Below are 72,089 nucleotides of genomic sequence, written 5' to 3' on the forward strand. Positions count from 1 at the left end.
TTCATATTTTTCAATTCTTTGTATTTGAATCACAAAGCACTTCAAATATATGAATGTTTTGTAGGTGAATCTTACTTATATATTAATAATATGTATAAATAAGGAGATAACAAAAAAGTTGTTAGTAAATGACATTAATTTCAGGAACATAAAAAATCATTTAGTTAAGTAATTATAAGATATGTTTTAAACTCTTGAGTAATCACTATTAATTGGTTGAAATTTGAAAGGTTGTGGATGTTTAAAATGAATATGTTATACATATTTAGCATATTCACTTGGATTGTTTCTTTTATAAGATTTATAAAGATGGAGAATTATTTTCATTTTTTTGGGCTTTTTTACATTCAAATTGAACAAATCATCATATTGTCAAAATTTTCTAATCATATACATTCGAGTTAAATTAGCATGAATACTATAATTACACTTTTATAATTATATTAGTTACATATCCGACAATGGAATTGAATCAGAAAAAAAAATCGTAAGATTTTTCAAACTAAGAGCATACATCTTCAATTAATTGTAACGAATAGATTTAACAGTCATTTTTTTTTTTTTTTTGCTTCAAATACACAAGGATAAATATTTTTTTGAAATCTAACGAAAGTAACACATAAAATATGTAAATATAAATTGAAACCTAGAAAATTATCCAAATACTTTTTAGGCTTTCAAATGGTTGACTATCATATCCATATTTAGTTACTCTTTCTTTCATTATGGGTAACCAAACATAAAATAATCTTTTTATATAGACAAAATATTTTAATTAATAAGGTATTTAATTAGTATAAAATGAAAGAGTGTGAGTTTAAATGAATATGGTTCAAGATATATGATTTATCTTGAACCATATTGATTTGAATAACATCTTTTATAATTATTTTAAAGATTTTTTTGTAATAGAGTTGAGGGTTTTCATACATTTTAAGGTATTTTTTTGAAATACATCTTTTTTTAGTGACCATATAAATTTTAACAACCAAACCATAATTAAACAAAAAGTAATAATATATGGAATGTCACTCCGGTGTTCTGAAATTCCAAACTTATTTCCGGAATGCTTTATTTTGGACAATATTGACAATTTACAAAAAAGAAATATTATTTTTATATACAATCACATCTATATGGGTTGGATTACTTAATTTCTTTTTGTTATAACCTTTATATTAAATTGATAATATGTCACGTAGCATTTCCATGTTTATTACCATTCATTTAAGTGATTAATGATGTATTATTGTTAATTATGTTAAGTGTCAAATTTCTCATAAAATATATTTTGGTTGGAGTGGAATATGTGTATATGCAATTTATAGTATATTTGTTTAAGGGGTTATTTGAAATTGCTTGTTTAAACAACTTACACTACTACACAATGTACTTTCACCCAAGAAAATAAGTTATTTTCAATTTATAGTATATTTGTTTAAAGGGGTATTCGAGATTGCAATTTATAGCATCTTTGTTTGGCATCATGTATTAGTTCTTTTCAATGGTCGGATAAGAGAATATGATAAGCACTTACTACTACACAATGGACTTTCACTCACGAAAATTACTCATGGACAAAATTCGTGGGTAATTACCCACACATTTGCCATGGATTTTCCACTATTAAAAAATCATAATATTATAAAGTACTTCTCACGGAGTACACATGGACTATCCACATAAATAAATTTGTGGAAAATCCATGGGAAAAATATGGTCATCACCCACGGTTTACCCACAAAGTTCAAAAAATAGGAAAACATTCCTTGTCTTGGGTGATTTTCCATGGATTACCCACAGACCATAACCGTTTATTCATGTTTCGACCCTTAAACATTGTTTTTTGTTCCATTTTCCTAATAATTTAATAACTTCGTTGCATTTCTTTATTTCATCAACTTATTCTACTCATACATTTACATAAGTATGTGTATAACACGTTAATGAAACGAACAATGCATTCATTTATTAAATATGTATGTATGTATATATGTGTATAAAAAGTTAATGAAACAAATAAATATATTGATTTATTAAACTTTATGAAGGACGGAAAAAAACAACATTTAATGGTCGAAAATGAAAAACTCTATAAATTTATGGGAAATCCGTGGGTGATTATCTGCAGATTACCCACATACCAGAATTCTTTTTTCATATTTTAACCCTTAAGCATGGTGTTTTTCGTTCCATCTTTATCATAATTTAATAAATCATTATATTGCTTTTGTCTCGTCAACTTAATATACAGATACACATACACATGTATGTATCATGTATGCATATAATAAGTTGATGAAACAAATGTCAATATCGATTTCCTAAGTATGTATGCATGTGTAAGTGTATTTATGTATGTTTACGTGAATTTGTGAAATAAGTTCAACAAACAAATCAATACATTAATTGATTAAGTTGTCTTAAAGATGGAAATAATAAAACAACATTTAAAGGTCGAAAAAAGAAAAATGATTGTGGTTTGTGGGTAATCCAAGCGTGATTTTCCACTGATTACCCACATACCAAAACCGTTTTTCATTTTTCGACCCTTAAACTTTGATTTTTTTTCGTTCTATGTTTCTAATAGTTTAATAAATCATTACATTTCTTTCTTTCATCAACTTTTCAAACTGAAACAGTCTAGTGAAATGTTAACAGGCTCGCAACGCTCGGGTGTTTTTGAACTATGTGCTCACCATATGTACTCTAAAACCTATTGACATGTATAGCGGGATCCCTAAAATAATATTGTCAACAAAGAAGATGATCCCTAGGATAAATCCTTAGGAATGAATATAGAAGAAAACCTACCGACACGTATCACGGATGAATCCCTAAATTAGTATTGTCAGCAAAATGATGATTAGGGTAGATTCTTAAAGATAAAGAAGATAATGGGGATGGGAAATTGGGTTAATTTTTTGATAATTAAACATATTAACTATATTATTGTTGGTTGAAAACATTATGTACTCATCGGGTTTCCCAACCTGACCCACTTAGTTTATTATACCACATGTAGCGATACATTATGCTAAGAGGTTCGAGGAGTATTAGTGTAACGCCCGCGTTTCCAGGCTAGGTATTATCCTTGATGTAATAGTCTAGGTTAACCCTTGTAACTCTTTTTGAAGTATTAATGATGAAATATTTGAGTATTATGTGAATTATGTGTTTATTTTCTTAATTATTATAATTTAATGAATTAAGAATAAAATAAGCATCAAAATTAAAGTATGAGATAAGCCCGATATCTTTGCATAAAGAATTAGTGGTCGAAACAAGGATTCCGAAGATATAAAGAATGCCGAAATCCGAGTTATAACGAAGAAGTTATGACCTATCGAAGTTTCGCGACAGAACCGGCAACGTTGAATGACGTAAAAAGTGAAATTTATGTTAGAGCGATATTTAGCCTTAGTGATCTAAACGAAAGTCGTAGAGTTCGTTAAACCGAGAGCGTGCATAAAAAGAACGCCCAAATCTGACTTCGTATGAGGAAGTTATGAATTTTCTAAGTTTCGACTTAGCAGTATGCAGCCCGAATACTCGATTTGAGACCGAGTGGTTTTTATCCGAAACAATATAAACGAGAATCGAAGATCTCGTTAATTGTAGTGAAATGATGAAAAGATAGGCGAAAACGGACGTCGGATGAAGAAGTTATGAATTTATAACGGAGTTTTCTTGTCCCGGCCTACTAAAAATAAATAATAAAAATAAAGTCAAAATTAGCCGACGGAGTCTAAACGAAAGTTGTAGAGCGTAGTCTCACCTACGCGTGGATATAAAGAACGTCGAAAACGGAGTTCGTACGATGAAGATATGAATTTTTGAAGTTTATTAAATAATTAATTAATTAATATATATATATATATATATATATATATATATATATATATATATATATATATATATCGGATAATATCTGATGGGGGGAGGAGTCACCGTTCTGATCTGAACTACGCCCAGCATAGTTGAGTACGCCCAGCGTACCCCGATGCATGCACCGCCTCGGACTCGAGTGCTCCGATGACGCATGCAATGACGATCCGAGGCAGTACGCCCAGCGTACTGCGAGACCTTAGCCTCCTATAAAAGGGTTGCGAGGGCTGCCGATATTTTTGCTCTTTTTCTCTTCTCTCTCTCCCGTTTTGCATTGTTTTTCGTGCCCGAAATATCCCGAAGCCCCTGTATCATTCCCGAGCCCCGAAGCAAGTCCCGGGGTCTCGAAGATCCCGAGAAGTGCGATTCCCGAGCCGAAGCTCTGCCCACGAGGAGTCCGGTTTTTGTGAAGATCTTCCAGATCTGCCGAAGAATACTACCTCTATAAGCCGTAGTGCTGTCCGATCATCTTCTGATCAAGTGAGTGTGTAGTTACTTTCTTCTAACGCATAATTATGAAGTATTTTATATAAAATACGTGTTATGTGTATATTTTGTTGTTATATGTGTGAATGTATATTCAGTTTCTTCTATCTCATAGATCTGATTTATTCTCTATGAAATACGTGTTATGTGTGGGTGCCTCATCTGTTATGTGGAATATGTATTGATTGAACATGCTATACTGGTTTTAAACTATGTATAAAAATATATATTTTTATCTACTAATATGTTGGGTAGAACATGGGTAGATAGTTGACATGTGATAAACAGATGAGAGGCCTCGATGTTGTTTTTGATTCAGTCATCTAGCGGAGTTTAGATGACGACCACAGACTTTTCTAGACAATCCTATGGAACGCTAGCAGGTTCGCCACCTGTAGGTGTTAATGAACTTGGGTGTTCATTCGTTGTACTCCATCCCCTTCATGGTTGCCTTATTTGACATATATTGCCGGGAAACCCCCGAATGCATGTGTTGTCACCCCGATGAAATATTCTAAGACTAGGTCCCTTGTGTTAGTTGTGTTAGGAACGTAAAGTGAGAATAACGAGAATGGGTAATTGGGTTATTGTTGGTTGGTGGAATTAAATATAATTATTTATTGTGGGTTGAAAACCCTATATGCTCACCAGGCTCCCAAACCTAACCCACTCAGTTTATTTGTATTACAGGAAGTGGCGCAAGGGTGTAAGATGGATGAATCATCAAGTTGTTTTGTTTACAAGTCTGTATATGTATATATTTGTTGAATGACTTGTAATTGTTATCGTTTATGCTTTATGGTCTGTATCGGAACATGACATCCCGAGTTTCTATTATATAATGAAAATACATTTCTTTATGAAATGTTTTGATAAATATTGTTTTATCATGTTTAGTTTTTGGGAACAAATTCCGCAACTCTTTCAAATCAAAAGGATTTACTCTGAAATTATTTTAAAAGCATAAATGAAAATCGGTCTTTTCTGGCCGAGATTTTGGGGATGTCCCAATTAGGTCACTAGTTTAATTGGTAACACCCAAAATCAGAAAGACCAAGAAAGGAAAGAGAACCTTAAGTCTAGGGGGTCAACTCGTCGAGTCCAAGGAGGAACTCGACGAGTCCAAGCGGGATCCGGGTCGAGGAGTAAGTGACCGACTCGGCGAGTCAGAGTATGGACTCAGCGAGTCCGGTCTGAAGAGGGAAACCCTAAATCCGAGACTTGGAGCCTATTTAAACGTTTCATTCTCTTCCCTAGGGTTCCTTTACTGCCTCTCTAACCCAGAACGCCAAACCCTAGCCACCATATCCGTTTTTGGGCTAATTCTTGCCTTGAATAGTGCTTTAAAGCTTGGAGAAGGAAGAAGGATCTTGGAGGTGCGAGAAGGGGCTATAGATTTGGGATTGGGAAGACATTGCAGAGCATTTGGAGGTAATAAACTAGTACTTGGACTCATTTGCATCTAGATCTATCTTGGCTATGAGTTTTGGGGCTTTTATGCCATGTCCTTGAATCATTTCGAGTTGGAGCCCAAATCTGAAGTTGCTACTTCAGATCTAAGTGTATTATGGCCTAAAGAGTCATTAAGTATCAGTCTTTGGGGGTGTAAGTGAAGCATGGTTGTCTTAAACCCGAGTATAGAGTGTTTTGGGCCTAGATCTCCTTAGCTACACGTAAAGTTTGCAACTTTACGTGAGGAATAGGCCTTGGAAGAGTGGATCTACAGTTTGGAGTCCCTGCATGACTCAAAAAGCTTCTGAATGTATGAAGGACTGGATAGACTCGGCGAGTCCTTCGAGTGGACCCGACGAGTAGTATGAAGATTAGGAGGAACTCGACGAGTTGGATGAACAACTCGGCGAGTCTGTTCTTGGACTCGGCGAGTCAGGTCGCGAAACCCCGAACCCTTCGAGTTAAGACCCGAATCGGTGAGTCGGGTGGAGACTCAGTGAGTTGGACAGGACAGGACTCGGAAATCGGTGGACTCGACGAGTCATGGGCTGACTCGGCGATTCGAGTCGTGAATGGAAGGACTCCGAGCATATGAACTCGGCGAGTAAGGTTGACCTGGAAGGTTGACTTTGATCAGGACTTTGACTTTGACCAAAGTTGACTTAGTTGACTTTCGGAGGACAATTAAACTAAGTGTTATATTGATGTTGGTAGCTCGGGGAGCTAGTGGAGCAGGAGTTCTGAGAGTTGTCGGGCAGCAGCTAGAGGGGTTATCAGCAAGTGAAGGTGAGTCTCCCCTTGTGTGAATGGGTCTACGGCCATAATGCCTGCCCATGTAGTTATGAGTAGGAAGACCCGGGGGGTTAGCACTAGGCACAGTATGCTAGTATGATATTCAGGACAAGGTCCAGTGTAGTGGGCGGGTGCCCAAGGAATGGTTTGTATGATAGTTATACTTGTTGTCTGTGTGACACATGTATGTGCCTGGTAGGAAGGTGAGTGTGGGCAAGGTCTCGTATCTCACCAACAGCGGAGTATGGACGGTGTTCCATGTCTCATTAGCAGCAGAGTAGGGGCGAGGCCCAGGTTAGGGAAAAGAGTGAGTGTGGGTCGGGCCCGTATCTCACTATCAGTAGGAGCGTGGATGGAGTTCCATGACTCATCAGTTGCAGGACATGGGCGAGGCCCAAGATAGGTGAGGCCTTGAGAACAGGATTCGGTAGTATATGTTTAGTTTATGTGTTGTGATATGTTATGTGTTAGTAGATGTTGGCGGGCGAGGCCCAGTGACAAGCGAGGCCTAAACGAAACAGATTTGTATCCGAGCGGGGCTCGAAGCCAGGCGAAGCCTGGAGCGGCGGGGCCGTTGTAGCGGGCAAGGCCTGATGTAGGGGGCGAGGTCCAGAATAGCGGGTGTGGCCCAGTATGTGCAGTATGTGGATATGCATGGTATGTGGTAGGTTGGGGAAGTCACTAAGCTTCGTGCTTACGGTTTTCAGTTTTGGTTTTAGGTACTTCCGGTAGCAGAAGGAAGAGCTCGGGGTGATCGCATGGCACACACCACAGATTAGGCAGCCTGGGATGTTTTACTCTGATAATGAACACATGTTTTGGAAATTAATACTCTGATTATGTTATGGATTGATGGTTATGTTTTAAGTACTGTTTTATAAAAGAAATTTTTAGTCTTGAATTTCGAGACGTTACATAATTAATCTAAGGTCTTTAATATTTCGTTATGCTTATGTTTCCGTATTGATGATGACATCCCGAAATCTTTAATAAAACACACTACTTTGAAAATAATTCGATAATATCATTACCACGTTTTGGGGCAAATTTCGCATAAATAATTGTTTCAAAAGAATACTCTAAATTAAATAAGCAAATTAAATCGGTCTTTTCTGACAATGAAAATGGAGATGTCACACAACGTTTAATGGTCGAAAATGGAAAAACTATTATCATATGTGGGTAATCCGTGGTTGATTTTCCATGGATTACCCACAAACGAAAACCGATTATTCATTTTCCAATCTTTAAACATTATTTTTTTCGTTCCATGTTCCTAATGCTTTAATAAATCATTGCAAATCTTTTTTTCATCAACTTATTATACTTCTACGTATACATATGTATATGATTAATAATTTAATAAAACAAACAATACATTATTTATTAACTATGTATGCATATATGTGTATAGTAACTTTATGAAACAGAGATATAGACTGATTTATTAACGTTTATTAAGGATGGGACAAAAAAACAATGTCTAATGGTCAAGAATGGAAAAATTCTTCAAGAAGGTGGGAAATCCTTGGGTGATTATCCACCGATTACCAATAGAACGGAATGTTTTTTCATATTTCGATCCTTAAGCGTTGTTTTTTTCGTTCCATCTTTACCACAACTTAATAAATCATTGCATTGCTTTGTTTCATCAAATTAATATACACATACAATACATATTATTGTATGTATATAATAAGTTGATGAAATAAATGAGTGTATCGATTTAATAAGTATGTAGGCATGTGTAAGTGTATTTATGTATGTTTAAGTGTATTTGTGAAATAACTTTAGCAAACAAATCAATACATTAATTGATTAATTTGTGTTTAATATGGAAGGAATAAAACAATATTTAATGGTCAAAAAAAGGAAAAAAAAAAAAAAAAAAAAACGATTACTGTATGTGGTAATTTTTCATGGATTACCCACATACCAGAGCCGACTTTCATTTTTCGACCCTTAAACGTTGATTTTTTCGTTCCATGTTTCTAAGAATTCAATAAATCATTTCATTTCTTTGTTTCATCAAAATTTTAAACTAAAACACGTACATATATGTGTGTGTAATAAGTTGATGAAATAAACACTACATTGATTTATTAAGTATGTGTTCATGTATGTGCATACTAAGTTAATGAAAGAAAGAAGTATAATTATTTATTAAACTTTATTAAGGATGGAACAAAAAAATACATCGTTTAATGATCAAAAATGGAAAAACTTTTTCAATCCGTGGGTGATTATCCACGGATTACCCACACACGATAATTGTTTTTTTTTTCATTTTTCGACTCTTAAACGTTGTTTTTTTCGTTCCATATTTGACATAACTTAATAAATAATTGAATTGCTTTGTTTTATCAACGTATTATACACACACATACATATGTGTGTATATGTATAATAAGTTGATGAAACGAATTAGTATATCAGTTTATTAAGTATGTATGCATATGTATGATAAGTTGATGAAACAAAGGAGTATAGCAATTTATTAAGTATGTATGCATGCATAAGTGTCTTTATGTGTCTTGAAGTGTATTTCTAAAATAAGTTTGCAAACAAGTCAATATATTAATTGATTAAGTTGTGTTAAATACGGCATGAATAAAACAACGTTTAATGGTAAAAAAAATCGATTGTGGTCAATAGGTAATTTGTGGGTGGTTTTCCACGGATTACCCACAAACCAAAATATATTTTTTATTTTTCAACACTTAAACATTTTTTTTTCATTCTATGTTTCTAACAATTTAATAAAACATTGCATTTCTTTGTTTCATCAGCTTTTAAAACTAATACACCTACATATTTGTGCGTATAATAAGTTGATGAATCAAATAATACATTGATTTATTAAGTATGTATGCATGTATTTATATGATAACTTGATGAGACAAAGAAATATATTGATATATTAAATTTTATGAATGAGAACCCAAAAACATGGTTTAATGGTTAAAACTAGAAAAACTTTCAAGTCTGTAGGAAATCTGTGGATGATTTTATCCACGGAGTACCCATATTTCATAATTTTTTCATTTTTTGACCGTTAAGCGTTGGTTTTTTTTCTTTTCAAATTTAATATAACGAAAACGCTATTTTTTTTCAACTTTTACCATTGTCTGATTAATTTTAAAAACAACTTAATTGATAAATAAATAGAGTCGATTATATATATATATATATATATATATATATATATATATATATATATATATATATATATATATATATATATATATATATATTAAAGGACGTGGAAAGTTTCAACAGGAAACTTCTCCCCTTTATAATTTTACCACATTATTTTCTTTCTTTACAAATTTGCCACTAAAATTTCAACAAACTTATCATCTTATTTTGTCATTTTATTTTTACTTTTTTATATTTTTGCAACTAAACTTTCACTTTTACTTCTTTACAACCTTTTTTCTTTATTCTTTATTATTTAACAATATTCTTTTATTCTTTATTTATTTTTTCTAAAACGATTTAGTTGTGACTTTTCTCACATGTTTTTTATATTTCTTAAAATGTTCCTTTTCTTTAATCTATTTATAGTTTTTTCTCTCATTTTTCAACATTATTCTATTTTGATACTTTTTTTTTCTTCTATTATCAACTCAAGCTTTTTAACATCCAGACTTTTGTCATATGTTTTCTAAAAAATTGCAAAATTCAATCTATTTTATTTATTCTTTGTAATTTTCGTCTATCATATTCTTCTACCATTGATTTTTTTCTAAAAAGAATGACCCGTGCAACGTACGGGCCTTTTCCTAGTTATTATTAAATAAAATTCAAAATTGAAGGCTCCTAGCATACATACTTATAAAACTAGCATTTTTTTCTTGAATCTCATGCATTTGAAACCCCCATTTTTTAACTTCCTCAAACCACATTCATTTGAAACCCTCCCTTTTTAACTAATGCAACTCAAAAATTTTCTTAATTATGATTTAACACTTAAAAGTTTTATAACTTATATTATGTTTAATTAGCATTTAGTGAAAAGTTTACTATAAAAATGTCAATCTTTTATGTCTTTTGTGTTATGTAAAATCTTACATGTAAGAAGGATGTCATAACATCAATGTTTTGCTTGGAATATCTTTCAACCAAAACAAATGAAGCTTTTCTATTCTTTTTTATATTCAATTTCTCATTTAATCGTTATATGTGATTTGTAGGTATTACTCAATCTTGAATGTGACTCTCCAAACATCAATGTTTTGCTTAGAATATCTTTCTGATTCTTCTTTTTCAAGAAAAATATTTTGATTGCAGGTTAGTGAAGAATTGTCATCAAGTTTCTATGGTTGAATGGTGTTAAATGAAGAAAGAAGATTCAGAAAACGGATATAGTTTTTTTTTGTTTGATCAAAGATGATGAATATTAGTTTTTTCTTTTGATTTAAATGTATGTTTATGTAACATCTTTATTTATATATTCAACCATCCAATGCTCTTATTTATTTGATTGTAGTTGTTCTATTCTGATTATGTTTATTTTCTATTATTTTTTTGTTGGGTTATCCTACACAACATATTTAAAAGACAATATTTAAAAGATAACATAATTTTTAACATTTGATATGTAATTATAATAGACTTATCATGATATATTCTTCATATGAAAGTAATTTATCCATATTACTACGACAAGAATTAAATATGACATTTACGAAAATATATATATTATATGTGATTTGTTTAACATGTATATGCACCTATGTATGTTATAAATTTATAATTAAATATCTTTATGTTTAATAATTGAAGGGATTAAAATGATGCATCAAAACCAATTATTTAGCGAATATAATAATAATAATAATAATAATAATAATAATAATAATAATAATAAATACACATTTCCAAGTACCGCATTAATTTGAAACTCACACTACAACTTAAGAGTTTTCTCATTTATGTATATTTATTAGTTACAACTCAATAGTTTTTAACTTATGATTATTAATTAGTAATCACTAATAATACTTTTTATTTTTTCCTTTTTTTTATAAGGTTGTAAAGTTTTGCTCATTAAAATTTGAAGAGATTTGTGATTTAAATATGAAGAGTTAATATAAATGTGATAATAGATGTTTTAGTGTTTTTATGTTATTAAAAGTTATAGTGTTTATTTTTATATTTTTTATTATTCGTTTTATATATATATATATATATATATATATATATATATATATATATATATATATATATATATTAATACAAATGTTATAATATATGTTTTTCTATTTTTATGTTTTTAAAAGTTGCAGTTCATATTTTTGTTCATATGTTTCGTTACCCGTAATATTATCATTCATTTTGTATATATAATTTACACAATTTTAAACGGTTAATAAAATTATCAAATAGTTGTACATATCACAATGACATAAAAGTTAAACTATAATGTTTAATAAAACTAATATGGTAACTATATGTTTGCTTACTACTAAAATTTTGTTTCAAAGTAGATATATTAAATAATAATTTGGTAAAAGTTATTATTTTAACTATATAATTCTATTCTCGCGCAACGCGCGGGGATTCGACTAGTTTAATTATATTAGTGTGCTATTTAATATATGTTCATGTAAAGACGTTTGGGTCCTTTTTAAATGTTGAGATTAATTTTAACGATAACAAAAAAACACATATAAAAAATATATAAATGGTTACTTAAACTCTTTTTGTCTCCAGTCTTTCATGTCTGAGGCAAAAAAAAAACAAAAACAAAAACAACACCACCAATAACTTGCTACCCCATCGTTGTCTTCACCATGGAAACCACCTTCATCGCTTCCATTAAAGTCGGACCGCCTCCTATCTCGATTTTGTTGATTATTTCTTTCTTATTTATAAAATTTGAGGTAAAACCCTAACTTTTTATTTTTTGAAATTCTAAATACTAGGGTCTTAAATTCCCAAAATTTTAGGTCGGGTTTTTTTATGTGTTAGAATAATATATGTTCTTTGACTTAGGGTTTAAGTAGTTATGTTTGATTGTTGAAATTGTTAAAATTTTGAATTTGTTAAACTTAGGGTTTAAGTAGTTATGTTTGGTTGTTGAAATTCTAAAAGTTATGTTTTGGTTTGATAGATTGTTAAATGCCATGTTTTGTTTTGCTAGATTATTAAAGCGGTATGCTTTGCTTGCTTTAAATTGTAAAAATTGTATGTTTTTGTTTGTTAATTTGTTATGTTTATGTTTGAAACAAAGATGTTAATGTCACTCAGGAGCATATGTTTGATCGTTTAAAGATGCATGAGGCCTTAATCCTAAGTGGGCTGCTGCCAATTGTTCTCCTTCGCCTGCAAAAGAAAACACAATGTAGTTTATATGCACTATTATATAAAACATATTGATCATTTCATGAAATTGCTTTATTTATCCTAAAAGCATTATAAGCATTAGCTGCCTTAGTTGCTTGTTTTCTAGCATTATAAGCATTATAAGCATTAGCCGACTTCAGAATTACTAAAGTTTATAGATACGATTAGTTTACCAACTTCATGCGATCTTGTCCCATGCTAAAACTTCCTTGGAAAGACATTTACAGCCCTTTTAGCTGCCTTGGTTGCTTGTTTTCTGACGTTCTAAGAATGTTCAGGAAGCCCTCGTGTATCTTGGATGGCGTTATCAACTTCTTTTATTCAGAGTATTCTTTTAAAGGGTCGGAAATGTCTTTCTAGGAAAGTTTTAGCATGGGACAACATCGCATGAAGTTGGTAAACTAATTGTATTGAAAAACTTTAGTAATTTGAAGTCACCACCCCTAATGCATATAATTCTTTTAGGATAAAAAAAAAGCAATTTCATGAAATGATCAATATGTTTTATATAATAGTATAGATAAATTACATTGTGTTTTCTTTTACAGGCGAAGGAGAACAACTGGCAACAACCCACTTGGGATAAAGTGTTTTGCATGACACGCCTCAAAGCAAGTTAAAAATCAAGGTTGGTGTATAAAGAGGAGTCGAGTGGGTAAAATGTAAGATCTTGTTTTGGGACATTTCTTAATTCAGGGTTTATGGATCGTAATTCAACCATGTAAGCCTTGGTTTTCAAGAGAATGGAGTTTAGACTCTTTTGGATGTTGATGGTGTTGGATAAGTAATTTAAACCTTGGATCGTACGTTAGAAGCTAAGGGGTAAAGTGAGAAAGGTAATGTTTCAGGCTTCTTGCATGAATTAAGGATTTTAGTTCCAAATCTTTTTAGTTATAAGTAACTATTATGGGGCTCGTCAATACCTTTCCATGGATATAAAGATCACTAAAAACGGATTTGAAATGAAGAAGTTGTGGTTGTTTAAAGTTAATATGAAAAAGGAAGTCCGGACGTACGATGGGCGTACACTAGGTAGTATGTTGGGCGTACTAAGTTGAAGGAACACGATTTTAGGGTGTTACGTTGGGCGTAACTTTTGGTACACTAGGCGTACCACCGCAATGTTAAAACCCTAATCTAATAGTTTTGATCCCTATTTAAGGCCTCTAACCCCTTTTGGGTCCATCCAATCATGAGCATCCACCCTCTTGAGCCTCTAACCCGCAACCCTAGCCTCCTTTCACTTATTTTAGGCATTGGCATCATTTATGAGCTTATTTCTCCATTAGAAGGTGGGATCTTGAAGAACAAGGTAGTAACAAAGTGTATCGAAGAAGGATTCAAGCATAGATCCAGCAAGATTACATCATTTCTGGACCTTTGTGAGTACAAAGCTTCAAACTTGCTCATTAGTTTCATAGATCTTGTTAGTATTCATATTTGTCACTTTTTGGTCATTTTAGTGCATAAAGTTTAGATCTTGAAAGTTTGTGACCTTGACTTTACCCATCTAAACATCATATTGATTCAGATCTGAATGTTAGAGACTTGGAATTAATGGATTAAGTTGAGAAAGATGCATTTTTCGTCCCTTTGAGACTAAATCTTGGTTATTTAGACCATCCTGATGGATAAAGTTAAAGTTGGACACTTTATCCATTATGAAGCTATTAGGAACCATAAAAATATGATATTGGTCCTTCTGTCCCCTCCATGCAAGAGTTATGATTTCTTAATGGATTATTAAGTTAGGATTTTTGCTTTTGGGCCTTTTCTAGCCATGGAAAGTCATAAAGATGGAAACTTTATGACTTAGAATGATGTTTTGGGTCTAGATTTGAATCTGGATGAAAGGTTTTTAAGGAATAAGCACTTAATGAGAATATTTGGACCCATGCGGAGCACGTTGGGTGTACCAAGTGGTATGTTGTGTGTACTGGGTTAGAACCTCATGGTTTGGGTGAGTCAAGACTACGCCCAGCGTAGTGACTGAGTACGCTGGGCGTACTCAGTCAGTTTGACTTTTTTACTTAACTTTGACCAGGATTTTGACCAAGTTTGACTTAGGGGTATTTTGGGTATTTTGAGTAGTATTTTGAGACTAGGTTATTGTTTGTTGTATAGGTGACCGGTAGAGTTAGTAGTTGGAGTTGTGATGTGTTCAACTATCTTTTTAGATTGTAAGGTGAGTCCTCCTCACTATACTTTTGTGGGTCGAACACATTAAGGCCAACCCACTGGATTTTGTATCCTCGTATATTGGATTGTTGCTATACTGAGTATGCATTAGATTGGTAGATCTATATGATTACATTGTTCACTGAGTATGCGTTAGATTGGTAGATTTGTATGATTACCTTTATTGTTGGTTATTGATTGTTATTGTATATGTTGACATGTTATGGTTTGTTGGGTTGAGGCGGTCCTTCTTTGTGTTGAAGGCCAAGACACCTGGCGCGCTCTAGATAGAGTGAAGGCATGTGAGGCGGTCCAGTCAAGCCAAAGGCTAGGAGAGCGGTCCAGATAGGTTGCAGGACCTGCGAGGCGGTCCAGTCAGGATGAAGGCTCATATATGCATGTTGTTATATGTATTGGTTGTGCGTGGTACTTTAGGGGAACTCACTAAGCTTTGGCTTACAGTTTGATTGTTATGGTTTCAGATATTTTAGATGATTGGGGATAGGTGAAGGCTTGACCGTACACATCCTTTAGATTTATGATATTTGATTTTGGGATACACTGATTCGTAACTATAACTTTTGGAAACTATGTTTTGTAACAATTATGGTTTTTGGCTTGATTCTAAAAACGAAAAGTTTACCTTGATTTTTGGGATGTTACAACTTTGTATCAGAACCTGGTTTAAGAGAATTGTATGAGCATTCATGTGAATCCAGACTCAAACTAAGGATTTGTAAAAGTTTCCAAAAAAAATTCAAAAATTGTTTTCAAAGGTAACCAAAGAAGGATGAGATGTCTACAATCATCCGAAGCAGGAAAGTTTACTCCAAGATACCCACATTGTTATTACTTATGATGATTATGATAAACTGCATGCTATATATAAGGCAGGGATCTTTAGGAATTGCATGATAGAATTGCCTGAATTATGATGCCTAATTTCCTATAGAGATTTTCTGCTCGAATGTTGCTTGCTTGATGTTTAGTAGGACCCTTTCGGGTGTGAGTTAACTACTAAACGTATATGTTAAGTTACATGCTGCAAAGGTTAAATAATCTTAGAGTGAAGTGTTTGACCTTATTGTGCAACTCTTGTTTGAGTCCAGCCGTTGTAGGGTTGAGTCTTTTAATCTAAGATTAATTAAGTTATGTTACATGTGATTGTATTCATGAAGTAGTTAGTTAATTGGCACTAATGGGGGTCTTCCGGCAGCTGATGGCAGGGTGAGTTGGCATCCTATGATAGCCTAGGAAGTGTTGTAGTATGCATGGTACGTTGTTTAGTGGGTTTTGGTAGTCTCATTATGAGGAGGTAACTTAGAGGATTCGGGATTATTCTTGAAAAAAGTATAGATAGGTGTGAAAGGTAGTATTGGGCCCATACTACTGGAAGCACATGATCCATACTCGAATCGAGGGAAGTCATGAGGATTCTAAGGAGCTGTATGTGGGTAGATGGCAAGGTTAGTACCATGATTCGTGACAATGTTTATGAATCTATCGATCTTTTGGTGATGGTTATTCATGTTGAGTAAAGCCCTTTGCAACCAACCGCGCCTTATATGTGAGTGCTTTCCCATCCATGTCGGTCTTCTTTTTGAAGATCCATTTGCACCCGACAGTCTTACGACCTGGTACATTGTCAACCAAGTTCCAAACTTGATTGTCATACATGGACTGAATCTCTTTGTCAATCCCCTTTTTCCATTTTGCAAACTCCGGGCCCACCATGGCTTCCTTGTAGTTGTTAGGTTCATCCAAATTTACCAATTTGTAAGAGGGATGTCGTAATCCAACTTGAAAAATATTTGAAGGTAGGTAAATGATGATTTACCATTTTCCACCATGAAAAACGAAATTAATTATTAAGTTTTAATTAGATTTAAAATTCCTAGATCCATTAAGATTCATTGAATGATTCAATGGCATGTTTAAATCTCTATTATGCCCTTCAGGTCTGGGATACCGAGGATCACAAACAAGGTGTGATAAACATCAAGCCACCCTTTGCCACCCTTACTAGTCCATGTTAGTGTGCCGGTTAACCACACACGCTCCACTAACGACTTGGCAAGGTGCAAAGTGCAATGTCATGGATTAGCATCAATTTCACATTTTCCTAAAGTAACTAAGATTGGGAATTTATAAAAGGGTTTAGTTACATTATAATTATCATTATACTTATAATGAGAATTAATGTCATGTCCTACCCGTTCGGCTAACGACCCTCCACCAGCAAAGGAAGCGGTGGGTGAGAGTGGACACCCATTAAACTGTCATTTTATAGGCAGTAACCTTATACTCCCCTTATAGACCGACTTCGTGAATGAGGTCTACTAACGGTAAGACTGACTTGTCTTATACATACATACATACATATATATATATATATATATATATATATATATATATATAACCTATAATATTATAATAGTATAAGGTTTGAATTTTAATTTTTTAAAATTCTAAGGTTTGGAATTAAAGTAAGCAAAAGTGTAACTTTACAAATTCCAAAACTTGAGGGCAAGTTTTAAAACATGTCAAAACTTTTCATTTCCATAACATATGAGTTTAATGATCTCATAAAAGAAAAACCTTTCATTTTCCATAACTTGAGGACAAGCTATGGAGTCCACTAAAAGCATTTAACCAATTATTTTAAATAACACAATAATCAAATAATTCATACATAATTCAATTAAACTCATATGAACAAGATAATTCATATCAAACAAATTTCATGAAATTAGCCTAATACAAAACATGAAACTTTGAAAATTATCTTTAAAATTGGATAAGCACAATCATTACCACATCAAAAACAGGTTTATTTGTTCAAAAACAGTTTAGGGTAATGATTCTAGTCCAATTTTGGCTTTAAAACTCGAAATTCTGCATTCTAGAGCACCAACTCGTCGAGTGCATGAACTGACTTGGCGAGTTGGTCAGTTTATAGGGTGGACTCGGCGAGTCTGTCAGTGGACTCGGTGAGTTCACTATCAAGAAAGCAGAAAATCGATTTTTTTTCAAGTTTTGAAAACAAGTAGCATCAAGTAAAATGGAAAACAATCATAGGCTTTGATACCACTGATGGGTTTTGAGTATTCTAACACTCCTATGGTGTACATGCAACCCTAGATGCTTTGGATCTATGTTTTCTCTATTATACATCCAAACTTTCAATTTTCCAAAGCATCATCCTAACTAGCATACTAAGGAATATATACACTACAAAAATCTAGTTAGATGACTTACCTTTGTTGTAGTTTTGAAACCTTAAGATTTTAAGAGCCTAGCACCCCAAATGTGATGCCTCAAATGCTTCACACAACACCACCAACAATGGAGGACTTGAGAAGAGATTGTCTTGCACACACAAAAATCGGTTAGCCCTCTTGTATCTCACTTAAGCACCGATTTTGGTAGCCATGAGGTTTCTTATATAGTGTGACACAACTAGGGTTACACCATGCAAACCCTAATGTGCATGACTTTCCACATTCCTTAGGCTCCATGGTTTTTAACCTCCATGGAGTATCCATGGGTCACCACATGGGTTTATCCCAACATAAAGAACTATGGATCATAAGACCACTTTATAAGAATGAATGATTTACACAATTAATCCTCATATATTTAATTAGTCTCTTTTGATCACAAAATTAATTCCAAATTAATTCTTGATCAATACTAATTAAATAATATGATGTCATATTAATATATTAGAACTTATAATATATTAAAAATCATAAATAACCTCTTCTCAATTGTCCATCATTCAGATTGTTCCGATGCCATGCAACCCAAATGGACCATGCTACTCTCGGGTCAAGTACATACCAAATATAGTTATGGACTTATACACGTTATCCAACACATTTTCCGTTGACTGAATTCTCGTACAACAATATCGATCACACAAGCATCAAGGTCGCTCCCTTTGAGGCCCTATACGGACGAAAATACAGATCACCTCTTTGTTGGGCTGAGGTGGGAGACACCCAATTGGCAAAGGGACAAGTACTCAACAACACCTTAACCGGTCCGAAAATCATCAAAAAACAACTGAGAAAATCGTTCAGATTAGGGAACGAATAAAGGCGTCCAAGGATAGACAAAAGAGTTATCCGGATAAGAGACGAAAGCCTCTGGAATTCCAGGTAGGTGATCGCGTATTGCTCCAGGTCTCTCCCTGGAAAGGGATGATACACTTTGGGAAGCGTGGGAAATTGAATCCTAGATACATCGGACCATTCAAAATCCTTGCCAGGATTGGTATAGTAGCTTACAAGCTACAGTTACCACCAGAACTCAACAATGTACACCCTATCTTTCATGTGTCAAACCTAAAGAAACGCCTTTCTAACGAAACACTCGTGTTCTGCTTGATGAGATTGAGGTGAACGAAGACCTACATTTCGTTGAGGAACCCGTCAAAGTAATGGACGGGGAAGTGAAGCGAACAAAGCAAAGTCGTATTCCCATTGTGAAGGTTCGATGGAGTGCCAAACGCGGACCTGAATCCACATGGGAACATGAAGACCAGATGATGCAGAAGTACCCCCATCTCTTCCCTACTTTTTGAGAGCTACCTTAGAACGAATTTCGAGACGAAATTCCCTCTAACAGGGGATAATGTCACAACTAGCAATTTAGGTTTGAGATTGTGAAGCTTGTACAAAACAATTCCTCTATGTAACCCTATTACATCAAATTAGTGAAATCCAAACTACAATGTTATATGAATTCATGTGTGCATACATTTAGGAATCAAGTTGAAATAGGCTCTCGTAAGCACAAGATTGATCCTATAGCTAAACAAAATCAATTTTGGGCCTTTGCCCTAGAGTTCTCGGCCCAAACACCTAGGCCGAAAACTCCCTTCCTTGAGCCTTACTAGACCGAAAACCCTTTTATTGGACCCAATTAAGCCCAAAAGCCCAAACACACTCCAAACCGAAAACCCATTAAGAATATAGGGTGTTTTCGTCCACCCTAAAACCGAAAGTCCCTCTATTAAATTGATAAAATCGGTTCTGGGCACAAGTAAAACAAAAAAAAGAGAAAAAGAAATCACAAAAATGGTTCCACCTAAGTGCTTTACACTCTATTAACCCACAAACAACCACACCTCACATGCTTTGATCCTTCAAACTTCCATGCATGGCTTTCTAATATCCATCATGCATCAATAAAGGAATCCACCCTCCCCATTTAAGGGTGTTCGGCCGCAAACACCCACACACACACACACTAAACACATTTTCACTCATCTTACTCTCCAAAACACTCTCACCTCCCTCTCCAATTTTCGTATACCATCTTCAAGAGCAATTTCTTCAAGAAACTCATAAGAACTTGGTAAGTATTCTCAAAAACCTCTAGTGTTTTTATACTTCCTTAAGCTAAAACTCCACCTTTACACACACAATTTCGTGTGTAGTTCTTTGGAACACTTGACTTTCGAGAAGCTCCTCAAGTTGTGCAAGGCTAGGCTCGAAACCTTCTTCATTTCCTTCCTTCAACTCACGAAATCTTCAAGGTGAGCTTCATACCCCCATGTTTTTCGTGTTTTTCATGTTTTAGGGGGGGGAATACAAGTCAAGTTTCGTTTACCCATTGGATAATTGCATGCACCATCATGTTTATGAAAGGTTTTATGCTTATGATGTTGAAAACCTCATGCTAAAACACCTTAAAATCATGATTTGCAAGCTTCTTTTTCAAAGTTTTTTTTTAACCGAAATGAACCGAGCGTTTGGTCTATTTCGGGTTCAGTTCCAAAGTTTTTTTTTATTTATTTTTTCTTTCTTTAACTCAAAAACTCCAAAAATCTTTTTGTTTGTTTTTCTCTTTAAATCAAAAACTCCAAAAACATTTTTTTTGTTTGCTTGTGTTCGTTAATTTTTATTGGTGGATAATTGTGGAGAAATTCTTGTTCTCTCGTTTTTAATAGTTAAGTGTCCCTAGAAGCATGTTGTTGTATGTGTCCAAATCCTCACCTGATTCTGAATAATAGCCTTACTGACTTGGTATATATAACCCTTGTCTTCCCAATTAGGCTTTTATATTTATTCTAATCATGAGCTACCTTACTCTCTTCTCACATGAGATAAGAGTTTTCTGCTTGGTCCTTATTTTAATAGCAGAGGTACTTTGGTTTCTTTACACCATCTCCAATACTTTTCTCCATCCTATTCGCCTCATACACGTAGCCCTTGAGACTCTCAGTAATTACCACTGAGGTTTATGGTTACACAATTTCTGTGTTCATGATCTTAGCTACGTGCCACTACGTGCTAAGTGAAACCCACAATTCAATACCTACTATGCATTGACGGTGAACAATTAAATTTGCTCTAGGTTTCACTAAAGAATTGACGAATTCATCCATGGGGCTGTACCTTGAAATCTCTAAATTTTCTCTTTGTGTGATTCCTATGAACTTGTTAAATCCCATAACATTTCTTCCCTTGGAATCCAGTTTCTATTTTCTTTTGAGATTTCACCTAAAAGTATTTTCAAACTGCCACTTAAATTCTCTTCACGCCTACTTGTTCCACAGACTACATTGGTCTCACAAGTACTTCAGTTGATTTCTGTCTTATGTCAAGATCAGGAATTCTGCATTGAAGCGAAAGCCACCTAAATTAGCCTTATTAAATGATATCTTTCAACACTTCTTAATAAGTGTCTGATCGTAATTCAACGGGAAACCAAACAAACACTTCTCACATTCTGCCAATCTGTCCTCAACAAAGCTTGATTATCGACCTCACTCCTCAAGTTTACAATGCATTCATGTTTCCAATCATGGAATGTCTCAAGTATTCGCCGCTGGTTCCAGCTCTCACCAAGGTCGAAACAGTTCCAATGGAGTGTCTCTCGCAAATATTCTCCACAGCCCACTATGACAAGTCTGTCGATCGAATCTTCTTCGACATTCTTGATCACAAGGCCTCCATTTCCAAGCAGCGATTATGTTCGCTTTTAGGGTTTGAACCCGATGAATCTAGGGTGAACCCTGAATCCATCCCAGTGGGACAGTTGTTTTCCATGTTTTATAACATGGGATACACTAAAATTCTGACGACGGTGACCAAATTCAAGAAGTCTTGCCTACCTCCTCAGTGGAACGGCTTCTTCACCGTCTTGTTCAAGGGGCTATCAGAACGAAGTGCAGGTTCAGACGGGGCGAGTCTTCTGTTTATGACCATTCTTTATGGGTTGTATCACGGCATCAACCTTGATTATGGGTCAGTTTTATGGCAGCAGCTGATTCAGAGTCTAGCGTCTACATCTCGCCATTTAGAGATCTCCTATGCTAGATTCTGGACGCTGGTCACAAAGTGGGTGATGGACAAGTATCACGTTCCAATTGTTGTTGATTCTCCACTTTCTTCGATAGGTACTTTCCACACTACGAAGATTATCGTCTCTGATTCCTCTAAATTTCAGTTTATTGGCTCAATCCCTGAGTCAATGTATGGGGATGTTCCAAGCGACAGCCGGATCATCAGAACTTACAAGGAGTTTCGTCGCTCTGGTCCTAGAGAGCTCACTCCTGCCATGATTCAATCAATTCATGATGCTGATCGGCCTGCTCCCAGGGGAAAGAAGAATGACAAGGGAAAAGACAAGAAGGTTGTCAAAGGAGCGAAAGGTCCTTCTCCGAAGAAACGCAAACCCTCCAAAGCAGCTCACTCTCCTCCACCAAAGAAGAGGAAGACTCAACCTAGGCGAAAGCTTATTCTTGCCTCCTCCTCCAGTGAATCTGAGGAAGAGAGTTCAGACTCCGAAGAGTCCCTACGTGGTAACACTCCTCCACGTTCGCCTACCCCTGAGGTACATGTTTCCACTAGACATGTCTCTCCTCCCCCAATCTCCATCTCTATTTCCATTCCCCCCATAACCTCCACTACTCAAATACCACCCACCTCTATCCCTGTACCACCTCCCATTTTTACTGAAGCTACCACAACAACCACCGCTGGAGTTAGAACCAACGTATCTAATACGGGGGCTCCTACTTCAGCACCCGAAACCACTCCCACTACCCAACATACATCCGCACCCGAACCCACTTCCACAACTGAGCCTCCACCCTCACCCTCTCCCTCATCTCCTGCTCACTCAGCAGATAATGAAGAACCTTTTTTTTAGCGGAGAGAACATGACATTTGACTCGGTCTATTACAGTCCGTATCAAATGCAGAGGGATGATGACGATGATGCTCCAGTCACCAAGAAGCATCTCAAGGAGCTTCATGAGAAAATTGATTCTCTCATTGCTTCCTCCTCTTCTTCCTCACAGTCTACCATCTCAGGGGCTGCTATTCAGGGGATTGTTGATACGTTTACTAAGGCTCATGAAGCCTCTATCAACTCTGCCACTGCCGCTATTGACGCCTCCACCAAGGCGTGTGCTGCTGCGACCGAAAAATTCGAAAAACTATTTGATAACGCCACTTCTCTTTTACAGTCTTTACAGGGAACTGCTGACTCCAATGCAGAGAGGCTTGACTCTCTTGTCAACAAGCTGGCTACCTCAGTTGCCTCTGAACTGCAGTCATTTGCCAGTCTTCGTCAAACTCTCAGTGATGACAACACATCGTTTAAGGTGACTATTGAGGAGCGCCTGACTAAGCTGCATGAAGACCTAGTTGCCGAGAACTCAGTAATGGACGCTCCCGCTCGTAAGTCCACTGCTCTCAAGGTTAAGAGTCTTCAGCTTTTCCATTCTCAAAAGGAAGTTGAATCTCTTTGATCTGAGCGAGAAGTTATTTCTTCATGTGTTTCGGATGTCCACGCCACCCTTTCCAACATCATTGAAGCCCATGATCCGATTCTGAACTACTCAGTGAGGCGCACTCTTGCAGAAAAGCTTGCTCCTGCCCTTGCTCTCTTAAGAAAACTTGAAGCGCTCCTGGAGTTCGTGTCCAATCTGAAACAAGGGGGAGAAGATGTGTCTCAGTCCCAACCGCCTCCCACTTCTACAGCAACTAAAGCAACCGAACCTCCTCCAGCAGGTCAAGCCTCAGGTTCGGGTGTCAAAAACAAAGGAAAGAAAATTGTTGAAGACAGTGATGATGATGATAAAGAGACGATTGCAGATCTCTTAAAGAAACAAGGCCGTGATAAAGATGTTGACATGAGCGCTCGTGTTGCCAGAGAGGCTGAGGCGACCGAAAGGAAAATGAAGGAGGCTCATGACCTTCTTGAGAGTAGGAAAACTCTTTTTCCTCCGTGGACTCTTGAGAAGCTTTTGAAAGAGGCTATTGAAACTCCTAGCATTCTTTGGCTCGAACCAGTGATTTCATTGGATCGTATCAACTCTGTCGATTCTCAGTTCGACGTGCCACTGACCCGAAAAGCCTTCATCTTTCATGCCTTTGATAACGTTGCCGATGTCCCTCATCCTCATCCAAAGGTTGATAGGGAACTCATCGAATTCTATCTGAAGTCTACTCAACCACAGTATCAAACTTGGAGCGCTCAGAAGATCGTCAACGTTCGGGTCCTCAAGCCGTTTCGTGAGGGGAACTTCACGAACGTTCGATTCAAAGTGCTGAGGGGTTCTGCTAAAACCGAACACGCGATATCACTTGCTGATCTTCCCAACCTGAATCCACATGACTGGATTATTTTGCACAACATCCTCCTCACCAACGAAGCTGAGTATGGTCCAATTATTGATCACTTCAAAAGGATGCTCGTATGCTACATTATGGAGGTTGTCAAGATGGATCAGGAGATCGCTAGCATCTTCAAGAAAAAGCCTACTATTTCTCCTGTCAGCTCTGCTAGTGATTTGAACATGATGCAGATGGGAAGAATTGACCCGAAGCAGAATTCTGTCATGTTTACAAGGAACGAAGGCCAAAAATGCATGTTCGCCTTGGCTGACAAACACCTTTACACCACTGCATGCTTGGAACATATTCTAGGTATCATTCATCGATGCAAGCAGAATTCAGCAAACGACAAGAAGTACTTCGATGACATGATCCAGTGGTACATTCGCTTCAGACAGACCATCCTTGCTCTCATCCCACGTCTGTTTGATACCACTAAGAAAGTTCCTGCAGCTGGACCCAGCAAGCCGAAGAGATAGTCTCGCTCCAATTGACACAAAGGGGGAGATTGTTAGGTCCAGAAGGTGTTGTGTCTTGGGCTCGCTATTTAGTCCATTTAGTCTTCGGTATGGCCCTGTCCATCCGTGAGTTATTTTATAGGGTTTTGTATTTATAGGTGCTTGCATGCATCCTAGTACGTAAGATTTGGAAATTATTTTGTCAAGTATTTGATCTTTATCTTTTGTAACCCTAATATCCTCTACAGCGGAAGTTCTTGATCGAGCTCTGTTGAGGATTGAATCAATTGAATCATTTGACATATTCAGATTCATTCTTGTGTTTTATATCGTTGTTTTTCGCTTTCGTGATTTACCTGTTATAAGATCTAAACGATCAAAGAGTTTCTTAAACTCATCAAGACTCTTTTGGATGTTGATGGTGTTGGATAAGTAATTTAAACCTTAGGTTGTTCGTTGGAAGCTAAAGAGTAAAGTGGGAAAGGTAATGTTTCGGGCTTCTTGCATGAATTAAGGATTTTAGTTCGAGATGTTTTTAGTCATAAGTAACTAGATAGAGTTGTGGAGCTCGTCGATACCTTTCTATGGACATAAAGATCACTGAAAACGGAGTTGAAACGAAGAAGTTGTGGTTGTTTGAAGTTAAGCTGGAAAAGGAAGCCTGGCAGTACGTTGGGCGTACACTAGGTAGTACGTTGTGAGTACTAGGCTGAAGGAACACGCTTTTAGGGTGTTACGTTGGGCGTACCACTGCAGTGTTAAAACCTTAATTTAATAGTTTTGATCCCTATTTAAGGTCTCTAACCCCTTGGGGGTCCTTCCTACCATAAGCCTCCACCCTTTTGAGCCTCTAACTCAAAACCCTAGCCTCCTCTCACTTATTTTGAGCCTTAGCATCATTTATGAGCTTATTTCGCCATTAGAAGGCGGGATCTTAAAGAACAAGGTAGTAGCAAAGTGTATGGAAAAAGGATTCAAGCATAGATCCAACAAGATTACATCATTTTTGGACCTTTGTGAGTAAAAAACTTCAAACTTGCTCATTAGTTTCATATATAGATCTTGTTAATTTTCATATTAGTCACTTTTTGGTCACTTTAGTGCATAAGGTTTAGATCTTGAAAGTTTGTAACTTTTTTATGGATAAAGTTAGAAACTTTATCCATCTAAACATCATAATGATTCAGATGTGAAGGTTAGAGACTTGGACTTAATGGATTAAGTTGAGAAAGATGCATTTTTGGTCCCTATGAAACTTAAAGACTAAATCTTGGTTATTTAGACCATCCTAATGGATAAAGTTAAAGTTGGACACTTTATCCATTATGAAGCTATTAGGAACCATAAAAATATGATATTGGTCCTTCTGTCCCCTTCATGCAAGAGTTATGATGTCTTAATGGATTATTAAGTTAGGATTTTAGCTTTTGGGCCTTTTCTAGCCATGGAAAGTCATAAAGGTGGAAACTTTATGACTTAGAATGATGTTTTGGGTCTAGATATGAATCTGGATGAAAGGTTTTTAAGGAATAAGCACTTAATGAAAAGATTTGGACCCATGTGGAGTACACTGGTGTACCAAGTGGTATGTTGTGTGTATTGGGTTAGAACCTCATGGTTTGGGTGAGTCTCGACTACACCCAGCGTAGTGACTGAGTATGCAGGGCGTACTCAGTCAGTTTGACTTTTTTACTTAACTTTGACCAGGATTTTGACCAAGATTGACTTAGGGGTATTTTGGGTATTTTGAGTAGTATTTTGAGACTAGGTTATTGTTTGTTGTATAGGTGACCGGTAGAGTTAGTAGTTGGAGTTGTGATGTGTTCAACTATCTTTTCAGATTGTGAGGTGAGTCTTCCTCACTATACTTGTGGGTCGAAGGCACCAAGGCCGGCCTACTGGATTTTGTATCCTCGTATATTGGATTGTTGTTATACTGATTATGCGTTAGATTGGTAGATCTGTATGATTACCTGTATTGTTGGTTATTGATTGTTATTGTATATGTCGACATGTTATGGTTTGTTGGGTTGAGTCGGCCCTTCTTTGTGTTGAAGGCCAAGACACCCGACACGGTTTAGATAGACTGAAGGCCTGTGAGGCGATCCAGTCAGGGCGAAGGCCGGGGAGCGGTCCAGATAGGCTGTAGGCCCTGCAAAGCGGTCCAGTCAGGATGAAGGCTCATATGTGCATGTTGTTATCTGTATTTGTTGTGTGTGGTACTTTAAGGGAACTCAGTAAGCTTTGGCTTATAGTTTGATTGTTATGGTTTCAGGTACTTCAGATGATCAAGGAAAGACGAAGGCATGATCGTGCATATCCTTCAGATTTTATGATATTTGATTTTGGGATACTCTTATTTGATTATAACTTTTGGAAACTATGTTTTGTAACAATTATGGTTTTTGGCTTGATTTTAAAAATGAAAAATTTACCTTGATTTTTAGGATGTTACATAAAATGAGTAAAGTCCATTGTTGTTTTTGTCTCTATATTCTTTACTAATGATCGTTTTTGTTTTACCATTTTTTTAGACACGGGACTTGGAAACCTGACCGATTAGTCTGAAGCCCGCCATCAACAAGAATCAGAACAACTTCCAAGAAAAGAATGTGATGCATCCAAAGCACGCCAAGCCACTATGGAAGATGTTAGATGAAATGCATCCCAAGTGGCGTACAAATAGTTAGTTTTATGTTTGTAGTTATTAGTATTTGAAACCTTTTAGATTAAGTTTATGGATTTGGTATTTGAAACTTTTTGGATTAAGTTTATGGATTTTGTTAAAACTTAGTTTTTCATATCATAATTTTTATATTAGCTACAAAAATCTGGATTTTCTATATATATATATATATATATATATATATATATATATATATATATATATATATTACCCACAGAATCATCCACAAAAGATATATGTTGAAAATATGTGGTAATATTTTGAGGATAATCCATGGATAATTCGTAGGTAAAAATCCATGTATAAACCGTGGGTAATAGAGTCGTGGGAAAAAATATGTAGATACTCCGTGAGTAATCTCATCGTAGATAAGTCGTGGGTAACAATTAACATGTTCGTGGATAGACTATGGGTAATTTTGTAGGTAAAAAATATGTGATAAATCTATAGGTATTATATTTGTGGATAATTTGCGGATAATTCCGAGGGTAATCTGTGGAAAATAATTACCCATGAATATGGTTTCGTGGAAAATTTGTGGTTAAAGACCATTACTCACAGATTGTTGGGGAAATTCGAATTAGGGTTATTCGAAATCTGGATCACAAACAGGAATCGTGTTAACACTTTCTTTATTTGATATTTCGACCCTATATGCCTTGGGTATCACGAAATTCAAACTTGGGATAATTCCTTATGCATCAATTCTGATTTAAGGCACAAAATCAGAACAATTGAAGAAGATGAAGTGAAAGAACGTTTTGCGTTTTTCTTATGTGTTTCAATAGCCGTTTTCACAGTTTTATCCAATCAATGGATAAGTCACAGCAGTTTCTATCTTTTAAGAATTACAAATCAGACCTTGTAATATCTTTTCAAGAATGACAAATCATACCTTGACACAGTAGATTAGGGTTCAGTACTAATAATATTTAGTAAATACAAGTGTGCACTCCCGCACCTTCTAACTTGTATTATAACTAAAACATTATTCTTGGAACACTTGTTAAGTCCATTACATTAAAATATATTTGGTAATAAAATCACCAACACATTACCCACGGATAGAGTTGTGTGTGGATGTGTTTTGTTGTAGTGTTATTTACATAGGAGAAAATTTCTAATAAGTGAATTCCTCCTTCCTTGTTTGAAACTCTTTATTAGATAAGATTGCTAATTACCTTTTTACCCTTTATTATAACCTAAGAAACCCTATATAAAACATTTTTACAGCTTAATCATTCACCATGCAAAAAAATTTAACTATCTTCTCAAAGAAAAAGTCTACCGTTTATCTCTCTCACATTCTAAACCGCTAGATTTTATTTTTATTGTTCTACTATCTTATCTTCCTTTCTCTTAGAGTTTATTTTCTTTAATTTATATAGGTTATGTTTGTACCAAGCATTTTTACAAAATGAAAATTATATCTTGGTAACTGAAATATTGTATGTGTTCAATCTATGGCTATTGGAACATTATAGACTACTCTGAAAATATAATATATATTATATATCATGGGCTGTTAACATGTGGCTAGCATTATTTTATAATAATTTATTTCTAAAAGAATCTTATAAACATAATCAAAGTTGCAGAAAAATATAATTTAATGTTGTTGATATGAATTTTCTATCAAAAATAGTATTATAAATGAAAATTGATAAACTATATTTAAAAAAAATCAACTTTATCAACTTTCTTTTGGACATTTTATATAGAAAAACATCATAAATTGGTCCTTATGGTTTCTCAAAATCTGAAGTTTAGTCCCCGTGGTTTAAAAACGTCATAGATGATCCCTATGTTTTCAAAAATTTTGACGATCGGTCCTTATTGCTAACACCGTTAACTTTTGTCCGCTCTCTCTCTCTCTCTCTCTCTCTCTCTCTCTCTCTCTCTCTCTCTCTCTCTCTCTCTTATATTGAAAATGGGAATTTGGATATTCCGCTTGATCAGTTGTTTGAGCTTGGTTTTCTCCAAAGGGAATCCAAGACCCTAATCGATTTACATTTTGATTCATCACCTTATCAGAGCCAGAACCACCAACATCACCCCCTCCAATCTTGTTATTTCTCTTTTCAATTGTCCTCTTCCTTACCCCTGCTCTTGCTTGTTCCTTAGTTTCTTTAGCAAGAGAGTGATGAAGATACACACTTTTCCTAACTCCTCTATCAAGCTTTTTGTTCTCTTTGTTACTGCTAGAGGAAGTCGATTTTGCGTTACCTACTATAAGCACCTTATATTCCCTAATTTTCTCCATGAATTGATCATCAATTCCATACATAACTTCACTTTCTGATGCAGAAGATCCGTTGTTTGATAGACCAATGAGATTGCAAGTACGATCTAACTATTGGGGGAGTAGATCTTGAATAACAGGTTTTGATTTCACGAGCAGCCAGTCGACAATATTGTTGGCCTTATCGAACCATAGCATATCTTGCAACCTGAAGAATCTCTCTGCAACTTTTATCAGGTAAATTAGCCCATTGTCATTCTTCGTAATATTGTGTATATAACCTGTAATTATTCTGAGTTTGAGAATTATATGGATTTAGGTCACCTTTTTACAGTCCATGTACGCTTGAAGAAGGTTGGAATAGTGAGGGTGGGAAATGATATTTAGCTTTAAGAGATTTATCTTCGTTATGAAAGCTCATCACAGATGGGTAATTACGAAATTTTTAGGTACCTCCACTTTCGATAGTAGTGCCTCCTCCTCTCCCATACAAAGAAGTATTGGTGGTATCTGGGGAAAGAACCGATCCTCCACCCGACCCGTATAAGAGAGTAGTAGTCTAGTAGATGGTGTGCCCATATTATTGCTGCTATTGTTCTCTCTCATTTGGCCCATGTAATCTTCCACCACTCTTACTCAAGAAAAACCCTACAGAACAAGAGCTCGGGAGAGAAAGAAAGGATCGATGAAGCAGAAAACTAAAAACCCTAGTCAAATTGTAAATTGAAGAAGGCGAATTATTGTTCTTTTGTTGATGTTTGATGAAAGTCAAAATCAAATAACTTAAGAGTGAATCCTAAAACCCACAGAAGACGGATGTTTTATTCTCTTTGTATCATACAAGGAGAGCTGTACAAGTGAAGGAAGACCAACCAAGTTGATAAGGAGAGAGAGAGAGAGAGAGAGAGAGAGAGAGAGAGAGAGAGAGAGAGAGAGAGAGAGGGCATTTGTATATTATTTTATTTTTTTAAATAAGTGACAACATCATATATGGTCACTGTGGTAGTGAAATGACGAAAATGCCCTTCAGTTAACGGTGTTAGTAATAAAGACCAATCGTCAAAAGTTTTGAAAACACAGAGACCATCTATAACGTTTTTAAACCACGGGAACTAAACTTCAGATTTTGGAGAAACCACAGGGACTATTTATGATGTTTTTTCTTTTATATATATAAACAAGATTTACAAAACAACCAAAAAAAACAAAACAAAACAAGTTTATCCACTTATTTTTTATAGGATAAGCTAATGAACACTTTTATATAAAAATAATAATAATAATAATTTAAAAAATAAAATAAAATAAAAACATTAGTTGTTTTGAATAAGCAAACCCAAACACTTGTATGTAAAGGCAATATTATTTTTTGACATCATCACTCGTATGTAAAGGCAATGATATTATTATAGTAGAAAACTTAACCCAATTATAGGCAGAACTAGTTCTCAGAACCATTAATGAAATCATTTAATTGGTTCAAAAACATTTAAACATTAAATTAATAAAACCCATCCAACTTTATGAGATACTAAACATCCATCCATTATAATATTACTATAGTAGAATCAAATCAAACCATATAGTAGTTAGTAGTAGTGTATGAGTTTCTTGTATGCATCCTTATTTTGAGAGTAATGTTTAATTTCCGCCTGTAAAATAAGCTACCTCCGTTATTTGCTGAAAATTGATAGAAATAATAAATATAAAATATCACAAGTACCTTGCGAACCCCTTTTATAGCAACAAGTAGTTTCTCTCCTAATAAAGCTTCTAAAACAGCATCTTTCTCAAGAGCTTCTACTGATTCCGTAAGGGAGACTGGTAATCTTTGAAGTTTGTCACGTAGCATATCCGGATTATCATCTGTTTGGATTCAGACATCAATATAAATTTAACTTAATTATAATAATAATAATAATAATAATATGGAAGAACATTAGAAGAGTGTTTACCAATAGGATCAGGGAGAGAGAGATGTGTGCGAAGACCATGGATTCCAGAAGCAAGAACAGCAGCAAGGGCAAGATAGGGATTTCCACATCCATCCAATGCTTTGATTTCAAAGTTGCTCACAATGCCATCTGGAACGCCAGGTGGACATGCGGTTCTGAGAGGAGCCTCTCGGTTTTCTTTACCCCAGCAAAGGTAGGCCCCACTCCACATATTGGGTTGTATACGGTCGTAACTACAGTTACGTACAATTATAAATATGATAGTTTGAAATTCGGATCAGAGGCTTCTGCTTCTTATTTCTTTTAATTCAAGAATTAGTAGAATTGATCTGTTTGCTACAATTCAACTTCTACATGCGTTGTACTTTTGAAAAATCAACCCACTTCTAGTAGTGTTTTATCAAAATTCAACGACAATTACAATTTACAAAGTATAGTAATAAGAAAAGTACACGAATGGTCCCTATGGTTTATGGTAATTTGCACGTTTGGTCCCTAACTTATTTTTTTAGCTCGAAAAGTCCATGTTGTTTGTTTTTGTCACACGCTTGGTCCCTGTCTTACCTAAAAAGACCATTTTGCCCTTGATTTTTTAATTTATTTAAATAAATACACCCCCGACCCCACCCACCTCACCTTACCTTACCTACCCCACCATTTTCCCTATTTAAATAATAGTCTTTTTAGGTAAAGACAGGGACCAAACGCGTAACAAAAACAAACAGCAGGGACCAAGCGCGTGACAAAAACAAACAGCATGGACTTTTCGAGTTAAAAAAATAAGTTAGGGACCAAACACGCAAATTACCCCAAACCATAGGGACCATTCGTGTAATTTACTCTAAGAAAAAGTTATCAAGGACACTGATGCCTATAATTGGGTAAGTTTTCTACTATTATACCATCCTAGTATCATTTCTACTGTTACTCGTGTTTTCATTTTTTTTTCTTACAAGGACATTGTACTCTGGAAAAAACATACCCAATTATAGCATTCTACTCTCAAACTTTTTCCTATTAGTACATTATACTTTGGAAAATTGTATGTCCTTGAATTTGGATAGCATTGCTAAAGTTGGGTAAATTTTTGAAAACAAATTACAACGAAGTAATAGGAAAAAAAAAAAAAAAAAAAAAAAAAAACTTATTTATTACCTGTTTGGGATTGGTGCTGTAAAAGCTAGAAGTGAAGGGAGATGATGTAGAACACCAGCCATAAACTCTTGTCCAATTTTAGACATTCCATGTTTTGAGGATCCTTCAGATGCAGCAAATACATTATGTCCATTTTCAGACAAACTAATATGCACATGTGAACCAGACCCAATGTCATCTAAATTGTACCTAAATTCACCACAAATAAGCATTGTATGTCATTTCATTTGTAACAAACATGGCCATATATTTTTCATCAAAAAAAAGAATAAAAAAATACGTACTTTGGCATGAAAGTAGCAAGCAACCCATGCTTCCTTGCAACAGCTCTAACAACTTCACGTGCATAAATCAAATTATCTGCAGCATTTGTACAAGTTGTGTAACGTAATGCAATTTCAAATTGACCGTTTCCAGCCTCTGGATGTAGCTACATACATTATCAAAAAAAAAATCAGAATCAGATTAGTAAATCTCAAAGATTCTCAAATAGATGCCTACATTGTGTAAGTTGAGTTGTTTACCTGTTCTACATCAATATTTAATGAGTCTAGTGAATTAACAATTTCATGTAAAATAGGCGAAGCAGCATCATATGCAGATGTTGAACAGTAATGTGACGTGTCAAATGGAACCCATTCTTCTTCACCATTCCTGTGTAGTTTGTTTATAGAATTTATAAAAATTATTATAAGATAAAATGTAGAAGAAAACTGCATATGCATAATAAATACCTAACACGACTCTTTAATAGATAGAATTCGTTTTCAAATCCAGCATTCATTACCTGAATAACAAAAGGCATTCAAATGGTAAGTAAGTACTTCATCAGGATCCCATTTCAATGTAGTAGACATAAATAAATGCAACAAAGTTTTAAGTTGAGTGAATAATTTATCTGATTATACCAAGTTAAATTCTTGTTTGAGGAGTTTTGAAACTCTTCTTAGTGTTTCTCTTGGGCAATACTCCCATGCATGGCCAGGTTTTAAGTGCATGTCAGCCAAAACCATCTCTTCCTGCATCACCCTTTAGTGAATAGTATCAGAAATTACTGTTATTAAACATAAAAAAGATGATCATGATTTTACCATGGGATTCTACGTCTAGTTGACAAATCAGGCATGAGTCTGATTTCACCGGTTCCTGTGAGATTGGTGTCTTCAGCTGGACCATCCATTGATGAACTCATGGCCATAGAGGCACATGTTAGACCTAATCCATTCTCCTTCACAAAATTATCAAATCGAATTCGTGGAACAACCTGAGAACATACAAATTACAAATTACAAATTACAAAGTCAAAGGCTTTTTTAGATTGATTAATTGATTACATGAAGCCAAATAAAAAGACCATTCTATGGTGTTCTTTTCTTTTTTGACTTAAGTGGCACAGGACTTATTCCATTAACTAATTATATACAGGTGGTCCTTTTTCAGGGAAATCAGGCTCTTATTTTTTCCAATATTTGTAAAAACAACATTATCCAGGCAGCACTTAATGGACTAATCTCATCGTATTCTTATACTACAATTATGTCTTTCAGTTTACAGTAAAGATAACAGCTGCAATGTAGATTTCTATAATCAAAAACTGCAAAATGTAATGTCAATAGGAAAAAAAAAATCGAAATTTTAGGAAGTTGTAAATAAGGGAACATAACAACAGCAATATAATGTTAGCTTTATATTCAGAGAATCTTGGCATTTAAAATTTGTATAGAAATGTAATCTGAGAGTACATCAAGCAATCACTAGCAAAAACATTCAGCTATTTGTTGTATTTTCATAGAACAACTTCAGAAAGAGCAAATTGTAGGAAGTAGCAATGTACATTACTACTTTTACCAATATAGGCAATATACTTTAGCTTGACCCATATAACTAGCAATATGTATTATCATTTTCTTTACACATAATAGCAATGTACTTATAATTATTATCCATAATAGCAATGTAGTTACAATAATAGCAAATATCAAACAAATAAAGTACAAAGCCTGTATCAGTAGCAAAATATGTAAGTGCATGCTATTATAGGTAAAACAGAAGGTACATTTTGCTTTTTGATTATAGAAATGTAATTACATTTTGGAAACAACAAATGTCTCAAGATAGTGAAAAAAGTGAGTGTAGGAAAAATAAAATCACTTACACGACATCGGTGTTGTCCGGAAGCATCTATCCATAAAACACGAACAAGCACAATTTCTTGTTGTGTAGAGCTAAGCTCCTGTTTCTCATGATTATTGGACATTTTTAAGGTTTCAGAAACATGTCTAGGAACCCTATATGTGGCATCACTATCAATCTTGTACAACTTTTTTGAATTTTCAGAAAAGATATCAGTAACAGCTTCAAGAGCTTCAGGAATCGAGAGATCACCCTCATTGCATGCATCGCGTAGAACAGAGAAAACAACTTCTCGTGCCCTCTTTGCACCTGTCATCCCAACATCTCTTTTAAATTCCTGTTGTTATATTCGCAAAATCCGGTGGAATTGGAATTCAAGATTCCATTCCATAGCGTTTTTGATTGCCAGATGGACATAATTCAATAGTCTTCAAACTACATGTTTGATGGATTTCATTATTCCTATGGGAGGGTGGGAGGAATTCAGTTCCGTTTTTTTATTTAAATTACAAGACCAAAATACCCTCATTATATATGTACTGAAATAAATAAATAATCGGTTATAGTTCAGGTTTCACAAACCTAAGTAAAACGTTTCAGGAAATGCACATCCATCAGTGCTGAACATCACCTGCATATACCATTTTGGTTCAACATAAAAAAATGAGTTTAATCAAATGACACTTATTAAAGACAGACTTAAAACAAACACAAGAAATAGAAATGGAAATCGAAATATTTTAAATGTAAGAAAAATCTCATTATCACCTTTTTTATTGGCGCTAACTCTAAAAGTTCTTTCACTGTTGATATCATGCCATGGACACTAAGCTTTGGAATTGCCAAACCAAAATCAAGGTAAACCTGAAATCGATTATACCGCTTCTTTTATAAACTCATATTTTGATATCAGAATTAGGATCTCACTTATTTATCCTTTCATTTTAAAATTTTGACCTGATGATATATGGATGCCAAATGTGATGCTTCTCTTGAAAAAGGGTAGGATGCATGTAACAGCACTATTCGCGAGTCCAAAAATCTATCATCTTCTAGAAGATTCCGGAGATGAAGGGGATTAGCCTGCCTCAAATCCAAATCTTTGTCTCCAAAGCTACCAAAAAAAAAATCAATACATTTTATTCAGTCAAGAAATACTAATATCACAATAAATATTTTCTCCAAAACTGTTTTTATATTTTCTAAAGTGAAAAATGTTTAAGCAATTTAGTGTTTTACCCTGTATGTATCTGAATAGGCCAGTCAAAACTCAAGGCCACCTCCAAACTACGCACAAATATATAATCAATAAAATTTTTGTTTGTGATGCGAACAGGATTTCCATCTGGAAACACAAATTCATTGTCAAATAACACTTTCAATTGGTAGTACAATACTGAGTGTCATGTTGTCCTAACTCTGACTCTGACCGATGTCAATGGGACAAAATTTGCAACTTTTTGTCCCACCGAAAAAGGTGGGACAGAGACTTTCCCTCTAAGTCTCTTGTTTGTGTAAAAGACGTAAATGCCCTCATCCTTATCAAAAATAGTCCAAGAAAGTGTACGCTATCTTGTTCATGTATAGCAAACAAGACCTAATTAAACTCACCAAGCAAAACTTCAGCAAGAGCATCCTCAAACTCTTTTGCGGTGACATTTGGATTAATTTCAAGACCACTTCGATATGCAGCTATACTTTTTAGACCAAAAACTTTCACCGCATCTTTGGCACCAAATGTTAACAACACAATGATAAGGAACTAACAGACTCTTATCTTTATATTATACCAAAAGAAACCTAAAACTCTAGTTTTGTAAAAAAAACACAAAAGGATATGATTTTAATCTTGATAAGAAAATTTCGGTAAATGCATTTACTGTCCAACTCTTCCCATTTCTGATTCCCTGAAGAAAAAAAAATTTACTATATATATAATATGAAAGGAAGCATTGTCGTTTAGTAAAAAAAACACAAATCAATGAAACTTTTCTTGCATTTAACCCTTAAAAGACTAAAGAAACTAAAAAAACTTACTTCATCAAGGATTTGTTCAGCTAGATGCTCAATCCTCAGTATTCTACCAACAAATGGTACAATATTTTTATGTTGTTCAATGTGTAGCATCTTTTCTAACTCAAATCCATCATCTATTAGTACACTAGAGATTCCTGCAGCTGTGAAGCACGTTTTGCTGATTGTTTCAATTCCTTTGGAATTTCTATATTCTTGGATTCCTTCAATAGATAACTCAGAGCCATATAATTCAGCAATATCCCTCAGGCTTCTCTGTCAAATTCAACATAAACCCATGATTGAAGTTATCCATAGCAACAATTTAAGGCTTATAATAAGATAGATTTTGAACAATATTTATCCAAACAAACTTATGGAAAAAAAAAATACAATAAAGCAAACTCTATTTGAAATGTTTTCCATTCATGAACTTCTCATTTTAGAGTCTAATTTCGTATCTAAATTTGCTCTTTCAAAAAATTTATATAGGCCTTTCAAGTTGTATTATTCCCCCACCTCATTATAGTTATTATGCTGCTTCCATGTCATGAAAATTGAAATTTATATAGGTGTTGGTTTTTACGTAGTTTTAGTATCTAAAGTTAAAGAAAGGAGACTTTCCATAAAGTCCTGACATTTTAATCTTAACCTTATTTGTTTTACCTTTTCAATTCACCAAATGTGCCCTCGTTTTCTCAGATATTTTTATGAAGATGACAACACTTTATTTTAAAAATTGGGCCTAAAGTTAATATATGATTGATTATCCACCAAATATTAATATTACCAGCCCAAAGAATTAAAGGAAGGTTTTGGACCCAGATGAGTGGATTTATTATTTAGTTTTTCTCAAATAACGAAGAATGCATAATTGTAATTCCTGAACTTATTACATAGAAATAAATGTCATAAATGGCATCTAAAACGAACATTCTAACGATTTTCATTTTGGAAGGTATTTAAAACTTTGAATATTTCCTTTTCTTGTCAAACTTCAAAGAAAACTTACCTATCTGCGTTATCTATCGATTTACCGAATCAAAGTGCAAACATTGCAACTTTGAAGAAACATAGAAATGAGATTTTTGAAACTGAAAATTTAAACCTAGTCTAAAGAAAGAGAATATTCCAGAATAGGGGAACATACAAAATTGAATCGATTTAGTTAACAAATCGAAATAAACGGATCATGTTCACATTTAGCAACTAAAGAAATGTGTAGAAAGAAAGAGGTGTTGACCTTGAAGTTAAGGGTAGAAGGAACAAAGGATAAAGCCTTGCTGGAAGCTTCAGAGAAACAACTGAGGAACGGTATTGTAGAATCAAGTGGTACGATATTGTGAGCGTGGGCGTCAACGAGCTCCGCCGTCTCAACCGCTAACCTCAGCTCTGCATATTTTTCATCCATCTCTCTACGAGTTGAAGGTTATCGGTTTCTCGGAGACTAGTATATATGTCAGGGTAGAAAAATGTTACGGAGTCAACATTGCCAGAAGTTATGGATCATGTTTCGCTCATGTGTCTTGGACTCTTGGGAGTTGGGAGATATCAGTCACATTCGCTCCCTAACAAGTCTCCATCTGTCTGTATAAAAACTACAAATTATCACGACGATATTTTAACAAGGGATATGTTGTAGGATATATTTTGGGGTTGAATAAGAAATGGACAAAAATAATAATAATAATAATAATAATAAGGTATAGACATTTTGTGGAGGTGAGCTTTCATGGGCTATGCGTAATTAAGGGGTCGTTTGATAGTTGTTAACTGGGTTAGAATTGACTGGGTAATAAACTGATTGATGCATTTAAGCAATAATCTCAAACCACAATATATTATTAATTAACTATATTTATACAGTAATCTAAAAAACATGAAGATTAAAAGAAAAAAAAATCAACATATCTTTTGATTGTCTTGCCTTCTTCTTACCAATTGTAAAAAAAAAAAAGACAAAAAAGCTTATGTTTGCATTCATAGGTACTAGGTTTGAGCCATTATCATAGGTGGTTGTTATTTATCAAGATTGTTGCAACAATCACATAAATAAAATATGAAATACAACGATCTTGGTTACAATTTATAAAAACAAATCATAAAACTACAAAAGAAAAAACTTAAACTTAGGGAAAGGGGTTGTCACACTTATAAGTCACCTAATTATGCGATTCAAATAGCTAGTTATGTGATGTATCCAAATTTCTAACAACAAACACACCAGTAAAATCCTATCCTGAAAACACACAAACATTATGACATAAGTTCTTCAATTGATGGTAAACATTGATCAGAAACCCACCTGTTTAATATTGTTCTACTCTAAAAAATATGTTTAGGATAACAAGATAACAAACCTCTAGTGTCTTTTTAGGATAACAAGATAACAAACCTCTAATGTAATAGGGTAAAGAAACAATCCAAATACAAAACCATAATCAAGAAATCAAATACATAAGTGATCTACAGATCTAGTAGGTATCATTAGTATAACTCCAAGTTTAAAGTAGCATAATATCAATATAATTTTGCAGATTTTGATCTAAATTAATCACAAGAAATCTCAAGGATCACTTTTCAAATCACTAGTTACTTGAATTTTATCCATTACTATATTCCATTTCTATCCCAAGCTTAAAAAAAAACTCTATATCGGCCTATCTGCAAAGAACCTCCAGAGTAATTCAAGCACAAAGCTTAAGCGAATCAGATGCTAGAGTTCAGGAACTCATAGTTGATTATTGAGCTTTTGATTTGATCACATCAACTATCTATTTTCGGGCCAAAAAGAAATCGATTTTTTGTAAAATCAGAAGGAATCAACAAGTAATGGATTGCAACTGAAAATAAATCGACCCAGTTAAGATGGAATTACCTTATCTTCGTTCCAAATCAACATACCCATAATGCCAAATCGTGTTCTACAGCCCAATCGGTACAAATTGAAAAACATCTTCAAGCATGAAAGAACGAAAAAGATGAAAAGAAAAAGGAAATTCCTTATTAGCGGTGGAAGAGGAAGACGATGAACGAACGATGGGGATGTAGGTAGGTACGACGATGCTTCGGGGGGTGGGAGTTCGACAATGAAAGAGGTAGCCGACGGTGAAGAGGATGGCGGCGGCAGAGGATAGACAAAAGCAATGGAAAGGACGAGTGATGTCCGTTGAAGGAAAAGTTGCTTGGAGTGAAAGAGGTCGAGACTTGGAGAGCCATGGGCAAGGGCAAAAGGCATCTATTTTTCAGTCAATCTTTTTTGTTTAGCAGACCGAATCAGAGCAATATGTACCGACTGTGGACCGAGTAAGCTACAAAATAGAGGGTATCAAACACATTGACTGGACCAGATCAGTTAAAATGTCTGACCGGACCGGGTCAGCAAGAAATCAAACAACCCTTAAGTTTAGTTCCGAGCAATGGATCCTTCAAAAGAATTGAAGAACAATTTCGCAGAGCTCCTTCTAAGGAATCGATCCGTCAAAAAAAAGTTGAAGAACAATTCCGCGGAACTCCCTTCGAGGAATGAATGTTGAAGAACAATTCTGCAGAGCTCCCTTCGAGGAATTGCTTCAGTTTTTTTTTTTTTTTTTTTTTGCCACACGGATTCCTTGGAGCTACAGTTAATTTTACGGAGGCCTCGGAGCTCCCCTCCGCGGAATCCATGTTTATACCTGGAAATTCGATTTTTTTGTGCCACCCATGTTCTTATGTTGGAGGTAAGCATTACTTGTTTACTAGTGTCAATTTTGTTGGAATGAATTTGGTTGGATGTGTGACTTTCCTAAAATGATTTACTGAAGTGGGGTTTGAGAAATCATGTTACTCTTTTACGTAATCCTCCTTTAGCGACTGGCATTATGTTCATAGAAAACGAATTGGACTATGCCCACTTTATAGATATAGCTTATAAAGACCTAGAAATCCATATATCCATATATATAGACCATACAGGGGATAATTAAGAGGACTGGTTCGATTCAGGTGATGATGAAACTAGTTCTGTAATCCAGGGTGAGGATAAAGAACCTTCTGAAACAGACCCTATGTTTGAAGACATTGGTTTAGAAGATGAAATCATTCCAGATGGTTTTATTCCTTTAAATAAGATTGTTAACGATGACTTCCTAAATAAGTTGTGTCCAGATAGGGAGAACGATGACACAAATGAGGATCCAGTCATGGACAATAGTAAGGAGGGAGTGAATGCAAATGTTGTAGTCCATTCTATTTTTAATCATGTCATACATCATGTAACGCTCGGTTCTTGGTATGTATTTTAATAAGAATTATTCATTTTTGCGAAGGGACTCGACGAGTTGGAGGCCCCAAACTCGTCGAGTATAAACGGATTTATGGGATGCGGGACTTAAAGTCTACTCGACGAGTTGAGAAGCCTTAACTCGACAAGTAGGGTTGCTAGAGTGAAACCCTAGTTTTTAGGGTTTGCACCCTATTTAAGGACCTTAACACTCCATTGTTGCCTCCCTCAGTCCAGCAAAACCCTAATTCGCGATCTTGAGCCTTTTGAGTGTGTGTGAGTGAAAGGAGAGTGATTCTTTAATATTTCCTTGAAGGAGTGGAAGCTAGAAGTGTAACACCTAGATCCCTAGTACGAATTTAATCAATTTCACAAGCCGCAAACTCGTCGAGTATAGATAGAGAGGGACGCGGGGTTTGAAGTCCACTCGACGAGTCGGACTGCTAGAATGAAACCCTAATTTGAAGGGTTTGGCACCCTATTTAAAGAACATAACACCCCTTTGTGGCCTCCCTCATCGTCTCGCATTGTCCAGAAAACCCTAATCAGTGAGCTTGAGCTTTGTGTGAGTTTGTGAACCATTTTTAAGTGGTTTGGTGTGATTTGTAGCTTGTGAGAAGAAGAAGAATAAGCTAGAGGACTCCAAGAGAAGGTTGTAGATCCAGAAGCAACATCACATTTCCTTCACTTTCTGGTAATCAAGTCTATATCTTGGCCATTTGTTTTCTAGATCTTCTTATGGGGTAGTTAGGGCATTTCAGAGTACATGTTGGAACCATTCATGAATGCAAGCATGAGTTGGTGTATCTACTGCAGATCTAGGTCCTTGAGGGACTCGGTCTGATGTCGGGGCAAGCCCGATGAATGTGTCATGTGTTCCGGGCTTCGGTTTGATGTCGGGGCAAGCCCGATGAATGTTTATATGCTTATGTTATGTGATTATGTTATATGATATGTTGTATGTATGTCGAGGCAAGCCCGTTGTCTGGCGAGGCCCGATGCCCGACACGATCTGATGTCGGGGTAAGCACGATGCCAGGTAAGCCCGATGTCGGGCAGGAGCCCGATGTCGAGTTCGTCTCGATGCAGCTAGGCAGAGTCCCAAAGTTATGTTATATGTTATGTGTATGGTATGTGGTAGTTTGGGGAGCTCACTAATCTTCGTGCTTACGGTTTTCAGTTTTGGTTTCAGGTAATTCCACTAGCAAAGGGAAGGGCTCGGGTTGATCGCATGACACACACCACAGTTTTAGCCTGGGATGATTATCTCTGATATTTGATTTATGATTTTGATACATTTACAGTTGTTATGATATTTTTGAGTTACACGACTTTTGTTTTAGATGATGTTGAGATTTATGGGTTTTATTAATGGTTTAAAAATGAAATTTTTGGATTGTATTTTTGAGATGTTACAAGTTGGTATCAAAGCCTTGGTTTGAGGGATTCGGGCACACTCTTGGGTGTGTCTGAAATCAAACTAAGGAATTGGTATGGAAATTTCAAAAGAAAATCATTTTTATAAAAAGGACTTTGAGAAAAAGAAAAGAATTTTAGAAAATCGAAAAGAACTTTGAATAAGAGAAAAAGGGTGTGGCGCATGCAATCAGCCGAGCTCAAGTAAGTCTCCCAAACTATCCATACAAGTTATTTTGATATGATATGATTATGTGATCATCATGCTAGACTAGGGCTAAGGATCTAAGAATTGATGACATGTATGCTTGCTTTATGTGTATGAAAATTGCATGCTAAATTAGAGCTAAGGATCTAAGAAGGATGCCTTATATGCCTGCTATATGTGTTTGTTGAGTTGTATGCTAAGTATTGATTAGTCAGTGATATGATAACCTGATTAGGTTATGCTTAGTTATGGTTACTCAATGCTCGAATGTTGTTTGCTTTGTGCTTTTAGGAGTTCTAGTTGTCCTTTGCTAACTAGTAAACGAATATGTTAAGTTACATGTTGCGAGGACTAAATAATTTCATAAGGTTAGGTCTAACGCTACTTCGCAGCTCTTGTTTGAGTCCAACCGTTGTAGGGTAGGATCTCTCATTCAAAGAATTATTTGGTTTAAGTAATATGTAACTGTATTCACAAGCTAGTTAGGGAAGTGTAATAGGGACTTATTGTGTAGCTGATGACGGAGAGTAGGTCGGAGATTACCCTAAGGCAAGCCTAGGATGAGATTAGCACGTGAAGCAGTAGTAGTATAAGGGACTTGGTGGAGTCAAGGCAATTCTTGAGGAAAGTACAGATAGATGTGGAAGGTAGTATGGGCCCGTACTACTGAAAGCAAAGGATCTGTACTTGAATCAAGGAGGGATGAGATGAATCCGGGAAACTTGTAGTATGGTAAATCCCTTAAGTATGATGAGTTTCTGATGATTTTTATGGTGTATTTTCAGAATGGTGGTACTACATACTAGACCAGTCGACAGTTCAGGCACCGGTGAGGGATCAGGCTCGGGTTCAGGAGCCAGGCAACTAGACGACCAGACTAGGGAGTTCATCTCCTCTGAGATCACGCAGTATTATGGATCAGACTCCTGTGATTTTTTGGAACGATCAAGGAGGGTATTTTAGAGATTTTGTATGAGAGATTTAGTGCTTTCTGCACCGAGGTGGTGGCCATGATGGGGTCGTGTACACTGACTTTCAGGGAAGCTTGGGAGCTTCCGACTACCATGGGGCTCGAGACCCCATTGCGAGCACTAGATGGTTTGCGGCTGTTGCCAACGCATTCCGCAACAGCAGATGTCCCGAGGGGGACAAGGTCTGACTTGTGCCCTGTCTTCTGAAGGACATGACACGTGATTGGTGGGAGGAGGTCGGATGAGCCATTAGGGATGATGTAGTTCTTAATGCGATGACCTGGAGTGATTTCATAGCCAGGTTCAGGGCCGAGTTTGCGCCTGTGATTGAGGTGCAACAACTTGCTAGGGAGTTTTAGGATCTCCAGCAGACGCTGAGATGGTGACCGAGATCACCGATATGTTCAGGGAGTGGGCTCTTCTCGTTCCGCAGTACACATCGTACGAAGAGATGAAAAAGGCCCGATATTATGAGATGTTGCGGAATGAGATCCGCTAGTTTGTTAGCCGATCCAGCTGCAAGATGCTGGAAGACATGATTGCTAGAGCTCGAGAGAGGGAGTTGGTTTGAAGTTATGTTTTTAACAGGCCGGGACAGGAAAAATCCGATAAAAATTCATAACTTCGTCGTCCGACGTCCTTTTTCCTCTTTCTTTTTATCGTTGAGCTCCTATGAATGAGATCTTCGATTCTCGTTTAGGTTGTGTCGGCTAAAATCGCTCGATCTAAATTTTGAACTCCGGGTTGCACACTACTATGCCAAATCTTAGAAAATTCATAACTTCCTCATACAAAGTCAGATTTGGGCGTTCTTTTTATGCATGATCTCGATTTAACGTATATTACAACTTTCGTTTAGATTGCTAAGGCTAAAAAACACTTTATCGCAAACTTACTTTTTACGTCACACAATGTCGTGCCGGTTTTGCCGCGAAACTTCGACAAGTCATAACTTCTTCGTTATAACTCGGATTTCGGCGTTCTTTATATCTTCGGAATCCTTGTCACGACCACTAAAACTTTCTTCATAGGGTTTATATAATATTTTATTTTTGACGCTTATTTTCATTCTTAAATTATTATATTATTATAAACAAGTATAAAGCACATAAATTCACATAATACTCAAATAATTCTTTTTTATTACTTCAAAATGAGTTATAATGGTTGACCTTGAGTATTACATCATTATACTAATGTGTAGCCTAGAAACATGGACGTTACACAAACACACCCAAAAATGGCTTCCTTTTGGCACTCCAAGCTCAAACTCACTTCCAATGACAATTAGGGTTTCTAGGGACGTTGAGAGGCAATGGAGGCTGATAGAAATGAGGTCCAAAGGTCATAAAAGGGTTTAATAGGACACAAGACCTAAAGTTTAGGGTTTCCTATCCATACCATGTACGCCCCGCATACGAGGCTTCGATGCTCGATGATGCGCGCCCTTGTACGCTAAGCGCACAAGCGCGTATGCCCAACATACGAGGGGAGGGTCCTTAGCCAAAAACTTTAAAATAAAAATATTAAAGGAAAATACCTTGATTTCGGATGTTACATGGTTAGCTAGTGGGATTTAATGCTAACAGCTATCCACTTTGTCGGGGTTATGCTATTTTCTCGTAACCTATGGATAATTGTAACTTTCTCATAGGTGCCCCGTTTTCAACGTTCTTTGTATCTATAAGTTCGTAATTTCGTCTACTACAACTTTCATGTTGATCAATTTTACTAAAACACAAATACATTTTTACTTTATATTTTTTTAAATTAAAGCTTCTTCTTTATTAATTTTAAAGTGAAAACACGGTGTTGTGGAGAGAGATCAAAATTACACATTTACATCTGATTATATCCATATTTTTTCATCTTGAAGTTCCATTTGAGCTTGAATTTGATTTTGATGTTGTCATTTAAACATTGGTGGATAAATCTGCTTGTGGTTTTGGTTGAAGAGAAGGTGTAGATCTCATTTATTGATTGGTTTGATGCAGAATAATCGTTTAACAGTGATAAACAAGTGCTGAAACTAATAATTGGTAGATAAAAAATATCAAATGTTACATGAACAATACTCATGGTCAGGGAGAATTCCCCGACCAAACTCTCTCTAATCTAATGTCCTATATGGTTCACACATACAAATGATCACACTCCTCAACTTTATATAAAAATGAATGAAATATGTTTTTCATATAAAATAATTTTCTAACATAACAAATCATTCAACATTATTGTAGAACATTTCCTATTCCAAAAAAACGAGGGTTATATAATGGGGATATTATTTTCCTGATGGTGGAGAGATATAGTCAACAAAAATACCATAAGATAAGACGGTAATCGGTAAACATACTTTACAACTAATTGCAATAAATACAAAATTATGTCCGGTATACGATATAAACGAACCAAAATTTCGTCAATAATAACCAAACTTAAGACTTATTATGATGACATTATCCTATATTTGATCTTTTTTTTTTTTTTTTTTTTTTTTTTAACTCAAGAGGGTTGGTAGATTTGTTATTGTTGTTGATCCTATCATTTCGTTTCATTAATCAAAAGAGTGAAAGACTATAGACTTTTTTCTATTAAAAGTCTAAAGATAATATAACATGATGAACATGAATTTGTATAAAATATTACATAATTCTATATGATTTTGCCTAACGGATTAAAGACAGTCAAAACAAAAATTTCATGAAATTTGAATGAGGTCAAACGGTTAGTTGTCCGAAGGGCGGTCGCCTTTTCTTCATATGAACCCTAATCCAAAAGCTCATGAGATTTGAATGAGTTAAGTAAAGTTGCCCTTAAATTTGTGAAAAAGTGTGTTTCGAAGGGGATGAACAAACGATTAGTTGTAACAGCACTGGAAGGCGGTCGCCTCTTCCTCATTAAACCCTACAGCCTATATACCCAGAACCCTAATTGATCCAATCCCAAAATTGCATCCAAGGTCTGTCATTCGATCAGATTAACTTTCAAAATGCCATACAATGAAGACGAATCCTCCGGCAGCGACTCCGATGCCGGATTTGACGAAGATATGGAAGCCCTAAGAAAGGCCTGCTCTGTCACAGGTGTCGACGATTCTGTCGACGACCCCCCCAAAGCATCCACCACCTGTAGCGATTCTGGTGACACCTATGCGTCTGAGGATGAAGACATAGAATTACTGCGTAGCATTCAACAACGTTTTTCTGTTCCAACCAACGATATTGGCAGTGAACAATATCCTATTTCTATGAAACCGTTAAGCATCATTATGCCCTCTGGTTTATCGGATGAGAATGAGGATTATGGTGAAGATTTTGAAACTCTCCGTGCTATTCAACGACGATTCTCGCAGTACCACGGTAAAAGTTTTGCGAATTTTCTTTTCTCTTCGTCTGCTTGAGTCACTATTCTTTACCGAATTTTTTTTGTTGAATGTTATGTTACATTGTCCCGATGCTTATCCTTTGTGAATAATCAAACGCATTCGTTTCTACCTGGGACTTAGGGGCCACCTCTGTTGGCCGGAAGGCCTAGTGGGGTTCTTTGCATGAACCCTGTGGACTAGTTGAGCCAAAGGTGCCAAATACTGCGCTTACTCAAGAATAAAAAAGCATTTGGGATCAGAATTTGAGGGAAAGGATAGAAACATCATCATCATCATCATTTTTGCATCAGTCTTTGTTCGTAAGTTATTGTTGCAATTAGCATAGATGCATGTTCACAGAACATGCTTGCAATGCTTCCTGCCTGCTTCATTGTTGCCACTTACTGAAGCTGTTTTAGTTGGTTGTATCTGGTTTATTTTATGCAACTAAAATTTGTTTATTGATTTTTGAACCAGATAGCAAGAACAACAACAAGGAGAGTTATGTACAGAGACCAGAGCAGGTTGGTGCAACTAACATAGAATTGGAAAAGGAATCTTCCCCTAATTTTTTTGTAAAGAGTATTAACAATGGACAAGGGTTTCCAGATTGTGTAGATGGAAGCAACACCAATCAGAATTTGGAATTATCCAGTAACATTACCCCTGAGACTCCCTATGCAAATGACAGTGAAGGGCATGAGCCTGGTTCTGAAATTATTCCAGCCCCGGATTGTGGTTTTCCAAGATCTGCACAAGCATTTGTTGAAGCCATCAAGAAGAACAGGATATGCCAGAAATTTATACGTAATAAAATAGGACAGATTGAAGCAAGGTTGGAAGAAAATAAAAAATTGAGGGAGCGTGTTAAAATCCTAAAAGACTTTCAGGTGGCTTGTAGAAAAAAAACAGGCCGAGCATTGTCTCAGAAAAAAGATCCACGCATCCAGCTGATTTCAGTTCCAAAACAGAGATCTAATGCGGTTAGTCTCCATGCAAATGATCTTTATTCTTTCTGATACATCTTTTCTTTGTCTTTTATTGAAAATTTTGATGGCACATTTCCATAATATCTGTGGTGACTAGTTGACATTTGGGAAGAATCCAAATTTGAGAATGTAACTGTTTGATGGATAACAAGATTAGGGTCTCAAGAAACTATGCAGAGTGTAATTCGTATTCACATGATATCGAATTAGGCATTGGTTGTCATTAAGATTGTTACTAGTGAAATGGGGATTTACACTTATTTTGTTTGTTTATGCATCTCTCACATTTGGCCTATAATATTATATGTTAGCTTTATAGTTCCCCAAGTCTCCATTAGGAATTTTGCTTCTATTAGGGTGGTTTTGGTCTTTTTGAACAAGTTATTGCTGGTGAGGGCATTTCATGGCTATTTAGTTGTTTTTGGTAATTAATAAGGTAGCTTTGTGCCTTTGTCTTTATGAACTTTTTCTCTAAGTCATGATTGGGCCTTTGTTTTTATGTAAGCGATGCACTAAAAATTCCTTAATCAATTAAAAATTGTATGCTATTGAGTATTGACTATTGAGTTTTCTATAAAATATGTCTGCTGTAAACTCTAAACCCTAAAAATGCTCCCCTTTTTACTGACTGGGTAAGTTGGTGTTGTTTTTTGGTAGTAGATCAGTTTAGTTAATTACGAATGGCTTGGGATAAAGTGTTTGCTTATATATATATATATATATATATATATATATATATATTCATTGATGATAATTTGTCATTTTAAATCTTTACACTTTGGGAATTACAGGCTAAGGATAAAGAAACACATGCAATTAATCAAGGCCCTGCTGAAAATTGCCATGTTGCAGATTATAGAGATGCAATGTCAAAATATCCATTCTCTTTGATTAGGGAACCTTGGTCAACAGAGGAGAATGAGAACCTTTTGAAGGGAATTAAACAGCAGTTTCAGGAAATGCTAACACAAAACCTTTTCAGGTATATTATTTATTATGAGTTTGAAAAACGTTACTGAAGTTTGCAAGTCCTGTTCTTACTTATAGCAACACACTTGACTTGTATGTACTTAATAGCATTTATACTTTAATTTCTGTTGATTACTGCATTTTACTTTTAAATCTATTGTTTATAGTATGAAAAATCTCTCCTTTTATTTATAGCATTAAATATACTATTAATAAAGAAATAGATGTATGTTGCTAATAGTAAGTATATACATATGACAGTGGTGAAGATGTAGATTGCCATGATATGGACAACATGCTTACAGAAATCACACATCGTGAAATATCAGCAGAGGAAATCCGGTCATTCCTTCCCAAGGTCAATTGGGAACGCCTGGCTTCCATGTATGTCATAGCCCGCTCTGGTCCTGAATGTCAATCAAGGTATACATAATATACTGCTATTTTAAAAATATATATTATTATAAAATGTGATTTGTGAATTGATGATGATTCAGATGGATGAATAGTGAAGATCCTTTAATAAACCGTGAGCCATGGAGTCTGACTGAAGATAAGAAGCTTTTGTATACTGTTCAGAATCGTGGGTTGAGTAACTGGATTGATATTGCTGATGCATTGGGGACAAATAGGACGCCTTTTCAATGCTTATCGCGTTTTCAAAGGAGTCTGAATGCATCTATCATAAAAAATGAATGGACTCCCCCTGAAGATGAGGAGCTTCGTAATGCTGTTGCTGAATATGGGGAGACCAATTGGCAGCTTGTTGCCTCAACACTTGAAGGAAGGACTGGTACCCAGTGCTCCAATAGGTCAGTCAGTTAACAATTATTATTATTTTTTTTCTACTTTTTAGACGATATGCAGTGATCTAAGTTGGAATTGGAATGAAAATGTTCTGATTGTTTTCAGGAATGGAATGGTGCATTCCCTTCTGCTAGTTTGATTTTTTATGGAATGGAATGATATTATTACTTTTATGTATACAATCTTCGATAACCCCTAGGAACTAAAAGTTTCATTCTATAAGATCAGTTTTTGCAAAAGTAACTATTTTTATTTTAGTTCTATTTTAAGATTTCATGATATTTAATTTATTGTAATCATTTATTATTTTTAACAGATTTAAAAAAAAAAAAAACGACTATATGTATGTGTGTGTGTGACTATTACAAAATGAGTTACTATTTTTTTAAAACGACGTAGCTTTGAGAAAATGATTATTCTGTGTTGCGTTCAGATGGAAGAAGTCATTGAACCCAATGAGGGAAAGAGTTGGGAAGTGGGCCCCAGATGAGGACAAGCATCTCAAAATAGCTGTGAAGCTATTTGGGGCTAAAAACTGGAACAAAATTGCTAGATTTGTGCCTGGTAGGACACAAGTACAATGCCGAGAAAGGTATTATAATTTATAAATTATAATTAATATCTTATTATCAGAGATATGTTTGGTTGATTTTTACATCTTGTTTGTGTGAGTGTGACAGATGGGTTAATTGCTTAGATCCTGCACTTAACATGAACGAGTGGACACCAGAGGAGGATTTAAAGTTGAAACATGCAATTTCAGAACATGGATATCTCTGGTCTAAAGTAGCTGCATGTGTTCCTCCACGAACTGATAGTCAATGTCTCAGGTACTCTACTAGCTTTTTTAACAAACACCCAGTATTTGCTTTTATTTATTATTCATTTTTTTTTTTTTTGTGTGTGTGTGTGTGTGAATAGGAGATGGAAGGTGTTGCTTCCACATGAAGTTCCCATGCTACAAAGAGCCAGAAAGATGAAAAAGGCTGCTTTAATATCTAATTTTGTGGATCGGGAACACGCACGCCCTGCTCTTACTGTCAATGACTTTGTTGCCCCTCTACTACTTGAGTCGCCTCCTGAACCTAATCAAGATCATATAACCTCAGACAATCAAAACCAAAGGTATGCTTTTTTTTTTTTTTTACTGTTTCTTTGTGTTCACATTTCAATATCCATGTGGGATCCAATACTCTTGTCCCATGAAAACCGCAAAGAACAACTTCCTTCTTCACAATTCTTTTGTAAAATGCATTTAATTTGTCTTTTTCATGGGCAAAACTTTAAGCTGTCTGCCCCTTGTCTCTTTCTCATAATCCGTTATTGTTTTGGTATGATGGAATCAGAGAAGGAATAGAATGCTTCATTCCATTGGAATGAAAAACCTGTTTGTTTTGCATGATGAACTAAAATGGAATGGACCATTCCTAAAGGAATGTGATTTTATAATAGTTTTAATGAAAGAAAATATTCTAAACAAAATCATGATTTTGATTATAGTATAATATATATATTATCATGATTTTATTTTGGGTTTGATGAGATTTTATTGAACATAGTGTTAAACTTGTACATATATTGTATTATTTAATAAAGTAGTAGTTAGAAGAAGTAAGTTATTGGTGATGATGAAGTTTTGTGTGAAATTGCAGAGGTGTTCCGAGAGTTAGATCTAGGAGGGCAAGAAAGGTAAATCCTACTGAAAAAGTAATGAAATTGATCGATGAAGATGAAGATGATGGTGACATGAAAGGCAATAATAATAGAATATCAAAGAGGAAGCAAAGTTTGTCAAAAAACAACCCAAACATAAATATCTCATCTCAAGAGAGTGAATTGTCAGATCTAAATGTTGATGGGGACAATTCTGAGATTAAAAAGTATGCCCGGAAGCGGAAACGAAGGTATGATTTTATTTAAAAAAAAAAAAAACTTGTTTTGATTATAACATCCTTAAACTTTGCGTTTGAAGTTTTTTCTCATTAGAAATTGTAGTTTGATTTTTTTTTTTTTTTTTGTAAATATGTGGATGAGAGAGAGAGAGAGGGAGGGTAGTTTTCAATGTACAGTTACAGTAGAATAATGGTGTAATAGGAAGAAATGATGAAAGTATATGTATGTTAGGCTAAAAGTAAAGTGATTGACATTTCACATTGATTATGCATAGCATATTATTGATTAATTAGGAGTTAAGAGAAGGTTTGTGATGGTGATTGGTTTTGGTTGCAGAGGCAAGAGAGAAGAGAAGGAGATGAATATGAATATCTTAAATGATTCCCAGATGTGTAGAGAAACACCACCCATATACATATATGAACATGAAGCATCTCCAGACATGTGTATGACTGAAATCGAATCCCCAGAGGGTGAGGGTGAGGGTGCCATCACCACCATCACTGATGATGATAATGATATTGAAAACAACCGAAACCAACAGATGGGATTATTATTGGATCCAATCAATGGTGCAGGATCAACGCCATTTAAAACCAAAGCAGCCACCGGGAAGCGCAAGCGGAAACCAAGGTATGTATGGTCAATATATATATATATATATATATATATATATATATATATATATATATATATATATATATATATATATATATTTTTTCCCAAACACTTGTTCTTATTCCTCATCCTTACTTAGACTTAGAGACAAAGACTGTTTTGTTTTTCTTTCTTTCACTCCCAACTTTTCACATTTTTTTTCTTTGAACACAATTGCTTTGATTCTATCTAATATGATCTTCATTGGTTTTGGTTGCAGAGGCAACAAAGAACATGAGGAGGATGGAACTTTCTTAAATCAAAGGAAGACCAAGAGAAGCCATCTGTCTCTTCCAACCGAAAACAACAAGTCAAACATCTCATCCGGAGAGATAATCAATGCTCAAGCTCACGAATCCCACACCTGGAATCAAACACAAAGGTATGAAATGAATGAGTATGGTTTTCGTTTAAAAAACTTCTTCACTTCTTAAACTTTCATTTCATTTCATGGAGGGATGATGATATTGATACCCTAAGATGCTGTTTCTTTCCCACCTAACATAACTCTACTCTACTACTAACTGCTAAATATTTATCAACTTCATTTTGGAAAAAAAGAAACATGCCATAACTTCACTGTAATATCACAACATAACTTCACATATATTTTTTCCTTGTGAATTCTGATTATTGAGTTGAGGATCCAATCCAACTGTTTGTGGCGTGCAGGAGGGGCAACAAGAAGAAAAACAAAAACAAGCAACATGACAAGAGCGATGAAGCTTTTGAACCTCTTGTTGCTGCCATTTCAGATAAAAAAACCAATCCCAATCCCAATTGTAATCGTGGGGATATATGTTCACCATCGTCTCCGACCGAAGCACCACCAGTACTACCCATCGAAAAGGCACCTTCCATTACAACACCTAGAAACTGTAAAATGCCATGTAAACAGGGAGGAGATGATGAAGAGACAATTGGTAGCTTTTTCGGTAGACTAAAGAGGAGAAGTTGTATTAAGATTGATGATGAGATTGGAGATGAAGAGACAATTGGTAGCTTTTTTGGTAAACTAAAGAAGAAGAAAAGGAAAACTTAAATGAAAATATTATTGTTGTTTTGATTTGTCAGATCTTTGAAGGTCGAGTAGGGTGAGACGGGTTTTGATTTGGATCTTGCGAGAAAAGGTTATGTTTAAAAGGAAGGTAAAAGAATTTTGTATAATGAGTGATGAGTCCAAAGTTTGACATGTGAGGACTGAGGAGGAATTGTCTATACCATATCGGGAGGGTTTGCTACTTTGTTTTCTTTACATTCAAAGTATATGTTTCAGTGAGTATATTATATAGGAAAGATGCCACAACTTTGAACATGTGTTGAGTTGTTTTATATATATATATATATATATATATATATATATATATATATATATATATATATATATATATATATATATATATATATATATATGTAAACTTAGGTTAATTTGTTTTTATTAACTATTGTATGCCAGAATGCATAGATCTGGACCACCGGATGAAATTTAGATTCAAAAGTCATGATCTTAGGGTTTATGATATTACAATAGGGTAACATGTACTATATAATAACACAAATTTAGTCACTTAGCCTATATTGAAAAAGAAAAATTTCAGCTTTTAAGGGATAATTAATTCCTTATTTGTTAAAATCTAAATATTTTTAATTAATTCAAATTTAAAAATTTGATTTTATGTTGTCAAAAGAATACCAGCCTTAAATTAGTAAATATATTTTTAATTTTCTTCTTGCAGAATACATTTCTAATATAGTTATATATGATAATTGACCTGATTTAAGATAAAGATATTATTCATATACATCCAATTTGGGTTTATGATTTTATTATTAATATACGTCTGGAATTAAATACAAATTTATAAATATTCTTATAGACTAATATCCTTATACATTTTAATATAGTTATACACATTCTAAAAGAATATCATACAAATTGAATAAAATTCTTAAATAATAACATTGTTGAATATATAATTATTAAACGAATACACTTTGATCCTCTTTAATGGTCCATATAATCAACTTGATCTTTACATATATACTTGTTGAGCTTGATTCCAAATATTTCTCTTGTATGATCAATATGATTCCTTCTCCATGCAATTCTGAAATAATAAGATACATTACTCGTTAGTATTACCAGTTAAACAAATACACTTGTTGTTAACAAACATTTTGAAAGACATTCTAACAGAATGCATTTATATAAATAAATTCTAACAGAATACATTATAAAATGCACTTAAATCATAGTCTTTTTTTCTATATGCATCCACATTATAAAACATGTATAAATATATTCTGTCAGAATTACTAGCAACACATGTTTTATATTAATATTTATATTCTCATAGAATGAACATTTGTTTGCATTCTAATATGAAAAAAAAAAATCTCCAGTTTAACCCTTTTAAATATGTTATGTCATGTCGGTTTGAAACATTTTAAAGGTTGAAAGTAGGAATTATGGAGACAAAAAGGAAAAAATGAAACGCTGAAGTTAAAAGATGGAATGACAAAATTTATAGTAAGTTTAGAAGACAAAATGAAAAGAGTTAAAGTTGGGGATCAAAGTGGTGGTGAGGATGAGTAAAATTAACTTTTAAAATTTGAATATTACTTCTAATTCTTGAGTTTGGCCCACTACAAGTCTATAACATATAATAAATAATATATAATTAAACATGTCATATTCGAGTTGAAAGTCTTGACCTTTACTCTACCCGTTTAATTATCGTGTCGTGTCGTGTTAACCCATTTATCTAAACGTGTCAAAATCTCTGACTGAAACCCGTTAATTTTGTATCGGGTTTTTGTGTCGTCTTATGTTTTGCCAGGTCTACTCATATGACCCTTGGGTAGGGTCATATAGCTAATATGTGGATTGGAGGTAAGTCAGTGTTCGATTGTTTTTGAAGAAATTAAACTCGAAATGAATCAAATTTTGAAATAGTTGGAATCTGTTACATGCATTTGTGGTTAGCGGGGACCGGTTCAAATTTGATAATAAATGATCCATATTTATGTGTAAAAGTGGAGTTTTTATATTTATTTGTTTCAATAGAATGTAGTACATGTAATTTTCATAAAGATGGAGAATGGAATTGAATTGAGCCCATCCATCCCTAACTATATAATTATCCATTTGACAACCAAATATGTCGTGATTGGATATTAAATTCAAATTCCGTAGATTTTGTGGAGATACATCGATATGTCAACATCTTACTTGTGAATACTTTCTTCTTACTGCATGCTACACTAGATTGTTGGAAAATTTTGTGCACTATTTGTGAACATAATTGGAAGTTGTATGTTTTGCTATTTTGGCAAGTATACAAATTATTAAAAAACAATTGGCTTCTTGTAATCCGGCTAAAGAGACCGACCTAACAATGAGGTATCGACGGTAGCATACTTTAGAAGGGTTGCTGTTTTAACAACAGAAATATTTTGTGAGAGCTAAGCATGAAATATGAAAATTGCTGCCATTTATAATGTAGTTGATAAGTAATGACATACTGATATGGAAGTGGAACCAGTTATAAAAATTATTACACTTTTTTATAATGGAGCATGTGCATGGAAGTTGGAACTATTTATTCTAGCATTACATCACCGAAAAACTTCTCTTCAAATGTACTAAGTTATCGTTAATTTCTCAACATCAACTCCATTATAACTAAAACCTTTTATGTATTTACATGAGTCACCATAAGCCAAAAAAAAAAAAAGAGTAAATAAACTATAACCTAATATAACAAATTTCACTAAACCTTCAAGAAGAATCAACATTGGAACAAAAAACATATCCCACTTAAAACCACTTACCCTTTAAATGGTCTTACAGCTGGCTGCTGCTAGTCTAGTAGCATAGCATAGCCACTTTACAAAAGAAAAAAAAAAAGTACATCTGCCAACAATGCAACATCAACCCAAATCAAACCATTAATGATCCTCTACCCTCAAGTTGCAACAAAATCACGGGCAGTTCGGTCAAATTGCAAAAAGATCCACCCAATACCACTCAGTCAGAGTCAGTCATACGCCTTCTCCCAGTCCTCCACCACCTCCAAGTTCTCCTCCTGTTTCCCCGCTGCTTCACCCTCTCCCTCCCCCACCACAACTTTCCCAGACTCCTCCGCCAAACTGCCGCCACCTTCCGACTCCAAAACACTCCATCTATTCGCCGACGAAGTGATCGGAACCTCTTTCACCGCCGAACTGCCACCAGCCCACTCATCGGAAACACTCCATGAACTCTGCCCCCAATCTCCGGTGGTGGACGACTCCTGCACCACCGCTTTCTTCCATGGGTTCACATGGTCCTTAACTGTCGACCCACCACTGGCACCCCAAACGTTACCTCCACCATTCGACACGACCCCAACCACCGCTGCACCGTAATAAACCGACCCATGATCCAAGCGGCGCATGGCGGTTGCCGCCCGAGCCGGGTCACTAAACACTGCCAATGCATTCTTATCATTCAACCACACCAATTCACATTCACCACCAAATCTCAAAACCAAAGCACTCACATCCGCATCACTAGGCAAATCAAACAAAGCCACAACCAACCTCGGGTCCATGTCCACCAACGGGTCAAACCCAAGCGGTTGCACCATGCTCGTTGGGTTCACCCCTTTGGCTCCAAGAATCCGAGCCGGGGGTTTAGACTTGGGTGTAGCATGAACCACAATGAAGCGTTTCGGTTCCCAACCGGCTGCACTTATCGACAGCTTCCACCTCTCTGCTATCAGCCTCACCGCGTCCCTCTTCTCTTTCAACATCGGACAAAACACATGGACTTTGAGAGCCGCCGCCGAGCCGCCACGGCTCCGGCCAAGAACCACCATCTTGCACCGCTCCTCCACCGCCAAAACCCATTTCGGATCGCGTCTAAACAAGTCGCCTACCATATCAGCAACAGCGGTATTCTCACCGAAATGAAGCGCGTCTAGATTCGGAGTGGTGACACCAAAAGCATCCGCGAGAACTTTCTTCCGTTCCATTTTCGAACATTCATCATCACAAACCAACTTCCGTTGTCCAAGTGGAATCTTTTTTCCGTTTGATTCCACCGGTTGAAGTGGGGCCGGTAATTTCTGTATTGTGGAAGCTTCTAGAACAGTGTCGGCGTTGTAGCCGCTATTGCTGCCGCCAGCATCACAAGGAACAGTGGCGGTGATCCGATTACAAGAGCATGAGATTGTGACAGGGAACTCGCATCTTACATCTGGACACTGGTTGAACGGGTGGCAAAGGGCGGTGCACGTGTGGCGGCAGTCTCTCCGGGGAGCACCGCATGTCTGACCACATGAAGCCTTCACGCCGGAAGTGGAAGTGGAACCACCGGAGGAATCACATGGAGACGGGTGGCATGTCCTTAAACAAGCATGCATCCCACATTGCCTTGTTTTCCCACAAATTTTGTTACATCTGATATCTTTTGATCCACATGGTATGTTTCTTAAAACCACATGTCCACCTATGCATTCTTTAGGTATAGGAACAGAACATGGTGGGCAATCCCCAAAATGACAGCTGTGGGAAGAGACATGACCACATGGTTGAGGAACCGAACACGGGTACTGACAAGAAGGTGGCGGTGTACCACAGGGGAGTGGTGGTGGGATTGAAGATCTTCCACAAGCACAGGTTAAATCGGTGAAGATAGTCTCCGGGCAGGGCGGGCAGTGGCCACTATGACATAAAGATTCACAATCATGCTGCCCGCATCTTAGTTTCTTCTCACACGGCTTTGAACACATGTGTAGATCCCAATCCTCAAACCGATGCAAATTGTGGGAGTTTGAAAGCGGGCAGCACTTTTCACTGCAACGGTGTCTACCACAGTTCTTTTTACGCCCACAAGGTTTATCACATGTGAAAGTGTCCACTTCCATGCTGGTTTTGAAACATTCCACAGTTCTTGAAGTTGACCCACAACGACATTTTTGAGTAACCATTACCTGACATGGTGGACATGACTCCGGATGACATGTTTCTTTACATTGATGTAATCCACAAGGGAGGGTTTTGTCACATGTTTGTGAGCATGTAGGGATTGGGTCTAAACAAGTTTTTCTTTCCTCCTGTAAGCTTGATTTCCCACAGTAGCATGATGTCACCTTTCCAGGCAACAAATCACAGTCTCCACAAACACCAGGGTGACAAGTTTCTTTACAGAGATGATTACCACATCCGAGAGGCTTCCCGCAAGTGGAAGAACATGAAAAGATACCATCTTGAACGTTTACTTCACCTTTCACAGACATGCCTCCACAAACAACCACCTCTGTGTTTTTCTTGCAGAAACAAGAGGCTTCGATTGGAACTTCACATGAATCACAAGGACCAACATGGCAGGTGTTTTCACAACGGTGGCGGAGACACTTGCGGGGTTTACCACATCTTTGGCCACACGTGAGAACAGATTTCTGATCGGAGCATCTTGTGGTGATGGTTTTCTTCCCACATGGACATGGTCTTGGTGGGGCAAAAGCTTTACAAGGTGGACATGGTCCAGGGTGGCATTGGAGAACACAACGATGAGGACAAAGATCATCTCTACTAACACCAGAGCCAACAACTTCTTTCTCAAGTGGTCTTCCACAAGGTTCACCACAAGAATGAGGGGTTAGATATGGATCGGAAGGTGGTTCCTGTCTTTTTCCACAGAAACAAACATAACGGATATCTTTTGAGGATGTGAGCTGAACTGATTGACATCCAGGGCATCGCCAATTGAATCCTTGATTTTTCTCTGCAGATAAGTCGATGGAAGTAGGTGCCCTAGCCCACTTCTTGATACAATGTAAATGGAAGATTGAAAAGCAGCTTGAACAGGACCAAACAGGGGCAGAACGCCTCACCATATCATAACATATCATGCATTCGATCGTACCTTTTAGAAGTTTGTCTTGAATTTCTTGAACAAGTTGAGGTAAAACTCCTGTCGTGCCTTTTGAACCTCTCTCCTCGCGAGGAGCATCCTTTCTTCTATCTCTAGTCTGATTTACCCGAGGCATATGCTGTTGCTGCCTTCTCTGTACCCCAACATTTCCTCTATTATGAGCGTTTTGAGGCGGTGGACCTGATCTAATATTAGGTTCCCCACCATTTGCATCTGGAATTGGAGCAACTGTTGACGAGGAATTAGCATCCACTGCAGTGGTTGTGACCGTGGCAGTGGATCCTCTGGGAATCCATTCTTGACGACGAGGAAACCTAGGTCTGTTATCTCTTCTATCACTTCGAACGTGAGAGCTCATATCCACCTATTAAGATTCGCTAGAGTTAGATTCAAACATGTTTGTTTTCAATGTAGATGAGGTATAAATAAAACCTAAAGCAAATCAAAGGCGGTTCATATGAGTCGGTGAAAGGAAAAAATGAAATCAAAAAATTGGAAATCTAAATTGAAAAACCTAATTTGAAAAACGATTGAACATGTCTATCAAAGAAATGATAGGACAGTTTACCTGATTGGAAGTCGGAGGCGGGTTTGAAAAAGAAATTGTCGAGATTGAATCGGCTATACAGATAAACAAATGAAGATCGATAGCCAAAATCCCAAATCTTATGAATCAAAGCTAACTTCACAAACTGATTTTCCTGATTGAAAACTTGAAATGATAACAGGAATCGGCGATGGGAAAGAAAGTTTAGGAGGTGAAAATGGAAATCTGTTTAACCTACCGATGAGGTACGAATTGGAGCGCCGAGCGGAATTATAGGGGAGACCGACAAAGAGATCGTCGATTAACGCTTGGGGAGCAAGCGAAACGAAGGTTTCGATAGAATCGTGTATCGATTGACCACTTGTATTATGCGTGGTCACCACACAAACCAATTTCTCCTTCAATCTAATTTATAAATTGTTCTGTCTATTTCAATTTCCAATAACAATATTTAAATTTATCATCGACTTCTATATTATTTAACTAGATTATAACCCGTAGAAACCATGGTTACAAAACTAATTAAACTATTATAGTGAGAATTCAAAATTATCAATCAATTATTTCAAATAAATTATTAATTGAGAGATATTTTTTTAGTTATATAAAATTATAATCATTAATTTAAATAAATATGTGAAATTATATCACTTCATAATTTGTATTAATTTTAATTTATTTTTTATGCTAATGTAATTAAATTAATGTAATTAAAGTGAGAAATTTAAAATTTAAAATTTAAAATTTAAAATTTAAAATTTAAAATTGAGAATTAATAGGTTGATAAGTGACATGCATTAATGATGAAGACTAATATGGTGACACATGACAAAAGTAGAATAAAATATGCATTAATTAGGAGGCTAAATAGGATGACACATGTCAAAAGGAGATTAAAACTATTCTTTTATTAGAATAGGGACTAGTTTATAACCGTGCGAACCACGGTTACAAAATTAATTTAACTTTTATAGTAAAAGTTCAAAGTTATTAATCACTTACTTTAAATAAATTATTAATTATGTGAAATTATAAAATTATAATCATTGATTTAAATAAATATATAAATTAATAATACTTTATAATTTGTATTAATTTTATTTTAATTTTTATTTTAATGATATTAATTTAATGTAGATAGAATGGAAAATTTAAAATTTGAAATTTGAAATAAATAATCAATAGGTTGACAAGTGACAATTATTAATTAGAAGATATAATATGGTGACACATGACAAAAAGATAATAAAATATGCATTAATTAAGAGTTCTAGTAAGGTGACACATGTCAAAAGGAGAATAAAACTATTCTTTTATTAGGATAGGAAGATTAAATTACTTGCATAAGTCAAGTAGTTATATAAATTAGTTGCACTGCTGATGCATAATATAATATTGTAGCAACCTCATGATACAACGTTGGGATATTTTGGTTGCTAAGCAATAATCCCTATCGTAAAATCATGTAGGGGCGATTAGAGGTCCTATTTTGTACACACCACTCTACACAACACCAACCTATATGTTAGGTTTGCTTTTTAGGTGAATGGTGGTAATTATCATCATATAATTATTATTGACTTAACTTTTTAAATCATCATCACAATATAATTATTATTTGACCAACTTTTATTATTAGTTCATTATTACATAATCTACAAATCATTATTATTTAATAATTACATTTTTTACTAACTTAATTAATATTAATAATTTTATATTTATTTTTTATTAAGATAAAAAAATAACATAGTTTTTATAATATAATAACATATATAATATTATAAAAAAATAAATTATAAATAAATTTTCGTCAACCTAATATCATTGATATTATAAATAATATTATAAGAAATAAAATTCGAACAAATCTTCATCATTTTTTTTTAAATTTAAATATTACATAACAAAAATCTGAGACAAAAATAAACAACAATTAATCATTTATAGTCATAAAAGAACTTTCCGTAGGTATGAGTCACTTATAAAAATCTAGACGCGACTTATACATAGTTTGCCATTCGGCTGCGGACGGTCTTTGTGGCGGATCCATAATGCTGAAATAGGAGGCATCGGATACTCTCCTTCTAACTGTACCATCACATAGTGATTGATGTATACAAGTGCAAATGTAAGGACACGATGATTTTGAAACTCACTAGGACCTCTCCATAGAGGGAAAAAGGTTACAGGGCCCGCTGTGGTAAAAAATTGGACAATCACACCAAACCTGTTGGCTATCAGGATACCTGTCTCAGGCATAAGCATATAGTGTTCTGGTGGTGCTGTCCTATCTGTGATAAAGAAAGACAATGAATCAAGTACTCCATTGCATCCAATGAAAACTCTAGAATAGTCTTCATATGACGTCAATAACTCGTCATACAATTGCTGGCGAATGAAAAGCCACTCATTTTCATCATACCCGAGACAAACAACTACCGATCGAAAACCACAATTTCCATCACCCCATACATTTTGTATACGCGTGATGTATGGATGAAATATTGATGGAATTTCTTTCAACAATGAATTATGTTCCTTCGCTGCTTTCTCTTTCAAGTCAACCCGATACGACCATTTGCATGTTGGTTCCTCATTCAAGTCAAACTGGTACGAACATTGGTCTATTGGTTCCTCGTTCATGCCCATGAAGAATGAACTATGCCTAGCTGGTTCAATGGTCAAATCAAAGAATGATGAATTATGCCTAGTCGGTTCATCGTTCAAGTCGAAGAATGATGAATTATGCCTAGTCAGTTCATTGTTCAAGTCGAAGAATGATGAACTATGCCTAGTCGGTTCATCGTTCAAGTTGATGAACTATGCCTAGGTGGTTCCTGATTCAAGTCTGGACAACTGTATCGGTGAGGAGCTTGACTTTGATGGTGACCACGCTTCACTTTTGGGCGTCCACATTTATTTTTCTTAACCGAAGGTTCATTGATCATAATTTTTGAAGGATCGATTATCTCTTCCATCTTTCTTATATAACTGTATTTGACATGATCTGGTTGATTGTTGAATTTTTCCTTCCACCTTTGCATATGATCATCAACATTAAGATTTCCATAACCACAAATACACAAGGCTTAAAATCAAGCGTTCTCCAAAAAATATCAATTGAATCCAACGGAATAGGTGAACCTATAGTAAAAAAGTCAAAATGTTATAAAGTAATTATACATATAAAAACTTGTCAATTTAATACAATACATTTGACATACCTGCATCGACATACATCGCAAGTTCGTGAGCGCATGGTAAACCAAAACATGTTCGTAGTTGACAACCACAATTCTCTGGAGTTGGTGCAAATCCTTTTAACCGATGAAGCTCTTCTAAGATTTTATCCAAAGCATGCTCTGAAACATGATGTCGTAGTGAATTGAATATCTCATCCTTAAATTTTGGTTTATGAATGATTATGCTCATTGTGAAACTCTCTTTGATAGCTGTGTCTTGTGACTGTACAACTGTTTCAATAACATATATGAATTTATCCAAATCATGTTTTCGAGATGTTAGGTGTTTTTTTAGCTTAGCGTGCTGACTCTCAACTCTATTTATTGTTGAATTTCCAAAATTGGTATTTTGTCGGTCCACAATGATACAAATTTGTCGGGATACTTCTCCAACCAAGTATTGTAAAGATATCAAAAACCAACTAAAATATGAAGAAAAATCAAATTAGTATGGTTGAATTAATAATAATTATAAAAGAAATTAAGAGTTTAGGATATATATTAATGATACCTGGATCTTTGTACAATAACGATTGAAGGTCTGCATACGCTTGCATATATGCACTCGGTGTCGGAGATTCGACTAATTTCTTCCACATTGGATGAAGAGAACCCCAAGTCTTATCTGATTTGATACGTTTCCTACTTTGTGGAAAAACATCTTCACACGCCTTCATCAACGCCAAATCTCTATCGGTGACGATGACACGAGGACAAAAAGAATCGTTAATCGTCAATTTCAAACAAGTCAATACCCACCTGTAGTTTCTTGTTTTTTCGCTATTCATGAATGTGAAGGCTATAGAAAACGTCAGTCTCATAGAAGTGACACCAACAATCTCCAGAAAAGGAAGATTATACTTGTTTGTTTTGTATGTAGCATCTATCAACACCACATACATAAATGCTTGCCACATCTGTAACGATATTGGGTGCATAAAAAACAACTCCTCTAACTCGTTAGTGCTCTCGTTTAAACGATACTCATAATTATACCCTTTAGTATGCAAAATATGCATGACATTTTGTATCGGGCTTCTACCTTCTCGTTGAGATATTGTAAACTTATGGCGACAACTGTATATAGTTTTTAGTGAAGACACATTATTTTCATTTTGTTGCTTTATTGTTGACAAAATATCTAGTGGTTCAACATTCAACTCTGTCAAATCATGGACCAAACGAGTCTCTTTATCCGACAATCGCATTGCAAATGAATGAACCTCTACATACATTGATGGTTCGTGATTGTGATCATCACGTATGACCTATAACTTCCAACCATCTTGTGCCTTCAAATACTTTGCTATCAATTCGAATGGACAATTAATTTTTTTTTTTTTTTTGTTTTCACATTTTTACTTCTGGATATACCACTACGATCACAACAAAGAAATACTTTAGATTTGAATCTAAAAGTCGGTGCCTTCGATCATTTAGTGACTGTAACATAACCTTGAGAACGTGCAATATTTTATACCCAATTCTTCAAATCTTCAAGAGATCTAAAAACCTAAAAATTAAGAGAAAAATTTAATGTTAAAAAATTAATAAATATATCAAATAAATATACACATATAAATATAAGATTAGAAATTATATTTCATCGGTAGAAAAATCCGAAATAATAGCCATTTTTCCTTGCAAAATTGAAATAAAACAACAAAAAAACTTAATAAAAGACCGATTAAAAAAATTAATTAAAAATAATTTAAAAAAGTAATTAAAAAATGATATCGTATAATACATGTCATATAAACTAATTATGCTACCATATTTAAGAAAATGATTGTCATATAAACTAATTTGCATGTAAGGTGGTCCATGGCGGTTTTTTTAACCATAAAATCCGTATTAACAAATTGATTTGTAAGATATGTAATTAAAAAATAATTCAACTTTTTATTTTCAAACTAGAATTTAGTTTTAAAAATTTAGTGAATATGGAATCATCAAATTCAAAATTGGACGTCCATTAATTTCCGATTTCAAAATTCAAATTTATGGTTAATTTATTCATTATTATAATATTAATACTATATTTAATGTTTCGTTTAGAAATTCCTTTTATAGACACTTTTTTAAAGTAAATAAAATAATACAGAAAGTATAAAAGGTTTAAATTTAAGGTGTTATATTCAAATTTTGGAGGGCTGTTTATATAAAATGATAAGATATAAAGGCTTACTTTGATCGAGCCCTAACAAAAATGTTCGAGCCGCCAAAAGTGAGAAAGGACCGATGCGATTTCCGACGATGAAGCTATTTCCGGCGACGACGGTCGGTTTTCACGGTGCAACATTCATAGCCACTAGCCACTGGTTTGATGCTTCGACGGCGGACTTTCTTACGGTGCTATTTCTCTCCTTCTTTCTTTCCGGTGATTTATTGTTTTTTCTTCGACGTAAATGATGACTATCTCGCTTTTCTCAATCTGGTCTAGGTGGTTCACGATGGTAAATGGTGGTTCCGGTGGTCTTTTCTTACGATCTCTCTCTTTCTCTCGTTTTGTCTCCGACGTTATTTGGTTACCGCCGGTTAGTTGTTGCCGCAGTTCTTTGGTTGAAGCTGATTCCGATGGTGAACAGTTTTTTTTTTTTTTTTTTTTTTTTTTTTTTTTTTTAATATTGTTAATATACTATTTAAATGATTCATTTTCTATTTATATAAAATCTCGTGGTTTATTGGAAGTTTAAATGGATTAATGATGTCCAGTGTTCAATATAACTATATTTTGTAGTTTGTTCATATTCAGATAATTTAGATTTTTAGAAATAAAACACAGTCTTCAAAACATAAATATTGGGAATATACAATAAAAAGGTTAATAAATCTGAATTGAATGCTTTCTATATAATACTTGCCCATTGGATACAAAACCTTAAAAAAAATCAGATAAAAGTCAAAATAGATTAGATTGTTATGTGGGATAGATTGATGTGTATAAAGAAATAGTCATTTATAAATGTTCTATCTATTCAATTTCCAATAACAATATTTAAATTTATCATCGACTTCTATATTATTTAATTAAATTACTTGCATAAGTCAAGTAGTTATATAAATTAGTTGCATTGCTGATGCATAATATAATATTGTAGCAGCCTCACGGTACAACGTTGGGATATTTTGGTTGCTAAGCAATAATCCCTATCGTAAAATCGTGTAGGGGCGATTAAACGATTCTTTCAAGAGTTTAAGTAGGGATGTCAAAAGGTACTGTGGGACCCCGAACCCGTGGGGCCCCGATCCCGAATGGGGAATATTTGTTTAAAAAATCGGGGACGGGGGCGGGGTTGGGGGCAATGTTAACCCCCTTTTTAGTTTCGGGGGCGGGGGTGGGGGTGGGTAGTCCCGTCCCGAAACCCCAATGGGAACCCCGTTAATATATTATTTATATTAATATATATATATATATATATATATATATATATATATATATATATATATATATTAATTATAAAAATATAATAAATAATAGCAATGATTTTGAACTTCCAAAATTCAATTAAATATCATGTTTTTAAGTTTATAATATAACATTTTTAAGATGTTATAATATTTTTATTTTAAATATATAAACTTATGCTATAAATAACTATTTTTATTCAAAATGGTTTCTTTTAGCTCAAAAATTAACTTCTTTTAGCCTAAATAACACCTTCGTTCGCCAAAAAAAAGTCAACCCAAAGGGGGGGAAGGGGGGAGGGGGTAATCCTAGGATTCGGGGGGCAGGGGCGGGGATGGGGTGACTAGAGATTTCGGAGGCGGGGGCGGGGGAACATGAAAATTTCGGTGGTGGGGGCGGGGGATGAAATCCCCGCCCCGTTTGCCCCCTTTGACATCCCTAAGTTTAAGTTGTATTTTATGTTTAAAGAAAGGTAAACCATGCATTCTGCAAGGACCAATCACATTTAGTCAAGAGATAATGTGATTAGGAGGTATGTTCATGTATTATAACTATCTATTGTATGGATGTAGCATGAAGGAATCAATATACGTTAATCATTTCAAAAACTTAAATAAAGATAAAATTGTAATCTTATCTGTTATTTATTTATGGTAAATTGTTAAATTAATTATATAGGAAAATCAGTTTTAATCAAGCCTCATTCATCTTCACTAACACTACACACCAACAATCAAAGAAAAAAACAAAGAGGGATGACCAACACCATCAGCCACCACCGAGCTACCTTCGTCATAATTTTGATTTGCCTTACTTGTAAATCTTTGCTACTCATATTCGTCTGTACCCTCTCGTCTCTTCGGTCTTCTTTCTCAAGTACTCCAGCCACCACATCCTTGTTGTTGACCACCTTCTATCTCGGCATCTCCGACCACCAAAGGGTTGGCTTTTTTCTATTTGCGTGTTGTGGAACCTTAAATCAACGCCATCACCAGTCCAATATAGTAAAACCTTCTTCTTCATCTTTCTTTATTTTTTTTTTTGTGGAAATACCTAAACTTTTGATGTGCGTTTTATTTTTTGTGTGAAAAAATTAGGTCCTTTTTCATATATCATGTTCGATTATCTGGAAAGATTCAAGTTTTGTACCCTAGATATGTCGAAACTTTATCATTCTAGTCCTCGACTTGACGAAAACATTATTCTTCATCATTAAATAAGGCATTTAATCAATTTTTATATCATATTTTAATAGGGGTGTTTATTTGGCCAAATCCTCGAATTTGCTAAAGTTGTAAGTTCCAATTTCCTAAATTTATGCCTTGCTTTCTTCTTTTTACCATTTCAGTGAAGGCCATCTACGTGTTTGTTCCTTGATGCATGTTTGATTTTAACAAATCAATTTTTTAGTCTGAAGTGTTTTAGGGCATCGTAAACAATAGACATTATTTAATAGAGGTCGTTCATTTAAAAGCCATTTTTATGTTTTACTGTTTTTTTTTTCTTTTCTTTTCATTCAATCACAATGGATGTTCTTTTTCATTGCAAACATACTATATTGAAGTAATAATGTATTCCTTTTTAGCTAAGTTTGAAAGTAGGCTTGAAATTAGGGAGCCCTTATATTATTATAATCGATGTTAGCTCATGCAGCTATATATTTGCATATGTATACATGTTTTTTGTATATTAGTGGGTGTTTGGATAGGAAAAAAAAGGTGCTTATTGCTTATTCCCACAATAAGTTAACTTTGAGTGTTTGGATAAAATCCAGCTTATTAAGCTAAATAAGCTAATTTTAATAAGCATCTCTATCCATGCTTATTGCTTATTCTCACCACAAATAAGCTAATAAGCTAATCCAAACACCCCCTAACATTCTTAAGAGATTAATGAATTATGAAAAAAAATTATTTAATAATTAGATTTACCAATAATCCATAGATATAGTGTGACAATTGTCAATTCTGGGTCAAACAAAGTCAACAAGTTAACTAAGTCAACTAGACCAGTATTAGGATTTTAGGATAAGCGTTGTGTTTTCTAATGTTCCTAATGTACAACTTACATGTAATAATACCACCTATGGGTTCTAAAATCTTCAATCTTTGCTTAATTAAGAACAATTACAATTCAACCATTGGACCTGTAATTAAATCTGAATCAATTTCAGATTAGTTTTGATTAATAATTATTTAATTCTTATTGATTTTACATTAATTTATCAATTATATAAATTAACAAATCAATTATTTAACTATTAATATCACAATAATTTTTGAGAAAAATATTAATCTAGCCAAAATCCTTAATTACATATCCAAAGTTAACCAAAAAAACACATTAACAAAACTAGCCCATGAAAGAGTACTTTGGACATGGTTGACTACGGTCAACGTTTGAAACCTACTATTTTGTGGCAATGCGCTACTGTTTCACGACCCATTTAATTTTTCGTGGCCCATTAGCCAAAAATATATAATGTTTAATTTTTCAGATTGAGGTATTCTTTACTATTGTTTTATTGGTTTGCCTATTTTTTTTTTCTATCAATGGAGCACCCGAAGAACAACGAGGTTTGTCTATTTTTCATCAAAATTTTACAGTGTTCTTGATTAGGAGTAGTTTTTGTATATGGGTTACGTTTTTTTTTTAAAAAACCGAAAAAAATAAAATAAAACCATAGGTTTCATACAAAACCTACGGTGTATAAGTGCTCAATGCACAAATTGTGCAATGTCGGCTTGTACACATATAGTTTCGTATGAACAGTACGGAATTTTTTTTTGTTTTTTTTTTTTTAAATTTGATGTAACATATAAGGAATTGTATATATGTTATTATTTCATGATTTTTTTTTTCAGAAAACATAAAAAAAATTGCGAAACCATATGTTTTTTGGAAACCTACGGTGTACAACCATATATTGTCGATTCCGTGAATTTTTTGGAAAAAAAATGAAACCGTAGGTTTCCTAAAACCTATGGTTTTTTATTTTTAAACTTTTTTTTTCAAAAAAAATAAAATAAATGGTTCTACGAAATTTTAACGATTGTATATATGTTATGATTCCATGTTTCCATTTTGTGATAAACTATGTTATTTTCTATGTCTCGATTATAGCATACAATAGCAATGTACTATCCATTTGAAGAATTTTCTATGTTTATAATTGGTAGATACTTTGAAGTATAATGTATTGATAAAATAACATTGTGTTTTTGTAGTTTCGGGGTTGTGATAAAACATGCTATTGTCACACCATTTTCAAAATACAATGCTATATTTGGTGTACTATTAGTATAGAGAATAGAAAAAAATGTTGTCAATTAATTTCCTTTGGTATTTTATACAAAGTAAATAGAATATATCAAAATGATTAAGTGTTATATTGTGTGATTTCTCTACTTCTTTAATACTGTTTTTCTTTTATAAAACCTTATTTAACCTTAATGTTTATTTAACTTTGTAGCTTCCAAACAAAAGGATAAAGGATTGTAGGGAAGTATATGGCTTGTGGTGGAGATCTGGATACCAACTTGGATCGTGATATCACTTTCCGAACTGATATTTCTACCCTATGTCTGGGTTACAAGGAATTTAGCCTAGGATAATCCAAGTGGACACTTACAGTTCTAGGCACAGAAATCGTAAGCCAATATGCTAGAGGATTTTGTGAAAGTATGATGAAAACGGGAGCTTAAGATCGTGACCCTCTTTTGAAGAGGAAGAACTATTTATATATTAAACGAGATTAGGGTTTCATTAGGGTTGGGCCGTCATTAGTTGCTTTGGAAGCAAGTAATGTTAATCCGAATTTAATGAGGATTTAGGGTTACCAAAACTAACGAGTTTCGTTAGTTTTACCATAAAGTTTTGAGTGGCTTGAACGAACCAGTGCGAGAGATTTTTTCAACAACTAGCTTCGGTTACTTGTTGGACCTACCGACTCAGTCCGGAGACAAACTTCTTATTCATGGGCTGTTACTGCATATATTGGACCCTACTGCAGAAACGGACGCAACGAGGATGATGATGTGGATAATCAGGTTTTCTAGTAAACGAGGATGATGATGTGGATAATCCAACAGAGTTTGATTGTAAAAAACAAAAACAAATCGTGAAAGAGGTTATAATTTTTTTGTAAATTAATTTTTTTTTATTTTTTCAAAGTATATTAAAAAAGTTAATATGTTTTTTGTAGAAGAAGAAGAAAAAGAAGGTTGTTGATAGCAACATTGTGGATGCGGATAATCATATTCCCGGACCTCCTATTGCAAAACCAAGTTGCCCGGCTAGGTTATTGAAACCTTCATAATATCTTAGCTCTCCATACGTTTCAGTACGTATATTAAAAATTATATTTACTATAATTTTATTACTATATAGATAGTTATTGACTACGTATATAATGTAGGTTCAAAATGCCCCCGATATCGTACAAGTGGGGTAATACGCAACGAACCACCACCCCCGTATCTGTCAGCGATCCCCTGAAAATTTTATTAGATCCGTATGTGATGTCGGGTTGTAACGCCCCTTCTCTATACATGGGAAACAAACCGGCTGTTTTTATGAAACATCGGTTATATAATGAAAAAATGGAAGCGAAGTTTTTGGATCTGCTTTTTTATACAAGTGACTTGGGATTTTTAGATGAAGAGGTATGAAGACATTTCTTTATATTTAAAATTTAAATAATTTATAAGCTCCTTATGTTTAAATTAAATTTAAATGCAGCATGTAGACATATGGGGAAGACTTTTGAATGAGCGTAGACCGAACAATGCTCGATGGACAATCATGCCATTGTCATTTTTCGGTGCATTTGAGATGTTCCAGTGGGCAGGAAGTGCAATGGGAAATCCGATTGACCCGTTGGATGATACAAAATCTTGGCTAGAAGTTGACGGTGTGAGTAAAGAAATAATATATATATATGAGTCAATTAAATTGTCATATTACACTAATTAAACGTTGTAATTAATTGTAACGGTTGTG

At 35.0% G+C, this 72,089-nt stretch overlaps 4 protein-coding genes and 1 pseudogene across 5 annotated transcripts; 1 reads left to right on the forward strand and 4 right to left on the reverse strand.

The window, feature by feature from the left end:
• Positions 1-29,643: 29,643 nt before the first annotated feature.
• On the reverse strand, positions 29,644-30,510 carry LOC145068048 (transcription factor TCP18-like; annotated as a pseudogene).
• Positions 30,511-31,556: 1,046 nt separating this feature from the next.
• NODGS (nodulin/glutamine synthase-like protein) lies at positions 31,557-39,026 on the reverse strand. The gene is made up of 18 exons (XM_079013189.1): positions 38,671-39,026; positions 37,452-37,703; positions 37,252-37,321; positions 37,026-37,151; positions 36,654-36,759; positions 36,372-36,528; positions 36,183-36,278; positions 35,997-36,045; positions 35,437-35,723; positions 34,373-34,545; positions 34,190-34,310; positions 34,016-34,068; positions 33,806-33,935; positions 33,566-33,711; positions 33,282-33,470; positions 32,127-32,359; positions 31,895-32,037; positions 31,557-31,823 (listed from the first exon to the last, which is right to left on the reverse strand). Exons 1-18 carry the CDS (start codon positions 38,836-38,838, stop codon positions 31,761-31,763), a joined length of 2,562 nt encoding a protein of 853 aa, XP_078869315.1. The 5' UTR covers positions 38,839-39,026; the 3' UTR covers positions 31,557-31,760.
• A 7,948-nt stretch (positions 39,027-46,974) lies between these two features.
• On the forward strand, positions 46,975-54,280 carry MYB4R1 (myb domain protein 4r1). The gene is made up of 12 exons (XM_079013567.1): positions 46,975-47,645; positions 48,128-48,633; positions 49,431-49,621; positions 49,870-50,031; positions 50,106-50,420; positions 50,849-51,007; positions 51,096-51,245; positions 51,337-51,540; positions 52,068-52,319; positions 52,645-52,941; positions 53,186-53,347; positions 53,638-54,280. The coding sequence occupies exons 1-12, from the start codon at positions 47,276-47,278 to the stop codon at positions 54,005-54,007; spliced, it is 3,138 nt and encodes a 1,045-aa protein (XP_078869693.1). The 5' UTR covers positions 46,975-47,275; the 3' UTR covers positions 54,008-54,280.
• Positions 54,281-56,762: 2,482 nt separating this feature from the next.
• On the reverse strand, positions 56,763-60,827 carry NFXL1 (NF-X-like 1). Of its 2 annotated transcripts, none has more exons than XM_079018126.1 (2): positions 60,456-60,827; positions 56,763-60,251 (listed from the first exon to the last, which is right to left on the reverse strand). In XM_079018126.1, the coding sequence occupies exon 2, from the start codon at positions 60,243-60,245 to the stop codon at positions 57,006-57,008; it is 3,240 nt and encodes a 1,079-aa protein (XP_078874252.1). In that variant the 5' UTR covers positions 60,246-60,251; positions 60,456-60,827; the 3' UTR covers positions 56,763-57,005. The 2 variants fall into 2 exon arrangements, with proteins under 2 accessions (XP_078874252.1, XP_078874253.1); XM_079018127.1 differs by having other exon boundaries at positions 60,673-60,826.
• Positions 60,828-62,426: 1,599 nt separating this feature from the next.
• Positions 62,427-64,914, reverse strand: LOC145068049 (uncharacterized). Its single transcript, XM_079015045.1, has 4 exons — positions 64,191-64,914; positions 63,662-63,910; positions 63,440-63,581; positions 62,427-63,186 (listed from the first exon to the last, which is right to left on the reverse strand). Exons 1-4 carry the CDS (start codon positions 64,912-64,914, stop codon positions 62,427-62,429), a joined length of 1,875 nt encoding a protein of 624 aa, XP_078871171.1.
• Positions 64,915-72,089: the final 7,175 nt, after the last annotated feature.

This window comes from Lactuca serriola, chromosome 8 (assembly GCF_051521515.1).
Source record: "Lactuca serriola cultivar US96UC23 chromosome 8, Lser_US96UC23_V15, whole genome shotgun sequence".
NCBI lineage: Eukaryota > Viridiplantae > Streptophyta > Magnoliopsida > Asterales > Asteraceae > Lactuca > Lactuca serriola.

What these genes read in the sequence shown, in the direction of transcription:
- LOC145068049 (XM_079015045.1), bottom strand. Translation starts at nt 64,914, where the DNA reads ATGTATGTAGAGGTTCATTCATTTGCAATGCGATTGTCGGATAAAGAG. An exon ending in TGCGATGTATGTCGATGCAG is followed by an intron (nt 63,582 to 63,661) that starts GTATGTCAAATG and finishes TTTTTACTATAG; the next exon opens with GTTCACCTATTCCGTTGGAT. An exon ending in TCAACAATCAACCAGATCAT is followed by an intron (nt 63,187 to 63,439) that starts GTCAAATACAGT and finishes TGAACTGACTAG; the next exon opens with GCATAATTCATCATTCTTCG.
- NODGS (XM_079013189.1), bottom strand. Translation starts at nt 38,838, where the DNA reads ATGGATGAAAAATATGCAGAGCTGAGGTTAGCGGTTGAGACGGCGGAG. An exon ending in TCTTGCTGAAGTTTTGCTTG is followed by an intron (nt 36,760 to 37,025) that starts GTGAGTTTAATT and finishes TTGTGTTTCCAG; the next exon opens with ATGGAAATCCTGTTCGCATC. An exon ending in AGTTAGCGCCAATAAAAAAG is followed by an intron (nt 36,046 to 36,182) that starts GTGATAATGAGA and finishes TGGTATATGCAG; the next exon opens with GTGATGTTCAGCACTGATGG.
- MYB4R1 (XM_079013567.1), top strand. Translation starts at nt 47,276, where the DNA reads ATGCCATACAATGAAGACGAATCCTCCGGCAGCGACTCCGATGCCGGA. An exon ending in GGTACCCAGTGCTCCAATAG is followed by an intron (nt 50,421 to 50,848) that starts GTCAGTCAGTTA and finishes TGTTGCGTTCAG; the next exon opens with ATGGAAGAAGTCATTGAACC. An exon ending in ACCTGGAATCAAACACAAAG is followed by an intron (nt 53,348 to 53,637) that starts GTATGAAATGAA and finishes TGTGGCGTGCAG; the next exon opens with GAGGGGCAACAAGAAGAAAA.
- NFXL1 (XM_079018126.1), bottom strand. Translation starts at nt 60,245, where the DNA reads ATGAGCTCTCACGTTCGAAGTGATAGAAGAGATAACAGACCTAGGTTT.